General features: G+C 33.5%; 3 protein-coding genes and 1 pseudogene across 4 annotated transcripts; 2 read left to right on the top strand and 2 right to left on the bottom strand.

The window, feature by feature from the left end:
• Window positions 1-1,132: 1,132 nt before the first annotated feature.
• On the top strand, window positions 1,133-3,846 carry LOC143549370 (uncharacterized). Its single transcript, XM_077040274.1, has 5 exons — window positions 1,133-2,575; window positions 2,891-3,056; window positions 3,144-3,306; window positions 3,381-3,535; window positions 3,643-3,846. Exons 1-5 carry the CDS (start codon window positions 1,311-1,313, stop codon window positions 3,844-3,846), a joined length of 1,953 nt encoding a protein of 650 aa, XP_076896389.1. The 5' UTR covers window positions 1,133-1,310.
• Window positions 3,847-27,310: 23,464 nt separating this feature from the next.
• On the bottom strand, window positions 27,311-29,086 carry LOC143549375 (polyphenol oxidase, chloroplastic-like). The gene has a single exon (XM_077040279.1). The coding sequence runs from the start codon at window positions 29,084-29,086 to the stop codon at window positions 27,311-27,313; it is 1,776 nt and encodes a 591-aa protein (XP_076896394.1).
• Window positions 29,087-44,193: 15,107 nt separating this feature from the next.
• Window positions 44,194-45,576, top strand: LOC143549376 (uncharacterized). Its single transcript, XM_077040280.1, has 3 exons — window positions 44,194-44,291; window positions 44,900-45,099; window positions 45,245-45,576. Exons 1-3 carry the CDS (start codon window positions 44,202-44,204, stop codon window positions 45,498-45,500), a joined length of 546 nt encoding a protein of 181 aa, XP_076896395.1. The 5' UTR covers window positions 44,194-44,201; the 3' UTR covers window positions 45,501-45,576.
• Window positions 45,577-46,511: 935 nt separating this feature from the next.
• LOC143549377 (uncharacterized) lies at window positions 46,512-51,291 on the bottom strand (annotated as a pseudogene). Its single transcript, XR_013138128.1, has 18 exons — window positions 51,069-51,291; window positions 50,049-50,168; window positions 49,835-49,963; window positions 49,676-49,738; window positions 49,464-49,571; window positions 48,744-48,821; window positions 48,531-48,623; window positions 48,303-48,389; window positions 48,108-48,209; window positions 47,904-48,023; window positions 47,753-47,812; window positions 47,523-47,662; window positions 47,335-47,416; window positions 47,210-47,268; window positions 47,071-47,116; window positions 46,881-46,972; window positions 46,748-46,817; window positions 46,512-46,647 (listed from the first exon to the last, which is right to left on the bottom strand). The product of XR_013138128.1 is annotated as an uncharacterized LOC143549377 (transcript).
• Between the last annotated feature and the right edge of the window lie 20,798 nt (window positions 51,292-72,089).

Here is a 72,089-nt window from a genome sequence, read left to right on the forward strand (position 1 = left end):
TGCGCTTGTCTACGTCTATCAATGGTATGTAGGATAGGATAAATGATACTTTCGATAGAACAGTTACGCTTACATCAAGAGAAACGAAAATATGCATGTTATTCGTTTGGAACCAAAGCGAAAGTATTCTACGTTCCCTCACATATCTCATGGAGAAAGCAAGCTTAAACGTAAGTATCCCACTTTCTACAGATCAAACTTATTCGAAAGTAAGCTTACTTTCGCTTATGCATTAGTTTAGGGGGGGGGGGGGGATTGTAAGAACATACTACAAAATTGATGTGCATTAGATATCTTAAAAATAAGCATTTGACAACCAAAATAACTCGCATTACTCTCAAAATAAAAAATAACCATCATCAAACTTAGGGGTGTTAAACCGGCTATGTTCACAGGTTGGTGGGTCCAATCGGACAAGAACCCAAAGAGTTTACACGAACCTGAGTACAACTCAAACCCGAAAATCTTGTAAGACACATGAACTGAAACATAACCGTGGATTAACCCAAACACAACCCTTTCGATCCATTTATTATTATTATTATTATTATTATTATTATTATTATTATTATTTCACATATTAATACCTTAAAGTTACATCTTTTATGACAATAAATGCAAATTTAAGTGTAGTTCTAAAATCTTATGTAAATCATTTAAGTTTACACATAAAATACGCAACCATTACATAAAACATATTTAAAAATAATAAATGAGTTAAACGAGTCAACTCGTGAACCCGTTCAGTTGATCTGAATCCGACCTGTTTATCCAAACAAGTTCATGGGTATGACATGAAACTAACTTGAACTCGTTTATACCGAACCAAACCTGTGAATTTCATGTTAGGTTCATATCGATATCGTGTCTGAAATTTACACCTATTTTAATATTTGAAAATATATTCAAATATGTGTATTTGAATATTCATATATTGAAAAAGGAGGTTGATTAGGTAGCCGTTATAGGGGAGCACCCGCGCGATGATCATGCTCAAAACGCGGCTTCTTCGTCCAACATATTGGCTTGCACGATCACACCTTTCAATTATTATTATTATTCTAAATTCTAAATAAACAATCCAACCTTTGCTTGCTTTTAACCCCTTAAAAATTTAATAATATCAAAAAAGTTTGTCCCATTTTCAAACCGAGGTTTTGTTTGGTAATTGAGAACTTCAATTCCATGGAATTCATGTGAAATTTTTTAATTTCATGCTCTCATTTTATTATTTGAATTTGTGTTCTTTTTATATTTGTAGTATCTGATATTGCTTGCCAAGTGTTCGATTAAATGCTTAACTTGCTACAATGGAGTACATGGCACATGATGAAGACTTAGCTGCTAGTTTCAGTTCGAAGTCTTTTATGGAGCCCTATTTAGATAAGTTGAAGATTCCGACTTCACCTGGAACTCCAACTTCCGTTCTCCCAGAGTTTTCGAGCATGAGAAGTGGTGAAGATTGTTCAATAGTTAAAGCTATTAAGAAGCTAAGTCCCATAGATGTTAAAAGACTGTCTATCCACATGTACTCCCATGTAACTCGACAAGTTACTAGCACTGTTAATCACATGGAGGCGTTGCAACCACCATTATTAGTGCTGAAATCAAATGAAGCTGCAGAAGATACGCAATCGACTGACTCAAGTAATATCACAACAATAGTGCCACCATCACCGCCTGGGTCGGACTCAAGTAGTAGAATATCATTACCACCACCTCCACCACCCCGAATGAGGACCAATCATTTGGGGACACCAGAACTACCTCCTCCACCACCTCCACCACCCTTAAGAAGCTTAATTCGTATAGTGATACCACATCAACCTCCTTTGCCGCCGCCACCATCACAACCCCCATTGACCTCTAATAGTTTTTTAATGCCACTACCACCACCACCACCAACTACTCCCATGACACCAAGAAGCATACCACCTCCACCAACACCACCTCCCATGACACCAAGTAGCATGCCACTGCCACCACCACCTCCTCCAATGACACCAAGTAGCATACCACCTCCACCTCCACCTCCACCTCCCATGACACCAAGAAGCATGCCACTGCCACCACCACCTCCTCCGATGACACCAAGAAGCATACCACCGCCACCACCGGCTCCCATGCCACCAGGAAGCATACCACTAGTGCCACCACCAGCTCCCATGACACCAAGAAGCATACCACAGCCACCACCAGCTCCCATGACACCAAGAAGCATACCACCGCCACCACCAGCTCCCATGCCACCAGGAAGCATACCACCGCCACCACCACTAGCACCCATGTCATCAGGAAGCATACCACCACCACCACCACCATTTCACCAGGGAAAAGTAGGTGCGCCACCACCACCTCCAGCTGTTGGTCCCACCCGATCTCTGCGTGCTAAATCAACCACCAAATTAAGAAGATCATCTCAGATGGGAAGTCTCTACCGCCTTCTGAAAGGAAAGCTTGAAGGGTCCAATTTAGATGGTAGATCTTTAAAGAGAACTAACAGCAAAATCGGGGCTGCTTCTAATGGTAACGGAAAGCAAGGAATGGCTGATGCGCTTGCAGAGATGACAAAAAGGTAAATTAATTAACCTCATATAGTATCCTACAAATATTACAAGGTTTCAATGTTTCATTCCATATTTCTAGATCAATCAATCAATCAATCAATCATGCCCAGTAAAATCCCACAGACGGCAAAGCTATAAGTAGGGTCTGGGGAGGGTGGGATGTAGGCACACCGTACCTCTATCCAAAGGAATAAAGAGGTGGCTTCCAGAGAGACCCTCGGCTCTAAGAACATGTGTATGAAGCAAAATAAAGGAAATCAAAGTTTAACATCATACTTTGAAGAGGATGTTTCAAATAAAGGAAATCAAAGCTATATTTCTAGATCATCATACTTTATTCAAATTGAAGAGGATGTCAAAAACTATGCAAATTCAATCAAAGAGGTGAAAGCCGCTTTGAGTTCCTTCCAAACAACCGACATGGATGAGCTTATTAAGTTCCACAAATATGTAGAATCCCACATGGAAAAACTTACTGATGAAACCCAGGTCTAGATTTAATTAAGTTGTTTTTATAATATGCATATTGTTGTCAAAAATATTTTGTAATCATGTTCTGTGATTCTTAATTTATAGGTTCTAGCAAGATTTGAAGATTTTCCTAGTAAAAAGTTGGAAGGCTTGAGAATGGCTGCAGCATTGTATGCCAAATTGGATGCAATAGCTACTACTTTGCAAAATTGGAAGATAGAGTCTCCAGTGAATCAGCTAATTGATAAAGTTGAGAATTACTTCAACAAGGAAAAACAGAATTTAAGATCTTAAAATCCCTTTTTTCCTTCATATACGTAACATATGACAAATTGCATATGCAGATCAAAGGAGAGTTAGATACTTTAGACCGAACAAAAGACCAAGAACTCAAGAAATTTAAAAGTCAAAACATCCACTTTGACTTCACAATCCTTGTAAGAATCAAAGAGTTAATGGTGGATGTTTCCTCAAACTGCATGGAAGTGGCATTAAAGGTACTAATTTGTCACTTATGTATTATGTTTTAGTTTCAACTTCATAATGGAATTTTATAACTTATACATGACGATTTATGAGTATTTAATTTTGTCTTATATTACAGGAAACTAGAGAACCAAAAGCAAAAGAACACCAAGAAAACGGGCTAAAATGTAATAGCAAGAAACCCGGGTCGGGTAAAACTCTTTGGAGGGCCTTTCAGTTTGCATTTCGGGTATACACATTTGCAGGTGGACAAGATGATCGGGCCGACTTCTTAACTAGGGAACTTGCTCAAGAAATACAGACCGACCCTCACGAGCTGTAGTAAAAGTTCGAGTATGTTTTAGAACTTTGATCAAATCGATATATAGTGTTATAGTTTGTTTGCCAACAAAACATAGCGACATAAAGCAGAAGCGCTATGTTATAATTTTGTTGTCTGTGAATCACCCGTTGTGATTCTGTATGTAAATGTTTGCTTTCATTTTGAGATTTGAGTTATCGCAAACAAATTGTACTAAGCCATTATATGTGGTTGGGCTAATGGGCAAAGTCGGGCAAAGTGTTTAATCATTTGACTCGTTTTACTTAGATATTGATCATCAACTTTTTCATAAATTTTATGGCATTTTTCAAATAATTACAACCAATCAAAACAAGCCACGTCTATCAGGATTAGCCAATGTGACACATGACAATGTGTTATTGGTTGTTAGTCCTGGTGGCAAAAAAATAAATATGACTAAGCTATAAAAGTTGTTCACTTGTCTAGAATTGATTTGAGTTCTTTTAATTAAAAGATTTTATAATGGTAAAAACATTTTATAAAATGTAAATAACTGTTTTGGTAATGTATTTGATCAACACAACCATTACTTCTTCCCTATTAAAATGTGTTTGAGACAATCTTTTAGAGATTATATAATTTATTTGAAAATAGAGATGACATTAAAACAAAAATATGATTGTTGTGTAACAACGACCTAATAGCGACATCACATAATATATACCGAGAGAATAAAAAGGGAATGTAAGAATACTTTCATTGAGTATATCATATCATATACAAGAACCATCTATTTATACGGTCATAGTATTAATACAAACATAATGGTAATATGGGGTTAGAATGAGGATAGTAACCAAATATAAATGTTCATAACACTTCCCTTGACTATCCACGCGACAAATAAATAATATGGTACTCTTTAAATACGTTTGGGGATGTTGCCTCGTTAAAAACCTTGCTAGGAAAACCCAATGTAACAAAACCTTAGCTAAGGGAAACAGAGTACAACGCGTATAATACTCCCCCTCATTTATGCATCCTTTAAGTGACGAGTTTCATCTTCTGGAAAAGTTTGTTTATAAGACTTTCGTAGTTAACAATCGGCTGCTTGATCTTGTATTATACACTTCCTTATTTTGAGCAATGTTGTACTATCTTCATGTATGACTTATACCGCGCCGTCTTGTAAATATGTGTCACAAGATCCATAACTTTCTTATATTGCATTCCTTGCATCAATACAACTAACCAAGCCTTTTATACGGGATAGTAAAATATAATCGTATATCTTTCATACCTTGCACGTATCAAAATATTTATGTTTAACTCATTTCGATGTACCTTCACTTGAAACAATTTATATCATATCAATAAATATAAATAAATAATATATCTAGTGGCTTAAGTTCATGCGAGAAATGATCTTATTGCAAGAAGTGTGAGAAATCAATATAGACCACTAGTTTGTTATAGGTTTTAAATGTTTAAAAATAAATGACAAAGTTTTAATGCCAACATTAAAAATCTTCTCTCTTCATTTAATACAACCAATAAACGATTAATTTCTCTCTCCAGTTAACATATATAATCAAATTAATATATTTAAAAAAAATATAATTAATTCATCTATTTTATAATTTATTTATATTCTCTCTTGATTTTTTATCCTATACAGATACAATTTAATCATACACTACAATTTCTTTATATCTATAAACAATTTTTCCAACTCAATATAATGAGTAACTTTTTTAAATAGTCATCAGTACATTCTTTTTTCTCAGTTAACATAACTACAAAAACTATTGTGATGAATAATACAAAAAATATATTTCGGCACGATAAGGTTCACGACCATGGAGAGCCAATATGACACTACACTAGCAGCGCCAAGCCAAAAATGACCCAGCACAATCATGCCTGTTGCCGGGCACGACCATGCAACCTGATAAGATTGAGCCAGTGCACGCCAGTGCACTTGTCGGTGCCGAGCCAAGACGTGTACGACCGTGCACATTACCGAGCACGACCATGCACAATATCGAAAACAAAAAAACCATGCACTATGGTGCATCCGATAATGCCATCCATGCACGACTGTGCACTTTATATGCACTGATGGTTGGGTATCAATCATGTGTATATATGTGTTATTTTATGTATTTTAATTTTTTATGTATGGCGAAAACGATTACTTTGAGTTCTTTTATGATTGTGGTGTTCGAAGCTTAAGCGAGCAAATTTAGAGCCATCCAGATGAAGATTAATTGAGTCTCGAAAGATGGAAGCATAGGGAAACATATATGGATGGTTAAAAAGGATTTGAAAAAGCTGTGGATGAGAAACCTGAAGCCGAAGTAAAAACTGAACAAGACATGTTAACAGGAAAGTGCGTTTAAGTAAAACATGCGTGTCTCGGGCTAGAAATGAGTTACAGGACCCATAATATATAAATTCGGGTTTCTCGATGAGACAAATTTGAATATGAGGTTATATTAGATCGCGAGACGGGAAAAAAGGGAGAATATCATGCAGGATCTAAAAACGGGAAAAAAAAACCTAGTTGAGATTCTAATAAGTTTTCAGCCTCCATTAGAGAGGACATTCATTCCAACAGATCTAAGGCAGATTCCAGAGCTTTTCCACCATCTCCAACCCCATCCCGAGCAAGAATTCGTCCAAGAAGACCCGAACCAACATCCGGTTTAGCGATTCCATCATGGTTCTTGGCTGAAAACCTTTGTGATCACTTTATGCTAAGGTTTTAAGCTGATTATGATCGGTTTTAAGCTGATTATGATCGGTTTTAAGCTCATATTTATGCCGCACTCCATGCAAATTCATTGCTTTAGGTACTTATTTGAGTTATTTGCGAATTTGCAGGTCCGGGCGCCCGCCCGACAAAGAAAACATGAAAAGAGGGCGTTTCGGGGACAAAATACAGCAATCTGCCAGACATGCACGCCCATGCCAGCCCGTGCATGGGACCGTGCCACCCAGAAATGTCACCAGTGCAAGCCAGTGCAGGATCTAATTTAAAATGCCAGCCCGTGCAAGCCAGTGCCAGCCCGTGCCAGGCGTGCAAGCCCGTGCCAGAACAGAGAAATTTGACTTTTTGGTCATATTAAAGCAAGGGGTTGACTTTCCACAATTAGGCATGGCCATGCAAGCCCGTGCATGAGCCCGTACCAGACGTCCAGAAAGCATAAATACACCTTCATTATCTCCATTTTGTGTGTGGAGCCTTAGGGGAATTCTCTAGAATTGCTGGAAAATTGTTGTGTGTGTGCTAGCGAGAATTCAAGGCTTCCATCTTGTGTGATCATCCTTGCAAGTAGCAATCATCATTCATCTTTGTTTGCAATCTTTTGTTCTTAACAATGATTTATAAGATTACTTTGATTTTGATTGTTGTATTAAGCCTTATGGGCTAATTACTCTTGTTACTTAGATTATGTTGAAACTTTTGCTTATGTGATATTTATCTATGCATGATTTTGGCAAGTTGGTGTTCTTCAAGTTTATGATATGTTCTTGAATAGAGTTTAATAGTTGAATGCTTGTTTTAATTCCTAGTCTTACTAGTTTGATAGATACTTAGCCATAATATGTTGGAAAACTATGTGTTGAATATTTGTTTATGAACTTAGTTTGTGTGTGCATACTTTGTTTATATCACTAAATTAGGAATGACTAGTGGAATTAACTTGATTATGAATTTTAACAAGTATGAAACCTACCACTTGATATTGGAAAATTGTATGGTGATAACATGATTCTTTGAGTTGGTTGATGTTTGCTAGAGATTAAGGCCATAATCCTTAGTTCATATTTTGCTAATTAAAAGATTCATGTGTTTAACTATTGTTCTTGAACTTGTCTATTTTACATGATTTTAGGTGGTTAGTTTGTTGTTTTCATGCTAGCTTTCCTTTAATTGTGAGATTAAGTAGTTTTGACAAACTTACTAATCTATGGTTATTAACTTGATGAATACCCATCATGATGTTTTGTTGTTAGTATTAGGTTGCCTTGATTGGAATTTGATGTTGATACTTAATACATGATGTTTGCCATTATCATTGTCATTTTGTCACTAAGTTCAAGTAGATGCATAGTCTAAGTAGCTTTGTTTGGATTGATTGTTAGTTGTATTTTATTTGCTTTGTTATTGTTGTGTGCTAGTTTAATGACTTGAAAAATTATTTAGATTGTTTGTTTGGTTAAATTAATTACAAAGATTTAGTATCAAAGTTTGTCGTGTCCATGGATTGACACTCGGTTCTTACCAATACTTTGCTACAAACGATAGGTATACTTGCCTTTCTTGTGTGGTTTGGTTGTTGGTGAAAACCATTTTAAAACCCTGATTTGTGTGAAACTTTTATTCAAAATTTATATATATATTCACACACGTCAGGATTCTATGTGCTTTACTGATTAAGAACTTGATTGAATATATTATTCGGTCTTGTTTGCTTTATTGATTGATTGTTTAAACAGTTTGTGTTTTGTTTAGCAAATCTTGCATCAACAATTCGGTTGTGTTCATCAACATTTAGAATTAAATTCTTATGTCATTGATCCGATAGCCATTAGTCATTGCATAATACTTGGTTTTCATAATATAAAACTGGTAATTGGGTAGATCGCATTTAGTTGTATCAACAATTCGGATAGGCTTTTGTTTGTCATCACAACCAAACTACTATGTCTACTAATTACTGCGTAGTCAACTTAAAAGAATCCGTGACTAGTTTGTTATCAAATTACCTGAACCTGAAGTGAATCACTCATTTCTTAAATTGTTTACAAACCATAAAACTAATCATGTCATATTCAGAACATCTTTCTAACTGCTTGACATCGTCTGTCCGCTTAGTTAATTAGTTTTAAAGTCATTAGTCAAACTTGCACTTTCCACTGATTCCCTGTGGAGACGACCTTACTTACCCATACTACTTACTTATAGGTATTTAAGTTTTAAAATACTTGTTTTTTATTAGATCACAACATCTACACCATGCATGACCGTGCCAAACATTCAGAGCAACTACAAATCTGGTCGGCAGAAAGCGAAGCATTGACTTACTAAATCGGTGCATGACCAGGCGCTTTATGTGCATGACCGTGCAATTTTTCCAGACAACTTATAAAAATTCAATTTTATTCATTTATGTGGTATGGAGCCTTGGTGATTCTCTCTCAATCTTTGCAGAATTTTTAGTGAGGTTCCAAGAGAGTTTAAAGGCTTCCACTATCCTCAAGATCCATCATTCCAATCTTCAATCTTTGTCTAGTCTTAGTTTGCATTTCCTTGTTATTAAATATGTTTCATAAGCTTATTTCTAGTTTGATTGTAGTTGTATTAAGCCTTATGGGCTAATTACTTTTGCTATTTAGATAATGTTGAAAGTCTTGCTAATGTAATATATTTTATACAGATGATTTTGGTAAATTGGTGTGCTTTCAAGATTATGGTTGAATTTATGAGTTGATATTGGTGGTTTTTATGCTTGTTAGAGTTGCATAGCCTTGTTAGTTTTACAAATGTTTAGGCATTCATGTTGGAAAACTATGTTCTAGAGGTTTGTTTGTAAATTTGAATGTTCATGCTTTCTTTGTTTACATTTCTATGTTAGGAATGACTAGTAAAGATTAACTTGCTTGTAATATTGTTGATGAGTATGGAACCTAACACTTGATATTGGAAAATTGATGAGTGTTGTTATGATTCTTGACTTGGTGATAACTTGCTAGTTAAAGTTTCACAAGTTGATATTGATTTTATGAGTTTGGCTAGTTTATTGTAATTTTAGATTGTTAGAATGTTTGTTCATGCTAGATTTTCTTTGATTATGAGACTTTGTTGTTTTGATAAACAAATCAGTCTATGTTTATCTCTTGATTGAGCACCCATCATGATGATTATTTGCTAGTATTAGGTTGCTTGATTGTAATCTATTATTTATGTTTAGATTCATGATGTTTTGCCATATCCTTGCTATTTTGTCACATTAGTATAGTGGATTCATGTCTAGGTAGTTTGTTGGATTGATTATATTCTTGTATTTTTACTTGCTTGGTGTTCATTTCATGCTAGTTTAGTTCTATGAAATTCAAATTGAGATTTACTTGTTTGTTTGGTCATTTACAAGATTTAGTATTAGAAAGTTGTCGTGTCCATGGATTGGTACTCGGTTCTTACCGACACTTTATTACAAACGATAGGTACACTTGTCTTTCTTGTGTGGTTTAGTTGTAGGTAAAAACTTATTTTTAAAACCCGATTTGTATGAAACTTTTATTCATATTATATATATATATAGTATAAAAACCCACATGACTTGAAAAAACCCTTACAAACCCAATACTTGGTTCTTATGTTGCCACATATCCCTTTTCTTCCTTTTGATATAAAATCAATTAAGGGTATTATGGTCTTTTCCCTTTACTTCTTACACCACTTTCCAAATTTAAAGAAACAATTTTTGTACTTTGACAATACTTTTGCAAATGCAATTCCTAAGGAAAGAAAAAAGACTTAACTTTTATAACATTTATCCATATTTAGTTATCTATTTTGTTATTTAATTATTTTCTAATTATGTATACATATATAATATTTTATTGTACAGCCACCATCTTCATCATTTCTTTCTTTCATATCCTTCCACGAATATACACGTAAATTTATATTATTATTTATTCATTCTTACCTTTTTTTTCTTTGTTATTTTATTACAAGTTTCATTATTTTTTTTTAATTCATTGTTCACCAAGATCCTTTTATTTAACGATACTAGAAACTATTAATTTTTCTACTTCATAAATAGCGAGCCATTACAATTTTTTATAATTAACATTACATTTTTTAGCATTACAATTTATAACTAATATTACAAATTTTTATATGTAACATTACAATTTTTTATAGTTAACATTACAATTTTTATACGTAATATTTTTGTATATGTAATGTAAAAATTTTGCAATAAAAATGACATAACAACCAAAAGTTACATGTTATGCACTTAAAATGATGTAACAACTAAAGGTTACAACATGTTTTACACTAAAAATGATGTGGCTGACAAAAAGTTATATGTTACGCACTTAAATGGTATTTCTGTAAAGTATTAACATTTTTAAAAAATTATAACCTATGATATAAATTAAATAATAATATATATAATCTTAACGGAGAAATGCTATGATATTAATTTCTTATGCAAAACAACTATGACCCTTTTAAGCAATAAAGAAATAGAAATAAATATAGAAATACAATTAATTTTTAATTGATATTTTATACTTTTTGTAATGTATTATAATGATTTTTTTAATTAAATAACGATAAAACAAAATAGGTAAAACCAACAACACAAGAAGTTACCACCAGAAAAAGAAATAAAAAATTAACATGAATACATAAAACAAATAAATAAAAGTTCGATTGAATATGTATAAATCAGGAAATAACATGAATACATAAAAAGTAACATGAATACACTTTCTAAAAAACTTTAATTTTGGAAGGTAAACTCTATGCTTTTTTAAATGAAATTAAACTGAATAGAGATTTTAAAATAAATCAGGAAATCAACGTGTGTGTGTGAGAGAGAGGAAGTAAGTAAATAAAGAAATGATTATTATAAATAAATAAATATGCATGTGTTTGTAACCATGTGTCAGTATTCAATAGACAAGGAGAAAAAGAGAGTAAACTTTGATGTCCAAACTATCCTTAGCGGTCCTTCTTTAAGTTATTTTATTTCATCATAAATCAAAATCTTCTCTTTAAATTTTGGTCATTGAATAAATAAGATTGTCACACCCCAACCTAAGGCTAAAATGCCGGGGCGTGATCCGATTGCTCACAGCTCGAAGATACTATCATACATAAAATGTGACAATATCTAATTAATTATTTTATTGAAAATAAATACACACAATATCCAAATAGAACAACAATTTAAATACATGAATGTAAGCTCAAATAATGATTATCTTGTTTATATCCTAAGGTCTTGTCTAAGTGTCCAACTTCAATCTTCAATACAAAGCATCCTTCGTATGCGTAGAAAATGAAGTTTGTCAACAATACATGTTGAATGAGATGATCACCAATTTTGACACAACAAATAATTATATAATAAATAAATTAAATGATAAATATTAAATACGCAAACCAATCTATGTGGTAATAATCAATCAAATCTTAACAAACCATGTGTATAACCAAATAGTGCTAGTGTGCCAATTAATCGTTGCCAAGCGAATCGGGCATTGATATAATGACTAAAATTGTCGTTTTACCTTCGCCAAGCGAATCAGGCTCCGGTTACTAAGACGGTCGTATGATCATACTAATGAGAACCCTATATAAAGGTGATATGTTTGATCTCTCCAAATGTTGTCAAGTTAACAATTAAACATGTAGCAATTAGCAAATAGCATTCAACTGATATTCACACAATGATTATGTTTGCGAGTTTGTGTATATATAGGATAGAAAATATGAGTAAGTACGCATATGTCCCCCAAAACGTTTGAAAACAGTGTATAAAAAGGGGGATGATCAAACTCACCTTAGACTAATGACAAACGATTAATAAATGCGATTAACGAGCTACGAATAAGCGAGTCGTCCACTACACGTCAAATGTTATGAACAATTCAGAATCTGATATTTTAGGATATGATAATATAAGTCAAAACAAACTTGTTGCCGCTGGAATCAATCCAAACGGATGTTTAGAATTCAAGTTAGGTTTGTTTTAAGATTTAAGCGAGTTGGTACTGACCAAAATCCGAATAGCGATTTGGAAGTCGGGTTTTGGGCAGTAGCCTTAAAATTACGTTACGAGAAATAAAAGTCTTCTGGACCGAACATTGAATCTGACTAGAAGTATGAGAAAATGTTAAGTCAAACTAGTTGACTATTTTGCCCTTTAACGAATTTTAAACGACTTGACCAGTCAACACCCTTCAACCACCAAAATTGATTGAAGGTTATTGACTAGGGAATGTATATGAATGATTTCTATGTTTACAACTTACCCGGAAAGTGAAAGAATCAAGAGGAATGAAGAGGCAAAGGTCCACATGTATGCAAAGTCAACCGTTTATGAGTGTATCTTCAACAATAATGCAAAAACCAAAGAAGATTGGTGATGAACAGATGGAGGACGGCTGGAGTAGGTGAGTTAGGGTTTAGGGATGATTTGTGGCAGAGAATATATGATATAAAAACTGAAGAAGATTAGTGATGAACAGATGGAGGACGGCTGGAGTAGGTGAGTTAGGGTTTACGGATGATTTGTGGCAGAGAATATATGATATGTTTAGTATTCACTAAAACGAACTAAATATGGTAACTTACTCATTTTAGAACCAGATGGGCCTTTAATGATCAAATCAACATTATAATCTGTAAAATTTGTTCTTGAATAAGGCGTAATGTATATAGACATGTTTCTAGGCTAGGTTAGTTTTCTTGGGGCTTAAAACACTCGATTTATGCTAAAAATAAGCGATTTCGGGCCAAAAACGAACTAGGAAACAACTAAAAACAAAAACGATATGTGTAGCATCGCCAAGGCGTCGTGTGGCGGCCAAGGTCACCTCTGGCCACGCGGCATCCGCGAGAAAAAGGGAAAGATTTCAATTTTGGCAATATTGGTCATTGAACTTCAAAAATTGGTAAAATAATTAATCTTTTAAAGCTAAAACAAGAAATGAACAACTTGGAGAAAGTAAAGGATATAAATTGAACATTAAAAACTTTAATACTTATAAATACTTGATTTTGATTAATAATGAAGATCTAAAAATATTTCGTTCGGGTTAAACGTAAACGAATACGGGTTTGAAAAATCCGAGATGTTACAAAGATCAATGGTTATAACTGGGTTTCTAGAGTTTTTTCATTTGAGAAGGGTTTTCATTCTAACACTTATATCTACCTATATTTTAAAATAACACAAATTTTTCACTTGTCATTCAATTAGACACTCCACATAAGCTCCAACAGTACACGTTTCCATTTTTACAATTTTTCCTTCATGAATGATAAAAGGAAATATATGTTGTTGGTGAGAACTGAACTCAATGCATTACTTTTAAAATGTTTATGGCTTAGCAACTCAACTAGGATTAATTGATTTTAATCTTCTCTTTTTCTTAATTGGTATAAATTCACAACCTTCCATTTTAATACTTTTAAAATACAAATAAAACTTATTCTTACTAATATATGTATTTTAGTAAATTATTTATATCTTATGAATACATAAGATATGTTCATATGTATATTATTAAATTTAACTTTTTTATTTTTATTTTTTAACAATCCGTGTATCACACGGGCACAATCCTAATATATATATGTGTATATATATATATATATAGGGGGAAGTATAGAATGAAAACACATTTGAGTTGTAAAAACCCTATGTAACATCGTTCTTTTTTGTTTTTTTTTTTTGCACGTTTAATATATGTTGTTGCATTTAATACAAAAAATCAAAAAATCAAAACAAAAAATTGTTTTGCTATTTTTTAACATTTTTTACTAATTTATATATATATTTTCAGAAGAGAGAAAATGTTATATTTACTTTTACATTTTTTATTCACTTTAATTGTGGACCACAAGTTTCAAACTTTAATTAAAAATATGTGGTTGAAAATGAGTTTCTAAAGTTTTCATAACTCAAGTGGGTTTTTATTTTAACCTTACCATATATATATATATATATATAGGGGAAGGATATTTTGAGAACCATGTTGAGTTGTAAGAACTTAAGAACTCCCATTCTAGACCACACATTTAATTAAATGAATTGGAATTGAGATTAAATCTGACAAAAAAGTTAAAGTAGGAGAGAGAATAAATATGTAACTGATTACACTAACTTTTACGTTCGTTACACATGTGTAAAATATCGACTCGGTGCGTAAAAAATTCTGTAATTTTTTTACGTGTATGTAACCTACATATATTACGCATGTGTAAAAAAATTTGGAAAAAAAAATCGTTACACTGAGTTCTTTCGAGTTCTTAAAACTCAAAGGGGTTCTCATTTGAAATCTCCCCTATATATATATGTATATATATATATATACAAGGGATGGTTCATAAGAGAAATGAGATTACTACGAGAAATGAATATGAGCCACTAGTTTTATTTTAAGTTTTAAATGCTTAAAGATAAATGAGAAAAGTAATAATGCATGCTCTCTCTTCAATTAATATACCTAATAAATATAATAGTTATCTATTCAATTAATATGGCTCATCAAATTATTATCATTGGAAAATATTAAGAATTCATTTATTTTTATAACTTATTTTTTCTCTCTGGAATTTTTATATTACACAAGTACAATTTGTTCATACATTAAAATTTCTTTCTATACAAAACCAATTTCTTTCAACTTAATATATTATTATCTATCAACACGTAGTTACATTGTGATGAATAGTACAAAAAAACTATTTTACACGTGTTTGCATTAAATATCAACAAAAAAGTACACAACCTACACAAAAACATATAACCTACACTTGTTCTAAGAATAAGAAAACATATAACTTACACACGAAAAACATAAACCGACACACAAAATTCAGCATCAATAGGACGCACACGAAAACGTATAACCTACACTCGAAAATTTTATTCTACACAAATATAATTTATTCATACATTAAATTTTTTTTCTATCCAAAACAAATTTATTCCAACTCAATATATCAATATTCATCAACACGTAGGTACATTGTGATGAATACTACAAAAAAACTATCTTACATATGTTAGCATTAAATGTCAATAAAAAATATACAGCCTACACAAAAAACATATAGCATACACTTGTTCTAAGAATAAGAAAACATATAACCTACACACGAAAAACATATAACCTACACATGATAGGATATGTGTATCTTTATCTAGTTTATATAATTGTTGATGTTGAATCACATATGTAAGTTGTATACTTTTTCGTATGTTGTACGTTTTTATTGCTCAAAACAAATGTAGGTTATATAATTTTGTGTAGGTTGTATATTTAATGGACACATTTGTATGATATTTTTTTAATATTATTTATCACGATAATTTTTCTAAGTATATCAATTGAAAAAAAATATTATGTTTTGATATTTATTGTTAAAAATTACGTGTTGATATATGATAATAAATTGAGTGGAAATAAATTATTTTTTTAATAAAAAGAAATAGTACCATATGAATAAATTGTATTTTTGTTGGATAAATGAAGAGGAGGTAAATAAATTATATATAAACAAAATTAGTGTTTTTATCTTTTTAATTATTATAGTTAAATTAGTTAGGTATATTAATTAGAAAGAGATTTATTATGGTTATATTAGTTGTATTAATTGAAGAGATAGAGAATGCATTCATTGTTGCATTTACATTTTTTTCATTTATTTTTACACATTAAAAACCTAAAATAAAATTAGTGCCCCATATTCATTTCTCGTATTTCTCGCAGTAATCTCATTTCTTTCCTGAACTTAAACCTATATATATATGTATGTATATGGTTAGGTTAGAATAAAAACCCACTTGAGTTGTGAAAACTCTAGAAACTCATTTTCAACCATATGTTTTTAATTAAAGATTAAATCTTGTGGTCCACAATTAAATTTAATAGAAAATATAAAAGTTAATTTATATTTTCTCTCTCCTGAAAACATCTATAAAAATTAGTTAAAAAATGTAAAAAATAGCAAAACATTTTTTTTATGTTTTCGATGTTTTGTATTAAATGTAATATTATATATTACATGTAACAAAAAAAACGATGTTACGTATGGTTTTCACAACTCAAGTGGGTTTTCATTCTATATTTTGCCTATGTTTGTGTGTGTGTGTCTGTGTATACATAGGGTGGAGTTATAATAAGAAGTGAAGTGTGTCTAAAAAGTTTAAAAAGTAACCTGGTGCGTTAGATTTAGTGATCTGATGGTCTAAATGGAAAGTGTGTTTTTTAGGCGGTGTGTTTTATTTTAATACTTGTTTTATAACACTCTAAGGGCATAATTGTCTAATGTGTTATATTATATATGGAAACAAAATTAAATTACAACACCAAAAACATATTGTAATCTGTATTACAATGTGTTTTAAAACACAACTCCAAATATTAATCCATATTTAGAACACAACATCAAGAACACCAAGAACACTAAGAACACCAAGAACAAAAACACAATTAACAAAAACACACCAATAATTAAAACATAATTAGTATTAATTCTAACTACAAAAAATATATATTAAAGCATAGCATACTAAACTGGCGATTCATTCACCACCTCTGTCACTGATGACCGTCGTTTGAGTCATGCAAAAGCCTAATTAACCTAAGCAGCTAGGGTAAGTCAGGTATCGTATCCACCAGGAGTATGTAGTCAGTGTGAAGTGAAATCAATTCCTAAACTTATGAAATAATTCAATTAAAGTGCTAATCACACTAGCAAACAGTTTATATGTTGTAACAAGCAAACAAGTAATCACGTATTCAATCAATTAACAAAGACAAATCACACCCGGGAATCCAAGTAATTAACCTAACAGCAAACTCATGCAACTTAACAGATTAACAATCACTGATCAATACCGATTGACTAACTAGATAAACTTTAGGCATCAACGCTTACTAACACACGGAACTGGTTATCAAACAGTCCCTGCCAGTGTGACTCAACTAAGGGAAAGCGTATGCTTCATCACATTCAACTAGTCAAAACAATCCAATAAGCAATTATCATAGCAACTGGCACAATAATCGTTCTGATTGAAATAAACCTAAACCGACTGAGTGCACAATAATACTAGACATCAATACTCATAGATTAATCAAAGATCATTACAATCAATTCGTTCTAAATACATGAGAAAAACTGAAAGATACAATACTCTACATCCCGGGTATGACTCGAAGAAACTAGCCGCGTATTGGCATCTCTCGGGCCTCGGTTATGATCTGGTAGGCCATGTAGGACACTTAGAGATGATTGGAAGTGATGGGGGCTCTCTCTTTTGCTCTGAAAATCGCCTGGAAGGTGGAGAGTGGCGTCTAGGGTCGTCAAGAACGTAATATAAAAAAACCCTGACTTTCACGATTCTAGGGACCATCGCGTAGCGCGATGGTCCTCTCTCTTGGTCCATCGCGCTACGCGATGGACCAAAGTCAACGTTGTCATTTACAGGGCATCGCGTAGCGCGATGCCCCACCTTCATCACCCATCACGCTACGCGATGGGTCTCTTTTCTCAGCAATTTCGTCGAACTGCCTAGGTAAGCGTGCTGGATATCCCGGGTCTTCATTCCATGGTCGTACAGGTCCAAATTAAGCGCGTTAAGTACCTATGATCTGAAACAAAATAAACATGTATGAAGTACCAAAGTTCCTAAACTAAACGATTAAAACGAGTACGTTAACACACGAAAGTATGTACAAATAAACCGAACATCAGTCACCACCACTGCCTCCGCCACTGCCACCGCCACTGTACACCCCACCGCTCCACCATCACCACCATTCGCCTCCGCCGTCACCACCACCGCCTCCGCCAACGTACACCCCCACTCCACCGTCACCACCATCCACCTCCGGCGTCGGTAAACCGCCGTGCTCCGCCATAACAGTCGTGTTTCGCCACCTCCGTACACAGTATTCTAGCCGTACACCACCGTGTTCCGCCATATTCCGGCCGTACACAACCGTCTTCCTACACCACGCTTTTTCTGACGGTAAAATCCGACCAAAAAATCCAACCAAGAACTGTCCAATAACTACCGTGTTCCGCCACCGCCATACACCATATTCCGGCCGTACACCGCCTTGTTCCGCCATATTCTAGCCGTACACTGCCATGTTTTGCCGTACACCATATTCCGACGTATACCGCCATACACCGTAATCCAAGATATGCAGATTTTTAAGAAACAGAAGGCTTCATTTAGGGATAATTATGTACCAATTGGTTTATTCCAATATAAAATCGTGATGTTGTTGTAGTAATATATTGAGATGGATTTTGTTCTAATATTAAATATAAACAAAGATCATAACCGATTATTATAATTAAATTATATAGTTAATTTACATATTTAAAGGAAATGGTTGTTTACAATCTTGCCCTTATATGGCGATTTAGATCTAATGGCTAAAAACACTTCTTAGGAAAAATCTACTTCTTATTATAACCTTGCTCTACTATATGTGTGTGTGTGTGTATTCACACATGCCATCTTCTATCCCTTAAACGACGTATCTATGTTTTTCTCATTGACCTTGTCAACGACGAGAGAGTTTGTATCTCTAGACACTATAACCTAACTTTCGGCTGGGCCAAATCAGGATATGACCAAAATAGGATCGAGTAAAAACGTCAAAAATAGATTCAAGTAAAAGCGGATTCTCACAAAAAAGGTTAGGATTAAAATGGGTCGATTTGAAAAAGAAAACAGATGATCAAAAGCATTAGAAATATTAAGGAAATATGCTTAAAAATTTTATTTAATCATAAGACACAATTAAGCATGTTCATCAGCTCAAGCTCAAATACAACTCTTATGATCATAATACACAAATAAACAGGTTCATTAAAAGATCTTTAACATTAATATAATAATATGAATTAACTCTATTATAATGTTTATTAAAGCATTATGAAATTGTATAGTTGTTTAACTTTTGAGTAAATATCAAAATAATTTGCGAGAGTTGTAAGATATTAATATTACTTACAAGCGAAATAGCTAAACCTGAATTTCAAAAAGCACACCAACTCTCTTAATCAATATAGATTGTCCCTGATAACATACGTAGGTCATTAACAAAAGTATCAAAAAATATATTAAAAGTGAATTAGACTAAATTAACCCTTAGAAAACAACAAATTAGAGTAGTTTAAACCAAAATCAAGTATCCTTCAATTTCCCTTAACCTAAAACCTAAACCATTATCGCATTTTGATTATAAAAGGGAAGAACATCAACAACTTTATTAAAGTATAGATTTATCCATCACAACTCTAAAAACATATTCATTTATGTAAGAAGTATAATTTGATACTAAGAAACGAAAGTCGACCTATAACCTGGCAAGAAAGTAATCTAACACACAAATATTTAATAAACGTTTATATCTAAACTCTTATTGAATACATAAAAACATTGAAAATGCATCAAACAACCTTTCCTAGAGTATATGGCGAAAGTATAGAATGAACCCTAATCATACAAAATAAAGATCGATTGAAGATGGATGCTCTTAGAATCGTTACCTTTAGAACCCTTGGAAAATAGTTAATCGATTGAAGATTGCTTTATAATCATTGCATATGGATCGAAACAGTTTGCTTGGATTTTTTTATAATCGGTACCTTGAAGATGATTGAAGAACAATTGCGAGAAGAGAAATATACATATGGAATTAAACCCTAAGTTTAAGCTTAGAAGGATCCAAATTGGGTATGTGTTATTGGATGGATGGCTTAGGCGAGAGTTTTATGTGGAAAGTAAACCACATGACACGTTTGCACAGTTATTTTATTTTATTACAATAGGTAAATAAATAAGAAATCCATGAAGAAAGCGTACTTGCAAATAATATGATCCACATGTGTAGATAAGGAGGAAACTATATTCTGGTTATCGTCTTTTGATATTCTTATTTCACAAAACTGCTCCAAGTAGTAACAACATATGACGGTAGTGATATGGTGAAATAGATTTATGCGAAAATTAGACTTAAAGTCATGCTGATAACATGTTGTGTAACGACGGCCTAATAGCAACATCACATAATGTACAGAGAGAATATAAAGAAAATGGAAGAACACTTTCATTGAGTATATCATATCATATACAAGATTTCTCTATTTATAAAATCATAATATAACATAATGATAATATAAGGTTGTGTGTTATGGTGGGGGGCTTCGAAGCCCCTCCACAGTGCCACGTCAACGCCACGTGGACACTGGGGGCATCGAAGCCCCATGGCATAATGTCCCACTATGGTGAGAGGGCTTCGAAGCCCAACATTTTTCTTTTTTTGTTAAAACAAAAAAACCAATACAATAATATATAATACAATAATAAAAAATACAATAATACTAAAATACAAAATAAATTGAATAAAAAAACATATAAAAAATTAAAGCTATTTTTAGTCGCCGTCATCTTGCTTATTACTCCAAAGATGTTCAACCAAATCCGATCGAAGGCTGAAATTTGTTTCCCTTTTTCGTGTTTTTAATAGATTAGCAAGTTTCTCATCTTCGTTTGGTGTACAGATCGGCTCTGGCTCATCGTTGTACTCGCCTTGGCAAACTGCTCTACCCGAGTCCTCCAATATCATATTATGCAAGATAATGCAAGTGTACATTATGTTTCTTAACTTATCCATTTGAATAAAACGAGCCGGGTATCTAATGATAGACCAACGTTTCTTTAATACACCGAATGCCCTTTCGATGTCTTTTCTTGCCGACTCGTGTTTTTTCTTGAAATATTGACGTTTTTCGTCAGTCGGACACGTAAAGCTAAGAACCAACTTGGCCCACTCCGGATAAATATCGTCGACTAGATAATATCCGTATTCGTAGATGACATCGTTCGTGGAAAATGAGATGTCGGGCGAGACTCCGTCTGTGAGGCGGTCAAAAATAGGGGACGCATTAATCACAGCTATATCATTGTTTGCACCGGGCGTCCCAAAAAACGCATGCCATATCCAAAGATCAAATGATGCAGCCGCCTCAAGAATAACTGTTGAGCTATCATGATCACCCCGATGATATTGACCTTGCCAAGCAACAGGACAGGCTTCCCATTCCCAATGCATGCAATCGAGGCTACCATGCATCCCTGGAAAACCGTGTCTTTGATGACGCACCTCGTATATTGTTTGTACGTCGCTTTGAGTCGGCTTCCTCAAATATTTTTTATGATATAGTTGTGGAATACCTAAGTTTAACAAATTTTATGAAATTCATGTTTAAAATGTTACGGTTTTGAAATAAATAATTAGAATACTAAAACTCACATTCGCAGAATGTGTGAAGCGCTTCACGAGCCACTGTCGCCGACATCTGTAAGTATTCTTCCATGGCGTCGCTCGCAGTCCCGTACGCTAGTTGACGAATTGCCGCCGTGCATTTTTGCATTGTTGAATATCCCGGTTTACCTCTCGCGTCCGCCCGTTGTTGGAAGAATGCATAAACACTTTCTAAATCACCAACTATTCGTAAAAATAGTTGGCAACTCATTCGAAAACGGCTCCGAAATCGTTCCGAATCAAAAGTCGCGTCCGGCGAAAAATAATCTTTCATCAACCGGTCATGCGCACCTACGCGATCCCGTTGAAGATAAGGCCGTCTTTCTAGTGGTGTGAGCTTTCGCAATTCTGGACTACGAGTCGGGCAGCCTCTAGAACGGCACTAAATATCGCTTCATCCTCTGAATCCGAATTGGAAATATCGTCGATATCGGGCTGGAAGTCGGGTGTGAAAGATGAGTCAGAAGACATATTTGAGGAGAAAGTTTTATAAAGTTTAAATAGGAGAATGGAGTGTTTGTAGAGGTTGGATGAATGGTATATATATATATATATAAGTATTTTATATTATTTAATTTTTTTTAAACGGTTATAATGTCGTTGGTGGTGGCCCCCACCTCACCCCCCCCCCACCGCGCCCATCAGCCACTCCACCCTTCCCCCCTCCGCGCCCCACCCAACCGCGCCCCCCGGTGGTGTTTGCAGCCCCACCGCGCCCTTCTCCCTCCATAACACCCATAGCGCACAGCCTAAGGGCTAAAATATGGATAGCCACCAAATATAAATGTTCATAACAGTGATCACTCAATCTCAATTTTCACACCACCTATTATAACATGAACATTATCACACTTCGGAACCAATTTCACCACCACATGATCGTCATCATCTTTAACTCCCAAACCTTGCAACAATTCACTTATCCCCTAATCTAAACTTAGTCTTAATCACCTTCCCACCACCATCTCCACCACCTTCTCGTTGCTTATGTGGCACATTCACGAAGCTACCGTCAAACTCTCAGCCCCAGTGCCACTTGTCGCCGCCTCATTTTCATCATTGATGAACACATCAAACTTCACAAACTCATCTTTCGTGACTTCTATCCCTTCTATCACCAATACTTCTTCTTGCTCTTCATCCTTTCTCACTTTCCGACGACCTCGCCACCACCATCGTCGTTGATTTGTCTAAACTCATCGGAAAAGTAGCTGCTGCAGTTGATATTCTAACCATATGTTGCAGCTTATTTTTTGTTGGCTTTTGTTATGTTTACAGAACCTTTATTATTTAAGTATAGAACTAATATTAAATTAAATTAATAGTTTTACTATAAAAACTATTACAATAAAGTGGCAGGCAAACGGGCAACAAGTTGCGCCGCAACCCCCTTTTGAACAGCAAAGCCAATCCTGCTTAAAACGAAGCTTTGGGACCTAGAAGCTGAAGAGGTTCCGTGTACGACGCGCTGAACCCTACTCAAAAATTTCACAGCCTCTGGAGCCAGAAAACCAAATGTATCAAAGGCAAATGGTAGAAAGACATGTTGATTATCTAAACAAGCTTTCTCGTGTTTAACAACTTTGCCCGATTCAGCCTTCAACGCAGCCTGACCCACAACAAACCCACGGTCCCTGAGCCCAACAAGAGGAGACACTCCTGTAAGATCCACACAGGCGTGTTTCCCCCCTGCCCACCCGAACACAAGAATATCAGCCGGTCGTAAAGTAGACCTCCCTTCAATAGGATCCGTGAGAAAGTTAACAGGGGCCTCCTTTTTAGCAGAAATCCCTGCCCGTTTAAGAACATCACACAGAACATCCCTAACCAGATCATGTCTGTATTTAAAGCCAGGCAATTCTTTGCAATGCACCGCATGGTTACCAAAAGAATCCAAACAGACCTTACGACAAATTGGGCAAGGTTCATCCGTCGGGAACATAGGGATCATTAACCGGTACTTAAGGATAGCCCGATACTCCAAACCCGACATACGTTGGCCTAGTCCTTCAATGGGGATGGCCGTTAGAAAATCCTGAGCCCGAGGAGCCCGAAGGCATTCAAACACCGCCTTTTGGCGAGGGGATAGATCAAACTTCACTTCTAAACTCTTGACGATTCCACTAAATAAGGCACTCGCCACAACATGTTGGGCTTTAGGGGGGGCGGTGTCCTTATTAGCAACTCAAATAGCAGTATTTTGTATTATTATTATTATGGGCCTATGCAACCAATCTTTATTTTAGACGATTTATTATTTAATTCACCGACCATTTATATTTTTTAATAATATTGACAGCATCCAATCTACGTGTATGCGACCACCCACTAGGAGAAAAGGACTTCTTGGATGAATATATAAATTTATAAATTTCATAAGTCTAAACTTTAATATTTGTTTACTTTAATGACAAGCTTAGCCATAAAACATTTTCTTTAAATTATATATGCAAACAATTAAAAATTAGATATTTGAACCTATTCAGTTAACTCGGCCGATATATATCACCGATATATCGGTTATCGAACCCGCAGTAAGATATCGGTGTAAAATATTGGTCATAATATCGGTCCCAATATTATCAACGATAATGACCGAGATATCGCCGAAATTTTGCCTCAATAATATCGGTTGTATCACCGATTTTCTCGGTTTGGGCCATTTTTATGTTTTTACTTACATGGTTCACGATATAGCTACGATTTCCACTACAAGGTGGTGCATAGCGACAAGATATCGACTTCATGGATGTTTCCGACGGAAATGATGAATAGCGAAGAAACGGCGTATAGAGGTTGAAGAAGGAGGAGGCAACTGTGCTCTTTAGCTTTTTTAGGTTTAAACAAGATAATTTCACATTTAACCCCTCTTATTTCCCAAGTTTACATAAAAAGTATAAAACAAGTTAATTTCATATTTAGCCCCTCTTATTTCCCTAGTTTACATAAAAGATATAAAATAAATTTGTATATAATAACAGTTAACCACTCTATCTTCACTAGTTTACATTTTGGTACTTAAACTTATAAATTTATATATAAAATTCTTAAAATTAGCATTATGTGCATATAAAATATATATACATATAAATTTATGCATGGTATTGAATAACCGATATCTCACCGCGAAAAACGATATATCATGTATCGGTCCTTGACCGATATCCGATATTTTTCCACATTAACTGCTTAGATTTGAGCTCATCCATGACATCATCAATTCTTATCTTTTCAATGAAAAACACGACTAGTAAAAAAAATGTGTACAAAATCTAAAGACATAATCTAAAACTGCGTGTACAAACATGACTGATTATTTCAAGCGATATGTTTACATTTATCTACAAACATATAAAATATTGAATTGGTTCAAAGTAATTCCAAAGACATTATAAACAAGGTCTAAAATTGTGTGTAAAATATGGCTAACCAAAATATATCAATTATTAAGTTAAAAAGGAAAAGGTACTACAGTATTACATTAGAAGTTATGTTTTCAGCACAGCTTTATTACCAATTGCCAACTTATACGAGCTTTTTTAATCTTATAAGTTATACATCATGTCATCATACATAATACATTGCCATCTCCACTTTGGTGGGATGGTAAAGGCTTAGGCCTTTGGGTGAGATGTCTAGGGTTTGATCCCTGGCAATGGCGGTTTATTGTAAATAGTAGGAGGCAAGCTTAAACATTCAAAAAAAAAAAAATACATAATACATTGGCTCTTTTTTTAATGGCAGTTTTTTTTTATATATTATAAACATGGAGCTGCAGCCGAATCAGCTAAAGCCCCGCAACTGTTACGACATTACATGGAATCGTAAACATTATACTCGAAATTAGGGTTAACAAAATCGAATGATAATATCATGCATCTTTCATTAGAAAAGTGTTTATATAAATGCATGGTTTATATTTTAAAAGTTAAGCAAACATACAACTAAGTTAAAAATATTTAAAAAGATTCCCCAAGATCTAAAAGCTTTTAATGACAAAATTAAGAACATGAAATTAACTGGATATGCACTTTACAGATTAGGAAGTTCAAAATAAACTATGTGACATTATTGGAAGAGTACATGCTTCATTTAGAATTTAGACAATTTGTTTACGTAACCATTCAGTTGCTTTTTTTCTTTTAACGGTCAAACAAACATCGAATGTCTAGGTATTTCGTACGGGTGACCTAATGGTAAACTGTCGCTGCTAGCTGGCCCAACCCAACCGTACGAAACCCTCAAGCGCCTCCAAATTGTCTCTAGTTCTGGAGAAAATCCACCCACCGGGCCCACTAGTGGTAAAACCAAGACACGCTCAGGATCGAACTGAAGATTATAAAGATCTCAGTCTTCCTTCATTGAGCAATCTATATCTCTTCCAAAGTGTTTAAGTAAGGATTGAATTTGGATTTCCATTGAAAAACTCATATTTTCTATCACCGCACCACATTGAAAATGACCATCCACTTGCTTTTAATTTTATTTTTATATGTACTTAACTTAATTGATAAATAATTTATAATTTATAGCTAACTTATTAATCTATATAAATAACTTTTTATTTATGAATTTATCTATTTAGGTAGTTTGTATTTATGCAATATAAAACATAATTGTTATACTTATTTAATTTTGAATTATTAAATATGTTTTACGTACATAATATAAATTCGGAATCATGTAATATTCTTAAATATAATATATTGTATTTAGTTTATATTAAAGTAATAATGTAGTTTATTAATATAAGTATTTTAATTATTAATTTTTAGTCTGTGAAATGAGATCGATCTTATTAAAAAGTTTAGTGATAAATTAATCACTAATGGTGTTTGTTCTTAATTCCAATTTTCTACACCAAATATCACCTAACCTTAGACTTATAAGAGCTCAAATTTACATTATTTTTGTAACCCCAACACCATAGTTTTATCCTAAAATGCACCTTTTATTTGAGTGTGTGTGTTCTTAATTAAATGCAACTTTTATTTGAGAATTAAAGTAAGTTATCCATAGTTTATCGATCCTAAAATATTTGAAAGGTTTTTGTACGTTTGTTAACTCATTTTATATATAGATTCATTTTCTATGCCAACGTACCCTTGTACAGATCAAACCACGCCGTTGTATAATTAACTCATGTTTATTCATGTTACATGTATGAGCTTTTTGTAAGACTACTTTATCCTTAATAAATACAAGGATCAAATATCAAAATACATAGCATCCTTAAAATCCAGTCAAACACCATCAAATAAATATTTGGTACAAGGAAAGTACGATAATATTATTGACCAATAGATACCACCTATCCCATATTACATCATAATCATGTCTTTAATTATTCATCGGGTAAAATGAAAACAATATACTTCAATATTCATCAATCTTCAAGCTCGATCTTAATCCCTTTAATTGAAATATCACCACCTCCCTTCTTTGGCACCAATGTAACCAACACATTATCATCATCATCAGCTTTCAAATCTTCCAAAAGCTCACTTATCCCTAACCTCAATCTAGTCTTCACATTCTTCCCATGCTTATGCTTATGAGGCACATTCACAAAGCTCCCGGCAAACTCCGTCTTATCCGCGGTCGCATTCATTCCATCATCTTCATCGTTCACAAACACATCAAACTTCACAAAAGCATCTCTCTTAACTTCAATACCTTCAACCACCAAAATCTCCTCTTCTTCCTCTTTCTGTTTCTTGCTTCTCGATTTCTTCGGCCGTGGAACCAACACCTTGATCGTCTTATCAAGACTCGCAGGAAACACATCTTTCACAAAGGGTATGTGTTCGTCTGCTCGAGCCACACCAAGTTTCTTGATCTTGCTCAAAACCTTTTTGATACCGCGTGGTGTAGGCTTGCTATTTACCCATGGTGTATCCACATCTTGGTAAACATAGCCAAGATTTTTCGTGTCGAGACAATCTCGTACCTTGACTCGAACCATCTCCGCGTTCTCGTCATAGAACAAGAATGACGAATCGAGCCAGTCTTTGTCGGTAAAATCAGTCCTTCTCCCTCCTAGGGTTTTCCAAACTGACCACATTCTATCAATGTTGGAATGATGTGCATAAAATATTGGATCTCTAGCTGCTGAATAAAAGTTACCCATGTCTTCACCATTAGGTTGGTTGCTGTCCCCGGTCCAGACATGGACCGGGCCATGAGGTATGCTCTCTAGAGAGCCACCACCCGGGTTAGCCTCATCGCTTGCGCGATAGGGGCTACCCATGAAAAGACTAGCTGTCTTTGCACTAGACACCATTTGTCTATACATAATCGTGAGATTCGTTGAAACTTGTTTCGATCGGCTAAGGTTTTCATTAACGCCATTGAAGTCTAGATCAATTACATTGGGAGGTTGATGCTTAGCGTCACGTAACAAATCATACAATGGAGATTTCTTGTTCGTGTAAATATCAGGAATGTACATCCCATCAGGTGCATCCCAGTTCCAAAATGGCATTGCGAAATTCGGGTCGCTGATTAGTTTGCCACAAATTTTCTCGAAAAAATATAAGTAATAGCGATGGAACGGTAAGAACAGCCATGAACCGTGGACTTGAAGCTCGAGATCCGGAAACCCTACTTGATCATATGCACCATCACAATAAGCACAATGAACCGCAGCTTGTTGTTTAAAGCTACGCGGATCGTCATCTGGTAACGCTTTCATGAGCTCGATTGCTTTATTGTATTTGGCTATGTAGTCTTTATTGACCAAATGAGCCGCAGGCCGAACACGGGCTGTTGTTTTTGGGGGAAGTTTGAAATCTATAATCTTTTTTGTTACAGGGGGACAACAGTTAGTAGGTTTAGCCCCTTGTGGTAGGTCAGCTGCACCACATTTTGTGATGTCCGGTGCCACTATTGGATCCGCGAACGCCAACGAGCCGGATCCAAAAGCGGCAGCAGCTCCATAAAGGCCTCCAAGACCTAACATAACATTTCTCCTGTCAACTTTGTTTAAGTTTTCTTGGTGGTCATCATTATCTAGGGTTTTGCATGAAATTACTGCATGGTGATTATTGCGGTTTCTTGATATGGGGATTTGAGATGATTTGAAGGAGAATGAAGAAGCATAGATGGAGGAGGAAGAGAGGGGCTTTCCGGTGGTGGTTGGCGGTGATGCAAGAGATGTCATTGTTGTTAATTGATTGGTGGATGATGGTGAAGAGTTGTATGCTTATATAATGTATTGTGGCCATGACTTTTCAAAAAGCAGATTTGCATCTTAATCAGAAGTTAGCAAATGTTAAACGTAAACAAATCTGCAATCACATGGACAAATTAAAAAATTAGAATATGCTTAATTATACCGTTATAATACTATATTCTTCAACTTGATACATCTATAGTTTAGTATTAGTTAGCTAGGCTAAGTTATCATCCTACACACTAGATATGAGGGATGACTCTACCAGGGTGCGAGTTCTGATCTCACCCGGTTTTACCGGCTCTTCGCTGTCGTACCGTTTGACGGGCGTAGAGGTCGGGTTTTATCCGGGAAATCCCTCAATAGGTGGACCGCTAGGGGCTCCGTCCATCCGGACTTGTGGCCGGCTCGGGCTACCTTTAGCCAATGGGGGCCGCGTACGGAGTACCCGGCGTTACTTAGTTGGTCGTTCCAAAAAAAATCAAAAAAATGTGCAAAGACACAATAAATCGTAAAATATAGCACATTGTCAAACAAAATATAACTCAATACGAACTAATATAACCTAATGTCGATGAAAAAAATAATCTCACGGAAAAAAGACACAATGATGAAAATAAACAAAAAATGCAATGATCTAAAGAAAAATTATAAAATCTACAAGCTAGAAATCGAAAACCGAAAACTTAAAATCTAATATCATAGAGTTTGACGAGACAGTTCAAATGCCGCTAGTTTTAGTTCAATCAGAGTACATAAGATACCCTCCTATAAAATATAAAATACCCTCCAATAAAATTTTAGTTTTAGAAAACTGTGTATTTGAATCCACCGTAGTTAGCTCATTAATATATTCTTGGAAAACATAAATTGGTATAAGTTATAATTAAAATTAATTAACATAAAGAAAAAAGAAACTATATAAAGATTAAAAAACAGGTAAAAGAAGTTGAATATTGGATTAAGACACTTTATTTGAACTTGTAAGTTGTAATGTTATTAAGCATTAACAATAAGTAATAAATAAATTTGGGTCAAAACTAATCCAACAATTGAATATTATAAGTAATAAAAACAGCCCATAGTATTATTCTTTGCCATATGCCCATAATTTAAAATAGGGGAATAGTTGTCTTTGATTTAATCAAATACTTTTAGCTGTAATTGCACTCATACTATATAATTGCACTTATATAATGACATTTCGTTTTTAATATATTTTTTATTTCAACTTAATTAATATTAAAATATATATATATATATATATATATATATATATATATATATATATATTATCACATCAATGTTCTTGGCTGATCTTATGAAGTTCAAAAAATTTGTAATAATAAATCAATTCAAATAGTTATTACAAAAACACCTAATGAGTAATGATGGTAGAAATGGTGGTAGGACTGGCATGTATGCATGTACACGATAAGACACGAACATTATAAACATGAACACGAAACATGTATACATGTACATGATACGAAAAGCTTAACGTGTACCTGTATCCCAAACCCAAGCATGCTAATATCATGTATACATGATAAGACACGAACCTGCTTGAGAATCGAAGAAGGGTTTGGCCGTTCGGTGGCCGGTGGCTCCACTGCAACTGCAAGGAGGCCGTACTGTCAGAGATATGGAGAGGTAGAACGGAGAGTCGAAAGTTTGCGACTACTTGAGATGTGGAGGAAAACCACTGGAGATCCGAAGAGGGAAAATCGGAGAGTGATTTGTGCGTCGTCTGCTTGATGTTAGATTGAAATGATGTGCGTCGTGTCCAATTGTTTGATACAAAAATTTAGGGTTAAATATTTAGTGTATATAACATATAATATTATTATATAGTTTTATTTATAAAAAATCTAATCGGGTACTAACGGGTACTTAACAGGTAAATGGGTATTTTACCTGTTTAGACACGAAAATTAGCATGTCAATTTGTGTCTACCTTTTAGTACACGAAACACGTTAAGGTCATACACGATACATATTAAAGTCATGTAGGTTTGTTTCGTGTATTCATGTATCATGTCTAGTGTAACATTTCGGATTTTTCGTATTCGTATTTGTTTACCCGATTCGGGAACGTAATTTGGATTTTTCGTATCAATAAAATCATGCATTTATTAGTAATTAATTGTGTTTAATTTAGTTTATAATTTTATAACTTTCAAATATGTCAAATAAACCTTAGAAACTCTTAAAATCGCTTAAAATGGCTTAAAAATGCATTTCTGGAACTTCAAGGACTAAAACTGCCAAAATATCAAAGTCTGGTAAATGGAGTCCTTAACGCCACGCAAAAGGAGCCCGGTTTCAGCCAGATTTGTTTTCGATACTCGTTTAATACTAAATCTTTCCCTAAACGACCCTAAATCATGAAAATTGAGCAACAAGTTATTGAATCTGCCGGGGAATAATGTCTAGGTTTATTCTCTGTATTTTGATCAATATATCGAAGATCGCAAGACCCGATTCTGTCATAACTTTCTTAGTCGGTTACCTAAACGAGTCGATTTCATGGTCTTCAAGTTGATATCCTAACTATATAAACAAACGTCAACTCCCAACCCTAGAATGTTACTGAATTATCACCTCCCCGCCGTCACCTACCTTAAACACTCGATTACACCTCCGTTTTTGCTATATTACTCAAGATACAAGTGTTCGTGTTTGACTTTCAAGCATTCTCAACATTTGACTTTCGTTTCTCATTAATTTAAGAATTATCCGGGTAAGTTGTCTTCTGTAAAGTTGTTCCTCATTACTCACTTATCAATCACCCTCAATCAATTTATGAGATTGAGGGGAATTGAGATTTCAATTTGATTCAAACCCGTTTAAGGGTATTTTGGTCAATAACATTGACTAATCAATTTCTCAAACTTCTGGTTAGAACTGACTTTCAGTCCAGAAGACTTTTATTTTTGTTTCGAGATTTAAGGCTACTGACCAACACCCGACTTCCGACTCACTGTTCGGATTCTGGTCAGTATCAGCTCGCTTAAACGTTAATTTTCTCATAACCAAAGTTCTAGACATCTGTTTGGATTGATTTCAGCGGCAATGTTCTCGGTTTTAATCATAGTTTATTATCTTTAAGTTTTAGGTCTGTTCAGTTTATCTCAGTCAGCACGTTAAAGGACGTTTCGTTCGTTTAATTGTGTTTTAGTCTATTTCTCGAACACTGGCTTAAGCAATAAGCTAGGATATCATTCCCTTTTGTATCACGGTTTGATTGATTATTACTCATATTATTTTGTTTGTGCAGTTATTATTTATCAATTATTACATATTATTATTGGTGTCAAAACTGATGATCATCTTAATCAATATGTGTTGTTGACAAATCTCTGTTTATTTTCTACACATATGCAGATTACCAGTAGATTTGAAGCTAAATTGAAGAACACATAGAAAGACCTTAGGAAATAAAACGAAGACTAATTATATAACTATTTTGTTTGGGATTATTGTTGTATTTAGAACTTGTGCACATATTTGAAATTTGAAAGAAATAAATTAATTAGATATTGTCATATTTTATATTATATGATAGTTGTAATAACTCGGGTTTTCCAAGTACGAATTTATATCTTTTATCCCGTTCGGAAAATTTATCACTAAAAAGTATAACGTTTATCGAGGAATTACTATACAATTTATATTCATTTATTATATTTATTTATATACATATAACTTTAGAAAATGTTCATTTTTAACCCAAAAATATAATTAAATCCTTATTGTGTCCATCTCAATTCTCCAGGGACTAAAAGGCAAAATTTTTACATATTTTTTTTATAACCCCTTAACCCTGAACCCGTATCCGTTAACCCATGACCTGTATACACCAATCTGTGGCCCGTTTAATTTCCTTGAGCCACAATTGTCGTCCTAAACTAGGAATTTAATCGTGTTTTTGATTCTTCTTGCCATTATCGGCCTAGCCGTCTTAGTTAGGAAACAAGATTAAGAATTACGTATAATCAATATATTATGAGTCGCCTTAAACCTAAAAATCAATTATATATCCTAGGGTTGATCATAATTCAATTCATTCCGTCTGCACACCCCTCATACCAGCGCCTACTGAAGCCCTGTGATTAATTGGATTATCCTCGTCTCCTTATATCTGGTTCGTCGTCATCTGTGGCCGGCACTGTGGTGATTCAATTAAGCCGTGTTTAATCATCAATCGAGGTAATTAATTTATGCACCAAATTCGTATAACAGCAATATACAATAACCCTAACATTAATTAAATGAACGATGAACGGATTAATCAATTTCATGGTTTAGGGTTTATAATCAAATTGGGTTTTTTTGTCTATATATATCCGTTTACAACCTTAAACCAACTGACACACCAGCGTAGTTGGCTGGTGTGTGTATGTCTGTGTTCAATCCAGTGAGCCAGCCATCCACCCGAGTTCGAGTCCCTGCTATGCTGTTTTTGATATATTTTTTATATTTTCATTGTTTTAACTTATTTTAAATGGTTTATAATATATTATAATTAATATTAAATACTAAATAAACAATATTTTATTTAACCGACATCGTAAAGTGAAACGTTTCTTGCCAATTAATCTCATTAGGAGTTTTTGTATGTATGTACATATATATATATATATATATCTTTTATTATTAATAAACCAATATTATTTTATTAAAACCCGACACCACTATTGAGGTTTCTCAAACGTGTTTGTAAATTTGCTCGTATTTATTATATATATATATATATATATATATATATATATATATATATATATATATATATATATATATATATATATATATACAGGATTAGTATCATTTGAGAACTCTTAAATTATTTAAGAACTTGAAGGAACTCTTAATAACTAACGTTTTTTATAAAAAATTTTGTATGTTAATGTTATTTAAGTGTAGTTTTATCACTTTTGACATCTATATTTACGATTACAATTATGAAAATTAGCTTTTTTACGCATATCTATGTTTTTTTTACATATATTTAAATTTTTATCACATAAATTTTATACGTGTATAACTTGTGATTTATATATGTAATCAAAACTTTTTTTATAAATATGATAAAACAAGTATCAAATAATGTTAATATATAAAAAAAGTTAAAAATTAATTTGGTTTTTAAGAGTTCCTAAAAGTTCTTAACTTTTTTTGAGTTCTCAAATGAAACTAACCCTATATATGTGTGTGTGTGTGTGTGTGTGTGTGTGTGTGTGTATTATTCGTTTTAAACAAAACTATAATAAATGTATTAAACCTCTTGGACGTACTAATTATATTTTTATCGTTGGGTTTCGTTAAGGATTCTAAAATATAAATTTTATGATAATTATATAATTAAGCGTTTATAGAATATATCAACTCATATTTATTCAAAATAATTATTTGTAAGTTCGATTATACGATAAACAATGATTTTTATAATTAAATGATAACAATAATCTGTTGAGATCAATCGTACAATCCATAACGTACCAATCATAATTGTAACTCAAATCATATTGAAATCCTAAATTCGTTATACGTATTGTAACATTTATAATTCACTCATAATATTATTTAATTAGGATTCTTGTCATTAATTCTCGAAGAGTGTGATTTCCACTTTCTTATCATATTCATTCCCGTTTGGCTTATTTGATCAGGTGAGTTTGATCATTCCCCTTTTTATATACTGTTTTCAAACGTTTTGAGGACATATGCGTATTTATTCATATTTTCTATCATATATATATATATATATATATATATATATATATATATATATATATATATATATATATATATATATATATATATATTATATATCACAAACAATCGCAAACATGATCATTGTGTGTTGTATCAATTAAATGCTATTTGCTAATTGCTATTTGTTTAAGTGTGTTTGTATCTATCAAGTCTTGGATTCTCATTAGTATGATCATACGAACGTCTTAGTAACCGAAGCCCGGTTCGCTTGGCGAAGGTAAACCGACAACTTTTAGTCATTGTAATCAATGCCCGATTCGCTTGGTAACGATTCATTCGCACACTAGCAGGATTTGGTTATGTTCATGGTTGATATATGTTTTGTTATAATTTGATTGATACCGTCACATGGTTGGTTTGCGCATTTATCACTTATTATTTATCAATTACCTATTTTATATATATATATATATATATATATATATATATAATTTGTTGTGTCAAATTGGTGATCATCTCACTCAACATGTGTTGTTGACGAACTTCATTTTCTACATATATGCAGGTTGCTTAAATTGAAGTATAGATATTTAGTCAAGAACATAGGTTATAATGAATACGATCGTTAAATCATGTTTATAATCATGTATTTGAATTGTTTTGTAATGTTTGTAAACGTGTGTGTATATTTGAATTAAAATAATTAATTAGATATTGTCACTTTTATATTATGATAGTATCTTCGAGCTGTGAGCAATCGGATCACGCCCTGATATTTCCACCTTAGGTTGGGGTGTGACAATAGTACCTTGCGAGCTATGAACCAAGGTTCGCACCCCGACATTTCCGCCTTAGGTTGGGGTGTGGCATCTAAATTACAAGCCCTAGATGATCATTTATAAAAATTAAGACCCAAACTTTGTAGCTGACCGGTGGGATGCTTATTTCTTTTAGGGTGATGACAGTGAAACTAAATTTTTCTTTCTTTCTTTTTTTAACTCATATACACTTTGAAATTTGAGTGCTATATACCATAAAAAATGATCTGATGCAACCTTTATTTTATAAAAAACAGTTGCATTAGATGAAGTTGTATTAGACCTAATGCAACGTTTTTTACCTATTGCAATTGTTTTCCAAAGAGTCACCAATGTGATTCCATGGAAAACGTTTGCCTTCCTTTTCTCTAACCTTATGTATTTGTAGAGGTCCAAGATGTCCTGAATGCTAAATGCGTATATGCTCGGGACCTTGCACCACAAGGGAATAACTTGCCACAAATCTTGAGCAAGACCACGATTCACAAACAAATTGCTCACTTGTCTTTTCCGCGTCGCCACAAAATGGACAAAAAAAATTGGGATATTCAAATTTCTGCTTGCTAAAGCCACATGAGTTGGTAGCCGATCCGAGTTAGCCCTCCATGCCACCACTCCCACCTTTGTAGGGACCCAATTTTTCAAAACAAAAGAGTAATCCGGGATTTCTACCCTTGAACCGACTAGTTTAGATTTTACACTACTGATCGAGAACTAGTTTGTTTCGTCTAAAAGCCATATAGATCGATCTTCCCCTATCTCTAAGACCATCGATAAACACAAAATGAGCAATTTTAGGAGTTCCTCCCTCTCAACAGCCGAATCAGGTCTTTCCCAATCTCAGGTTCTACAAATAATCCCATCAAGTAAACAGAGTCTTTTCGCGACATTGCACCCTTTCTTTGCATCTAGACTAAAAACTCTTGGGAACCTTCGATAGAACGTGATGTTCCCGTTACATAAATCAAGCCAAAACCAAGCTTTATTCCCATCTGTTATCGGAAATCGAATGAGTTGATATAACTCGATACCCAACTCACTAAGGGCTGGAGATGTACTATTTGTGTGCCTCCATGGCCCGGGCTCCCAAGATTCGCCGGGATAGCCTGTCATGATCTTGAATTATGATGTATTGCCCATACAACTTTTCTCCACAACCCCGCTCGATTCGTTTTAAATCTCCAAAACACTTTGAGAGCATCGCAAATTGGTATCCCGTAATAACCTAAAACCTACCCTGCCAAGTTTTTGGGAGCCGTCAACTTTGACCACACCATCCAATTCATTTTCGGCTTCTCATCTGAACCGCCCAAAGAAAATACTCTTCTTAAGCTTTCCAATTTTCGATCACACCCTTTGGAGCTTTAAATAACAAGAAGTAGTAGGTCGGAATGGAATTTAGTATCACTTTTAAAATCCATTATACGTCCAACGATAAGTTTTTTCCTTTCCATACCGAGAGGCATTTTTTAAAAGTCTCCACCACCAGATCCCAAGACTTTTAAAAATTTCCATAACGAGATACGTTTTTTAAACGTCACCTCGTATGATGTTTTTCAATTACTAGTTTGGTCTAGATGAAGGTGTATGACATTTAACTAAAAGGTTGTGGGTTTTAGTTTTACTTTAGACATTGTGACATGGTAAAATATTAGTTGTTAAAAGAAAAACAAAACAAAAATAGAAAAATAAAAAGATTATCGTTATGGGGAAACTAAAATACATGATTCAAATATTAGGTTTTGTTGGATTTGGAATTTGGATAAAGCTATTTTATTTCAAATTGACTCTTGTAGTTATTAGAATATTAATGTAACAAATAATTAATTAATTTAAACGAGAAAAGCTCATGGATTAGGTGGATAGCTGTTACTTTTTAGGAAGGATAAGAATTAATATTAGGTTTTCACTTGGGTGGGCGTAATGTTAGATTTATAAATTATATTTATTAGCTTTAATTAAAATATTTTATTTGTATATGATTTCAAAGTACCTTTTTGAAATAACTTTTCTGCACCTAAAAGTTTTCAAGCACACTAGCACGATACTATCACGGAAATGACCCATTCCAACGGCTCGTGCTTTCTTCTATTACGTGTTATTTTCATGGCATATTTTAGCAAAAGATATAAGAACTTATAGGGGTGCTGAGAATAGTATTCCTCAATTATGATTACTTTCTTACCTTCATTTTATTTGTTAGGCGAAATATCGTATAAATACTGAAATTTATAGTGGTTAATTTTGACCAATGTTAACACTTTAATTATTTCCACTACTACATCTTGCTAAATAGGTAGTATTCAAGTCACGGATCGATAATCAAACACGAATTAAACGAATAACTCTCGTTTATATTAATCAGAAAATCTCACTCAAAAAACCGATTACAATACCTCAAACCCTAACTCAGTTTTTCTTTTGATAAACCCTAACTCGGTTGCACCAACTTCTTATTCTAATGTCTAACCATAACTCGGTTTATATAGATTAACCTAACTTGCTAGCCAAGACATTACCAAATATAATAAAACCCTAATAATTCTTAGGTTGGGCCTTACACTTGGGCCAAACAACAATTGAGCCAACAAAAATTACAATTGCAATTTCCCAATAGTAAGTTACCGATCATATCTTCTATTCCCATTTTTGTGATAGTGTGTTATAGCTCGCGAAACCTGTTATGGGCACTGGCCCTTCGTTTGTGATTTTTTTTTTAAATCAGTTAGTTATTAAACCAGGAAGACATCTTCAAGTCACTCAATCCAATTATTATTTTGTCCATTTGACTTACACCTTTCAGAAGACCCTCTAATGAGTGTGAAAGATGAAAGTCCCTTTGCCACCCAGCCTTACGTGTCGAGATTTGTCACTTTCACATTGAATTTTTTCACACCCTTCTATAAGGCATACCCTCATATTAGTAGTGATCTATTACCTATAGCCTCTCAATAATTATTTTTTGTTTTGATCACCAAGTTTTTTTCTCTAGTATATGTGAAGATCATATTTATAAATTCAGTATAATTTTGATAGTGATTATCACTCAAAAATACATAGTGAGTGATGAAATATAGATTTCATAATATTTCATTCAAACACTTCTTTTTTCGCTAGACAATGGTCTCTTTCCTAACATGAAATCACAACTTACAACAATACTTTCCTATATTACAAGAAGACGTATTTTAAAGTTTTATTATAGGTATTTATTTTGTAGCTATCTTGAATACCTAAAAATGTGTATAGTCTTTTGTTAACTTGAGAAGTCAAGTTTAACTTGTTTAATTTTAAAAAATTTGTCCACACCTTCTACCGTTGATTCATATCGACTCCCTAAGATCGATCGTGCTTCTAATGTTCAATCTTTAGTCTGGCAGCTCGGTGTGGTTGTTCTTACAATCAAGCTGTTGATCGAAGGTGGTGATTAGACTTGTATTTTGAATCTTTTGGGTGCATGTGGTTGACGAGCGTGCCGCACGAGTCATTGGTTTAGTTGTTCTTTACCATTTCATTTTGTTTGAGCTCACCACCGTGCATCAACCACCGTGCTTCAATCTGTAAATCCACAATTGTTGATGATTGTAGATTTTAGAAGGTGAACATATATATAAATTATATTTAAGATTCGTTACATGTTCATATTTTTCTTACCTTTAATAAAAGAAGTGTTTCTGTTAATTAATTAACAAAAGACAAATAGCTCCTAAAATCGCATATGAACAAAAGGGGTGAATTATGACGGCGGACAACCTCTTTTGAGATAGAGTATAATGCTAAGTCTCTTGATCGATTAAAGAAGTTTGGTGGACTTACTTTCCATTATCTAGCTATGTCTAATTAAAACGATCTAGCAATTCAATATTTTCAGTAACAGTGTTAAGTTTTCATTAAAAAGATCCCTTACTGCTATTTGTAGCCATGTTGGTTATCATGTAACCAAAATGAAGAAAATATTTCAAAGAATGAAAGTGGTTAAAAAAAGATAGGTATTCTCTACGTCTACAAAATTGCCTAAGACTAAAATTCATCAATTATAACTATAACGAATTCATCTAATACTTGTTGGGGTTGGGTAAAGAAACAGGCAAATTATTCAGGCATCCTATTTCATTTGGTAGTATGACATGCAAAATATGGTCATACGGGTTGTATAACAGGCAAAAACGGTCAAGTGGTTATATGAGGGGTTGCATGAGGTAGTATTCGTCAACTCATAAAACCCATGTGATATGTTTTGCATATAGATATGGCTAATTTAACCACTTACAATGTCATGCGACCCGCATAACCATTATTCGATTCATCATACGAATCATTTAATGTCTCTAACTATGGTGTGCAAACTAGATTTCACATCATTCGGCATGTATGATGTGTTAAACACGCCACTGTATAGATTTAAGGCGGTTTCTTGTTAACACCACACTATAAACACTATAGTTCTTTTAATTTTTAAAATTTATTATAACATTATGAGTTAATTCGTATTATTACTTTTTAATCACGTAATCGAATATAATCATGAATGGGAGCCCATCGAAGAAGCATTTACGTACTTCCTACTCAAATCTTTATTCACTTTAGCATTCATTTCGTATGTCATAGATTTGATCTTGAGTTGATTCAAAAACTTAAAGCACTTTCTACTCAAATCTTTATTCTCATTAGTCACTTCACCACATACACCATAGATTTGATCTTAGATTTATTACAACCCGCCAACATGTTTGACTCGTTTATATAGATGGGTTAAACAAGTTGTGTTTGTGCTAAACGATTTTAAAGGTGTTAGTTTAGATTTAATATATTTACACGAATAAATATATTAGTCATGTTCGAGTTGAATTCAATTATTCATGCCACCAACCCGAAAACAGCAATCCAACACGATTGGCACCGTTAAGTTCTACTTCATCATAAACATTTTTTTGTATCTTTATAACAAGCGTTAAAGGTGCTAATTCATAATTTTAATATATGAAAACTAATATTAGTTGATTAAATTAAAATATCGGTTTCTTTTATTGAAATAAATATGAGTCTTAATTTAATCATGTATTAGTGGTAGTGTCTGTCTTACCCAATTTTGTAACCTTTTTTGCCTCCCTCCAAGCCATCATAACTAATATGTATACGTTTTTAGCGTATGGGATTGTGGTGTAATCGGGTGGTGGAGATATAAAATGTCATTCTTTATTGAAAGGGGTGGATACCGGATAGAACTGTACTACCATAGTGGGTTTTGGCAGGTGCTGGCTTGAGCCCACTAGATCGGGTCAAGAAAATGGATATGACAGCGCCTAACAAATCATCTAAGACTAAAATTCATCAGTTATCACGTATTCTTATAATATTTGTTGGGGTTTTCTAAAGAACATCACTACACATTAATATCTAGGAACACTTACATTTCATACTAGTCCTATTAACTGTAACAAAAGTTCACATAGTAGTAGTGAAGCGGGATGCAAGGTAGACTTAAAATTTTTAGATAAAAATGGGTAAATTTATATTACGTATAAAAAATTTCGAACGAAAATAAGTAAATTAATAATGCTGATAAAAAAAAGGGAGTGGGGGAAGGGGGACCCAGGGCCATAAGTAATTTCCTCATACATGGCAGTCGTAATAAATGGTAATCTGGGTCGTATGAGGAGTTGTATGAAATGGTTTTCACCAAATCATATGTTTCGTATACTGTGGTATGTAACCATTTTGTTTTTCGCATTATCATACAGATCGTATGATATGACTAACTTTTGTGTGCAAACTTAATTTAGTACCATACACCAATATGATAGTGTCAAACAGCCTGATGCATAGTGTATAGATTTTGGGTGGTGTTTTTCTAACTTGATAACCTTATTGCTATAACTTTTTTTATTTATTATAACATTATTAATCAATTCATAATTACTTTTCATTCACGTAATCTAACATAATCATTAATGGAAACCCACCAAACCATTAGTTGTATTTCCTACTCAGATCTTTATTACTTTAGTCAATTCACATGTATATGATCATGAATTTTTTCAAACCTTTAAAATACTTTCTATTCAAATCTTTATATCCACTTTAGGCACTTCCCTATTTGCATCGTCGATTTGATCTTGAATTTTTTTTACAACTCGTCTACATCTTTGACTCGTTTAAATTAATGGGTTAAATGAATCATGTCCGCTCTACATTATTTTAAATATGTTGAGTTTAGAGTTACGAATAAATATACGAGTTATGTTTTGGTAAATTATATTCAAAAACGTCAATTTGCCAACACGATTGATACCCACTAATTTCTACTAATGAACATTTTTCCTATCATTAACTGTACTACATATATACACACGCGAGCAATCATTACAGAATCAATAATTTATTGAGAACATTAAAATCTTATGATATGCATGTAGATGTTGCATTGTGTAACACATAACATGTATATATAATCGATATTCATAACTTAATTATTTTTATTCGTTAATATATAATTAATGTCTTCATGCTAAATGTTTTATGGCATCTTTAATATTATTAGTCTTCTTAGTTCTTAGTATAACCAATATAGAAATATCCCTGATTAAACATATATTTGTCCAATGTCTAGTAAATTCTTGTGCGGCTATCTGCGATGACTTGCAATGTAAGAGAGGAGTTTAAGTGAAAGTATAACTTCGTAATTTCTATCGAGTCAGGACATGAACTACAAGAACATAAAACCCGTCAAAGGGTCAACATGTTTAAGGCCTCGTGGTCACCTGACGCATACCAGTTTCGCTTCTCTCCGAACCATATATGAGAATGTGGTGTAATGGGATGTTGAAGAGGTCATCCCCTTGTTGATCAATCCTCATGGTAATAATAGAAAACATGAAAAAGATGATAAACCTATAAATATATGCCTACCTTTTTGCAGCAGAGAATGCAGCACACCAGACGAGTCATATCAAGACGACATGATTGCCAGCTTAATCAAATTTTTAGGTTGTATAGTTAAGGATGGGAATTATGGTTCTTGAAAGAACCAAAAATGGGAGAGGGAGAGAGAGAGAGGGTCCTGAATTTCATGTGTGATTGTGATTAGGTTATTTGATGTTAGTTAATCTCTCCCTTATATACATCTAAAGGGAAACCTTTTATTTGCTAGTAATGGTAATATGGTTCATCAACAATTACTTAGCTAATATAATAATAAGGTGTAATTTAATTTATTTTGATCTATTATTATATAAATGATAATGATAGTCATTTAGTCATTCTTACACCCTTATATAATGCTCAGAAGTTAGCCGTAATGACTTGAGCCTACAAGATCCCAAGAAATGGGTATATTATTAATATAATATTTGTTGGGATTGGCTAAACGAAACGGCACTAGCACATGGCCGTATGCCTTGTAAAAAATGTCATACAGATCATAAGGCAGGTGAAAAATGACTTGTGAGTCGTATGAAAGGTTGTATATATGATGTGCATTTGCCAAATCATAGGCCCTATGATGTGTTTGACATACATAAATGACTTATTTGACTATTGACAAACTCATATGGACCGTATAACTATATTGCGTGTTATCATGCGGATCCTATACACCATGGCATGAATAACTCTAGTTTACAAACTTGATTTGACATATTATGTACTTTCAGTTCAAATCTTTATTCACTTTAGTACTTCACGTAAATTGTAGATTAGATCTAACCTAGAAAGTATTTTTCTAATAAATTATTTGTTCAGGACTCTATAATTAAGCCGGGCATGTTCGGTTGGTATATTTAATCCACTTAGTTAAGCAGGTTGAGTGATCAACTCATTGAACTATACAAATTTATAGTCAATAAAAAAAATATATATATCAATCTTTCTCCTCCATATCATCTTCTCTTTTCTTAAAACAACCTAAGATCGATATATCATGGATATTGATATACAATTACTCGTATTGTCATTCATTTAAAACAGCCTTTCAGTAAATTTAAGACAATGTGAATCCTAATAATCCTCTAGTGATTATCTTTTTATCAATTTAACTTATGATGAAGAATTATGAAACTCCTATACTATTCTGTAACTTTTTCTTAACGTAATATTACTTTTTACTTAAAAGTTGTTTTAAAAAACTAGTCACTAAATAATAACTACGCATGGTTTTTCTATCTCGTGTTACTTAATATTTAAAACTTCATAATATTCCAACTCTAATTAAAAAAGAAAAAAATGAACATGATCCATCTAAAATAAATAACTATTGTCTTCGATGATCAAAGGACTTGTAGTCTAATGGTATTAAGCTAGTATTTAAGTTAATCGTTAAAGAAAATAGAATAACGAAATAAAAAAATAGGAAATTCTATCAACATATTAAATGCTCAAACTAATTTTCCCTCTCCTAAAAATCCACCGCCAAGATGACGCGTGAGCAGAAAAAAAGTGATGAAGGATTCACGCCTCTTTTATTTTTTTAACAAACTTATCACCACCATTTCTATTTTTGTAACACTTTGATTATCTTGCTAAGTAAACCAACCTTTTTGTTTCATAATAATCACGTCTCATCGATTCAGATGGCTTCCACATTGCTCCTGGTTGTCGTATTTGTATTCGATCTCGTTGCCTTTGCACTTGCTGTTGCCGCCGAACAAAGGAGAGCTTCTGTGAGTTCTTTTTATCACTGTGTTTTGTTTGATCTAATATACCTATTGTTTGATTCTTCTTCATAAAGTTGATTAGTTATGTTTCTTGAAGAATATTTCTGTGTCATTTTTTGCTTTATTTTATGTTGCTATTAGTTTGAAGGTCAAAATCACTCAGTAATAATATTTTTATAAACTTATTAAAATAAATTTATAATACTTGATTATCTATATAATGAAATTTTTAAAAGATTATAATTAAATAATAATGTTAATTAAGATAATAAGTTTATAAAGTAGAAGTGGTTGAAAAACAAAGAGAAGTAAATAAATAAAATAAAAAGAAAGAAAAATAAAAGTTTAGTGAAAATTACACATCTCGTTTCGTCTTTTAAGAAATAAGGGTAAAATAGTCATTTTCATAATGCTAACCACAAAATAAACCTTTGTAGTGTAAAGCGGTTAAAAAAAAACTTATGTAGTGTAAAGGACATAAAGCGATAATTTTTCAACACAGCCGACACTCAGTGTAATTTTTCGAATTAAAGGGCACGTTCATAATTTGAATAGCACATTAACGACAAAATTTGTAATTTACTCTAGAAAAATTATTTTCAATTGTACTACAGGCTCGGATTGCTCAAGATGATAATTCAAGGTATTGTGTTTATGAATCTGATATAGCAACCGGGATGGGTGTGGGTGCGCTATTGTTCCTTCTTGTAAGCCAAATCCTTGTTATGGTTGCAACCCGTTGCATGTGTTGTGGGCGAGCCCTTAGCCCAGGTCGTTCCAGGGCATTAGCCGTGTTCTTATTCATTACCTGCTGGTAAGTTACATTCTTGACTTTATTCTACCAAAAAGCTTTATACTTGACTTCTATAGAACTATAGTCAAAACATTTTATGATTATAATGTATAAAAGATTATAATTAGTTTTGGACATAATTATTATTAACATTTTGTTTCATTAGGGTGACATTCATCATTGCTGAGGCATGCTTGCTTGCGGGTTCAGTCAGAAATGCGTATCACACAAAGTATAGGACCGTGCTCTCGGCTAACCCTCCTTCGTGTGAGACCCTCAGGAAAGGTGTGTTTGGTGCGGGTGCTGCTTTCGTGGTGTTCACTGGTATCGTCTCCGAGCTGTATTATGTTTTCTACAACAAATCTGATGAAGGTGCTATCCCTACCAGAGATATTGGCATAAGAATGGGAGCATTTAAGTAAATCTTTCTCACAAGTTTTATAAATTGTTTAGTTTTGTTTTATGGGTGCAGATTATTTGGTTTCTTTTTGTCGTAAATTCGGTGGTTAATAATAGTTGATCTGAGAGTGTTACAGAATTAAGGAGGTTTGGATTTATGTTTTTATACTGGTTATCTTATGTTCAGTTTCTGGTGTAATGAGTAACTTACTGCTACTATATAAATATAACAAGTGATATTCCTGTATTGTTAATTTATGCATGGTCCATATACTCATGTGATCACACATGGTGCTTAACGAGTTGACGGTATTTTTATCGACGTGGTTGCGATCTTAACAATCTCGTGATTGGGATTTACTTTAGATGATTTTGTTTACAATAAGTATCGGAACAAGAACAATAGAACTTATAACAATAACAATCATAATGGACGATAAACTTGACCTCAAAAAATGCATATGCTTGTTTCATTTTCTTCAGAAAGAACTTATCCTCGGCGTTGTTGGTGGTGGCTCAAAGCGAGTTAAAAACTAAGTTAGCTCCTTCGATATAAGCATACATGTGTTCACTTCTACGTTTTGTATAAAATTACTTTTAGCTTCAATGTGCAAACTATAGCTATGAGCCTATGATAATCAGAAATTAAACTCTTCCATTTGTATGCATATATTGTGATCACATGGATGCCTGTATTTATGTAACCATAGTGTCAAAGATACTGTCAGTATATTTAAAAGGATGGCTCATAACGTGATATTCATCATTTGACATGTTTTATAACCAAAGCGATATTCGTCATTTGACATGTTTTATAACCAAAACAGATAATCGGTTTATAGTTGTCATAACCGAACAATCCAATTGTTTCAAAAAGCATAAACCAATAATCGAAAGCACATAATATGATTACTTCAAAATGCATAGTCTGATTACTTCAAGAGGCATAATCACTTTAGAAAGCAAACTAAAAAGTCCCCTAAACTAACTGATGGGGTATACAGTAGTACAGGTCTATGCAGGTCTAATGCATCTCCATATCGTGATCCGCACATTACGCTCGCACATCTTTTACATTCCATGAAGAATAGGAGTTTTCTAAAACTTGAAATCCTTCTTCTTCGACTTGCTGTCTTTCTCATGCATCTTTCGCTTCCTCTTCTTTTCATTCTGCAAACATAGAAATCCCAACAGAGTTATTCTTTCATCATCATTTTCTAAAGTTTTACATTTATTTAAATAAAAATAGTAAAAAAATGATATTACACACCTCGGCAACCATGTCACTGAAATCCTCTCGTTGACTACGAAGCTTCTCTTCCTCACGTGCCTCCTCATATCTGAAAAAAGATTTTAACATAAATAATTAGTCATTTGCAGGTTGGTAACAGTGCAATACTTACTTTGAAGGCAAGACATTGTCCATGAGCTCCAACTCTTCAGGCTGTAATGATACATCGACCTGATCTGTTTTCTGACCTCTAAGCAAATCAACCTATCAACCACAAAGAAATGACTTAACGCTGTTCTTCATATGTCATGTTATCATCAAAACAGATACATATATTACTATATATCAATGAATATACATACCCTTTTGGCAGATGGCTTGTCTTGCACAGCACCACCTATCACATATCTGCCACCACAAAAGAAACACAAATCCCGTTATATTAAGTTTTTTATGTTAACAAAATTGTTGAGAAAAATGGTAGGAAAGTTGAGTCCATACGTATGTGTAGTTCCCAATAAAGTTCCTGGAGCTATCTTTTCTTCTTTTTCTTCCAGCACCTATAGACAAGTGAAAAAAGTTTTAAAAAAAAGTATAAATATGACACAAAATGAAAACCGACTCACTTGGTAAAGCGGTTTCTCGGGTTCCTTCCTCTGTTGCTTGAGAAGGTCGATCACATCCGGGGTCTCTACGCCAGTTGGAGTACTGAATAGCAGGCAAAAAAGTGAATGAAAATGAGTTATGTGATCATTATTAATATTTGTTTTTTGAAAAATTAAAAAAGTTTAAAAAAATGTGTTTTAGATCAAACCTTGAGAGACTATCAACAGATTGGATTCCATCCTCCAATTCATCTTCCTCATATGGCTCTTCCACTTCCTCCTCCTCTTCTTCTTCCTCCTCTTCTTCCTCAAGATCACCCCAGTGCTTACTCTTATCAATAGGCTCTTCCTGAAGTAAATTTCAAAAACAATATTATGATTTATGAGTTAGATATAACAAGAACAATATAACAGTTACAATATTCTGAACTGCAAGTACCTCGTAGCTGGGTGGTTCTTCTTGTTGTCCAAACGCATCACCATAGACCGGGCGTCCAAACTTCAAGAAAGAAAAGATTATGAGTAAAGAGTTCAAGATAACACAAAACAGAATAGATTAACACAAAAATACATGATTTAGAATAACCTACTTCATCAACAGGTGGCTTGCCCCAACCTCCAGGATGATAACCAAAGCTAGCCCCGTGTGGAATAGGAGCATTCAGACCTGGAATCTTTAGATGTGGATACGAAGGTGGAGGACCATATCTCTGTAGATCAAAGTTGTCATTCATCAGACTAAACAAAACGAAAAGACATAACAAGTATCATGAAAATAAAAATAAGCCAGTCACCTGCATATTAATTAGCCATGGGGGCGGGGCACCTTCTGGCATTCCTAATGCTTCTTTTAGTTCACGAGATAAGGTACCAGGCTTCATCTCTCTAAGCTTAACCTGCGTAAACCAAAGTAAGCCCAATTATAAACCACCTTAAAACACAGCATTTTCATGGATAAAGATCACTATGTGATTAAAAAAGCATGTTACCTCAAACTCTTTTCCTTCATGATAAAGTTCACCATGTGATGTAAGTTTTGGTTTAGTCTAGTATTTGAAAAAGGCATCATGGAGTACCTGCATAATCAAGTTCAAGATTGTGTCAAAGACTCAGATGTAGAAGTAAAATTAAAAGAAAACAAAAAAGTTGCCTGCAAGCATATACTTTCCAGTTTCCACAAACATAGTAAATATTACAGAAGATTAAAGTTAACAGACCTGGTAATCAATATCCATCTTTCCCATTTTTGGCTGCATTCTCTCGTGCTGCTTCTGCTTGAGCTTCTTATTATCCTCCTTCTCAATATAAGCCTGCAAAAAAGTTCAAGGTGTGAAGTTTCAAGAATGTCATGACACGGAAATCGTATGTTAGTGGATCAAAGATATTACTCTGATGAACTACAAGACAAAAATCATAAGATCTAAGCTTACCTGTCTAATCTTCTGGATTCCAGTAGCAGCAATAAAGTCTGGAAGTTGAAAAGGGGGTTTCTCAATACCCCGCTTCCCCTGTCACGCAGATTCAAAACTAGATGAGATTCATGTCAATCAGCACAGGCCACAGAAATAAATAAGACAATCCTAAAACTTGAATTATAACACTATGAACGTCTATGACACTGATAAAAGATAAAAACCCAAAGGGGCTACAGTTCGTTTGTGTAGTATCTTGTATAAAAACCTTTGCACTACGCAGTGCAGAATTATCTGAAATACAAAACCAAATAATCAGCATCCACATTGCACACATGAACAGCCCCTAATATGTAGCATGCAACATCCATTATCCAAATTGTTATCATTTATTTAAGTTTCCCGAATAATACAAGTTCCAATACAAGTTCCCATATCCCAACCCCCATTAACAATAAACCATTTAAAAACCATAAGTCCTGTTTAAAAAACACCTACATTTCCAGGCTCCAAGATTGTTTCAGTGGGTCCCCTGCAAGAACCACATATATACATATAAGAGAAACCTCATCAACTATTTGTTCATCACCCGACACCCCTGCAACCCTTGTTTTATGTCTAAAGTCCCGTTTAAAATTTGCCAGTATTTTCTCTCATAGAAATTCAAAAAACTTGGTCTCGCAGTAATTGCTTAATATTTGGTGACTCACAATAGTTGTTTAATATTTGGTGACTCACCTGTAAAAATTTCCTTTTTTGGCACCAATGTCTTGGCACAGGAACAGTGTTGCAATATGATTTGAGGAAAACAAGCAGTTTAGGATCAGCTGAGGTAGCATCCCAAACCTGAAACTCATGTAAATCAATCACTAGATCATTAAGCTGGTCACAAACAGAAGTTATCAAATGAAAGACAAAGAAACAGAGGTAAGAGGAACACAAGAAATCACCTCAACAACATCTGGCTTTGAACTAATCTGTTTAAGTTCAGCGATCTTCATCCGGCGCTGAAGCTATAATCAAATGTGCAAAAAAATAACTTAGAATAAAAATATCAATAACAAGAAAAGAATGACAGCATAATGCACCCAAAAAAAATAAAATATAACCTTCTTCTTTTTGTTAGAGATGCCATTTTTTTCCTTTTGTTGGTCTTCTTGCTCTTCTTCATCTGAGTCTGAGATAGCTTTCTTGTTAGATACGGCATTATCAGTAGTCCCTTCACTCTTATTGTTCTCCTGAATAAATAAGATTAACAAAACAAAAAATGAGGTCAGGCTAAGATTAAAAAAGTTAAGATCTTCAAGTGTGGCCCCTTTTTACCTCCGAAGCATCAGATTCCCTATAAGTAAACTTCTCGAAGACTTTCCTAAATTCCTCATCCAAGTTAAAGTCTAGTTCTGCTTGTTCAGGGATATACTCAATTTCAACTTGCTCCACAACCTACAATTACATATGAATTAATAAAACCACAACAAAACTGTAAAATGAAGTTCTGTGCAAGATGAATAAGCAGTAAAACATTTGATCATATGGGAATCATAGATATAGACATAATAATCAAACCAATATCACCCACTTCACATTAGCATCTAGCAAATCTATATCATACGATATCAACCACTTTACTTAGACATCAAGCAAATCTATATCATGGTTACAAATATTAACCACTTTACATAAGCATTAAGCAAACCTATATCATACTTAAAACCGAACTTGTAATCAAACAATGCCCCCAACAAATGTAACTTTTGTGTGATCTTCACCACCGGGGTAAAAAAAAATCAGAACCAATGATCAAACAAACAACAATAGAGCTTAGACTCAGGCCTTATACAAGCTTAAGAACAAGACTTAGGTGCAACTAGAAATGAGCCTAATAATCAATAATGATAGATCACTATCAAATATCCAGAAAAATCTACACATGTATAGCTTACTTATTAATTCACCAAAAAGAAACATTGCATTTGGCATTTCATCAAGAAAACCAGAAAAAGCGTTTTCTCCTGAAAGCATTATTCCAAAACTTGCCTTCTACATTTGAGTATTAGTTGCACCAGTGCTCACGCAGCAGTTAGAACCAACCAGAAACTATTTAGTCCACCTTCATCTCTAAATTTAACAATTCTTTCAGCTTAAAAACTTTTCTAATGGAGGCAACATATCAGTTGTTAACCCGAACAACTTGCCTAATATAAATATAAAAATAAATCACCTGTGAAAGCAATTCAGTAAACCTAAGATTTAAAAGACCTAATTAACCTTCAACAATTAAAAATCCAACTACAACTAAACAATATTATGAAACCCTAGGTAACAAATCAGACGAAACAATACCTTGTGAATATCAGAGTTCTCTTTCGCGCTATCATCTCCGGCGTTACCGGAGACCGTATCATCTCCACCGTCGGACTTGTTTTTCTTCTGTTTCCGGCGTCTGCGGCGGCGTTCGGCGTCCCGCGATTTCTTCGAAGTCTGGTTGTTATTATTATCCTTAGATACCGAATCTGCGTTCGGCTGAGAGTCCATTACGGCGGTTGAAACTTCGACTGTCATCGGAAATGAAGGGTTCCGGTGGTGGATGACGGGAATTGATTCATGGAATGAGTTTGTAAATATTATGATCGGTTTTAGGCCCAGTGACAGCAGTTTATTGGGCCTGACTTTGGCTCAGACTTTTAAGCCCGTCGTACACTTGCGTGATTCAATTTCAGTGAATTAACCGAATTATAACAGAATTATGTTTCTATGCTAGTGGCCTAGTATGCTCTAGTTTATGGCAACGTCTTGTATCATTGTTGGAATTGGTTGTTCACACACCCTTGACCTGTCCACACATCATTTAACACGGGGTTTCATACGATCGTATAGCCCATATACGATCGTATGTAGGGTGTGTGGATAACCAAAGGTATATCCCATCATTGTTAGCACTTAGCGTGTCAATATCAAAATAAATCAACCTACAGTCACCAAACCCAAATTCTATACTTTTTTATTTTTTATCGATATTGTAAAATTAACACGCAACAGTCAATAAATTTAAAGATTATATTATGTTTAGGTAAAAATGAAGCAAGCCGAAAAATGGGCATGTCAAATAGGTTTGACAATCGGTCAAAAGTCAAAACTAGTGCATTTTAGTAAGGGTCGGGTTTACACTTTACACATTACAACTTGATTTTTTTCATTGTTTTTACATGTCAAAAATTAACATAAAAGCATAACGGTCCAAGGAATATTTAGCCAGGAATGACGTAGCTATTATTATTATTACTACTACTACTATATAATAATTGTAAAGTTTGGTGCTGCTTGGCCATCTATTGGTTCAGGTGGCATCACACCGTTGGCCACACCAACTTTTATGTTTTTTTATTATTAGTTTCAGTATCGTAACAAATATAACCGAAATTGATCAAATTCGCGTCGACTTACCATCATAATATCTAGGACAGACAACACTTGCGTTTTACCAACACCAAAGTTTTACCGATTCACCTCCACAACGCTCGGGACTGACAACACTCAATGTTTACCAACGTCGGGGTTTTATTGATTTTTTTTAGTTCTGGTACCGTAACGAACGTATCCAAAACCGAATTCGTGTCGACTTACAGTCGCAACTGTCACACCCCAACCTAAGGCGGAAATGCCGGGGCGTGATCCGATTGCTCACAGCTCGAAGATACTATCATACTTATAAATGACAATATCTAATTAATTATTTATTTCAAATAATACACAATATTCAAATACAATTCAAATAAATATAAACAGTCATTTAACTTCAAGTTTGTCTTCAATATAACCCTAAGGTCTTTCTAAGTGTCCATTCTTCTACTCAAGCACCTGTATATGCGTAAAAATGGAGTTTTGTCAACAAACATGTTGAGTGAGTTTATCACCAAGTTTTGACACCAAAAATAATGTTAATATAATAAATAAGAAAAACCTAATAAATGCGGCAATGAAATCAAACCATAAGCAAGTAAGTTGTCGATTAAACCATTGCCAAGCGAATCGGGCGCCGGTAAATCAACTCTGAGCAAATAAGAATAAGACCGTTGCCAAACGAATCGGGCGTTGGTCAATAGAATGAGAACCCTCTCCAAGGGGATATGTCAAACGATTGCATACAAAGACAAATAGGCACATAACAAGTAGATTTGATTAATCACACACAATTACACGTTTGCTATTTTTTATATGTATGTATATATAGATATGTATGTATAGTATGATATACGCATATGTCCCCAAAACGTTTGTGAAGATTGAGTAAAATAAGGGAATGATAAAACTCACCTTAGATTAAAGGCAAGTGAGTATAATTAAAAATAAACGAGTCAACGGATAAGCGAGTCGTCCAATACGCGTCAAACGAGATAACTTATCAGAACCTGAAACTTTGTGGTATAAAACTATAAATAAAAACGAACTTAATGCCGCTGGAATCAATCCAAACGGATGAGTAGAACTCTAGTTATGTTGAATTAAACGTTTAAGCGAGCTGGTACTGACCAGAATCCGAACAGCTAGTCGGAAGTCGGGTTTTGGGCAGTAGCCTTAAAATCATGTTTCAAGAATAAAATTCTTCTAGACCAAACGTTGAATCCGACCAGAAGCATGAGAAAATGCAAAGTCAAACATGTTAACTGTTTTGCCCTTTAACGGGTTTTAAAGAAACTGACCAGTCAACACCCTTCAACCACCGAAATTGATTGAAGGTTATTGACTAGGGAATATGTATGAACGATTTTACAGTTTACAACTTACCCGGAAAGTGAAAGGATTGACGAGAAACGGAAGTCAAAGGTCCTAAAGCAAGCAAAGTCAACGAACAAGTCTTGTATCTTTAACGAATATGTAAAAACCGAAGGGTTTGCGAGATGGAAGAGGCTAGTGATTGCTGGAAGAGGTGTATTAGGGTTAGATTAAAGTTTACAGCAGGGAATTATGATGTGTTTATATAGGAATAGCTAAACCGAACTAATTATAGGCTTTTTGGCCCGTTTAAGCAAGTATATGCGATTTGAGGAAAGAATCAATGAAATATACTAAAATATATGATCTTGATCAGGGGAAAATGAATTAGGAGTTATATTTTAGTTATAGTATGATTCCTTGGACCTTAATTCACTCAAAAATGCTTAATATACAAGATTTTTTTACCTTAAACGGGTTTAGAAACGAAATCGAGTTAACGATCTGGTGCAGGTACCCCCATAGCGCTACGCTGACAAGTGAGGGCAGCCCCGCCGCGTGGCGCCCCAGGTGCAAGGAGGTGAAGTTTGGTTTTTGATGATATTGGTCCTTGAAGTTTGTTATTTGGACATTTAATAAATCTTTTATGTATAGTTTAAGAGTTTGAACAATATATAAAGTATAAGGGCCTAAAATGAACTTGTAATCTTTAATACTTATAAATATTAAATTCTTGATGAATAATAACGATCTAAAAGTGTTATCGGGTCGGGTTATACGTAGACGAATACGGGTTTGAAAATCCGAAATGTTACAGCAACGCGCGGCACCGACAATGTCCATGTTTTACCGACTCACCAGCACAACACGGGGGTATGCGATGCTCAGGTTTTACCGACCGAACAATGTCGTTTAAAATATTTAGATTTTTTATATGTTAATTTGATGAATTGGTTATACCATAATTGAAACTAACCGAGTTCGCGTCGACTTGCCATCATAACGCTCGGGGTTTTCCAACGCACGGGTTTTACCGACTCATCCCCGCAACACCGGGGACCGCAATGCTTGTGTTTTACCAACCAAATAAACGTTGTTTTAAATATTTTGTTTTTTATATTAATTTGACGAATTTATTTTTTTGTGTTCAACAATTGGATTTTATCAACATTGTTTATACAGTAATAAACGTAACCGATACTGATCGAATGCGTGGTGATTCGCCATCGTAATGGTCGAGTTTTACCAACCAAATGGCCCCAGCGCAACGCGCGGGCAAAATTCTGGTTTAGCATAATTTGCAGCTAAACCAGAAAAAAAAATGCAATAATCAATATTAAACTATTTGAAATAATCATTTAACATTTACTACACTTAATGGAACATTTTGCCGAAAACATAAAGAGACATTGAATTGAATATATTAGATAGTCAGTACCAATTGCAACTAAACGCTCTTTTTTCTTCTCTAGTTTTTCAAACAAATACACAATACACGTACTTTAAAAAGTTTCTCGTCTTGTGTCTCACTAAAACACATTCCACATCATAACTTATTTTTCAGTTTACATTTGTATAAATCTCCAAATGTCAACATTTGTTGTATAACAAACACTTGGATTTGTGAATATATATAAGGGACAGTTTAGGCCTTTTGTTTAATTATTTTTATGAGAAATGAATATATATAAGGGACAGTTTAGGTTTGTGGCATTGATGAATGAAAATTGAAACAGGCCATGCTCATGATGAAAGGCCCAAGCTATTAGTCTATAATTACCTTAGCTTGTTGACAAAGATCCCTATTTTTAGTGATGGTGACAAAACTTCCTATTTTTAGTGACTGCATTTATTTGCATTGAACTTACATTAGTGATATGCAAGTTTAACGAATTCCCGTTAAAGACTGAAGACTTTTCAACTAACAAAAGTATTATGATCATAAACTCACAAAGGTAAACCTATATTAGGATGAAAAATTAATAAAATTACGCTTTATTTGTTTTACCAAAATTTTTAGTTAGCTGAATAATCGATTCATTTGGTGCATTTGGTGTATTGGATCTTAAGTAGTTTTTCTTTTTATTAATTTTAGTTAAGACGAGCTTTTTTTAGCAAGAATACCGGTTTAAATCTACAAAATTATATAAATTTATCTAAATTTATTCAATACTAGTTTTAGAGCCCGTGTCACACATGAGATAATTCAAATTATAAAATTATAAGTAAAACAAATAATTACATAGCGTATATGAAAAAAAAATGTATTACATCTATGTTTGTATCTATACAATGTGTACATAAATTGATTTTATTTATATCACAAAATGATTTTTTTAAATGAACTTAATAAAAAAATGTTCGTGCAAAAACGTACCCAAGAATGCTTATTTCTATTGAAAAATTCATTCTCAGTGTCATATATGTATAAAAGAATTTTGGTTATGAACTAATTTCGGAAATAAGACTTCTCATACGATAGTAGTTCTAACCATTCAGCCTAAATACAAAAGGAGTGTTACATTTATTGATATATTTATCAATTTACCACTCATTAAAGGAAAGTAGAACATTAAATTGTAACAATGGATGTTCTTCAAGAACTATGTTTTTCTGAGCTACACCATGAAAAATATTTTGATAAGTTTCAGAGGACTTCTCGACTTTGTCATAATGACAACATAAAAAACAACATGTTAACCAATTCAATTTTGTGAATATTTTGTTTCATTTGAGTATAGTTTAGCATGTCATGCTTCCCATACGATGTTTTGATCACCATTGAAAGAAAAATTAATGTTGACATAAATATTTCAAATTTGATAAAAGTTAAGCATTGATAGGCATGGGGGTGGCATGTCGAAAGTGTTCGCAATGTTTTCTTAAATTTTAATAGTTGAGGGGAAAATAGTCAGTTTGTCAAATCCCGAACCTTTTGATTATTTCAAAAAATGCCCTTAAAAATAAATTAATCATGTTTAAAATTTTAACTTTCATACTTTTGACATTTTAAAGTCAACACTTTGAACCCATAACAAATTTGACGATAAATCTATTTTGCATTCTCAAACTTTTAAAAATACTCAAAATTTTCATTTTTGACAATAACAAATTTTGACCAAAATGTAGTTAACTTGTACCAAACAATCTATTTACCAACTTTTGACCCATAAAATCAATTTTAAGTTCCACAAAAAAAACCCCGAAACAATTTTCATTTGAGAAACATGATTTGTTGTTAATTTTTGGAATTCACCAAGTATTTTAAATATATAGTAAAATAATATGTTAATAATTATATTTATAAAAATATATAGATATTATATAAATATAGTGTAAAGGAAAATGAATAATTATTGATTTATTACATATATTAGGGTATATAAGTTTTGAAGGGTAAAAATTATGATAATTAACCTGAACATGACAAGTGTCCACATTTATTTTACTTTATTAGAATAGGTAGATAAGTATATATAATATGACTTAAAAGAACATTTTCTTTCAATGTGTTAATAAGAGTTTTATTTTTTAAAGTATATTTTGTTTTTCATTTTAGTTTTATAAATTAAATATATATATATAGCCGACTACAATAGTTTTCATGAATTTTCAAGCATAATACATTTCTTTTCAAACTTTCATCATCTACTAGTTTTGATTTGTTGGGCAAATTGGTGCAAGTTTGCCCTAATGTAATGCTTTTTTTTTTTTTTTTTGTAGTGACTCCTTCGTACTCGGTGGAGAGGTCCTGCTGTTTTCTATTGTAGTTGGTTGTTGTTGAATGAAATTTTCATTTCAAAGAAGAAAATAGAAAATATATGTCTACCTTCATGCATATTAACTTTTTAAATTCATCAAATCTACAAGACTACAACTTATAAAAATAAAAGGTAATCACATTTAAATGACTCATTAAGATTTTGCATACTTTAACTCACAATATCTTTTATCAATTCATGTTTCCTACAATTATTACTTATTAAAAAAAGAGAATTAGAAAAATTCGTTGTGAGAAAATGTTTGAACATGACTATTATCTAGTCAAATTTTGATTGGAAAAGTTAGGAACCAAAGTTGTCTATTTACTTACCTGAAGTCCTAAATCTGACAAAATGAAATAAACTAACGACCAAAGTTGTGATATAGAGACCAAAAAGATTTCGCTAGAATTTAAACGATGGTTTTTATTATTTTCCATTAAGATCACCTTTCCTTGTTTGTAGAAAGAGAAACCTCAAACAGCTGCATCAATGGCCTTCATATCGTTCTTTGGTCGTGTTCTCTTTGTCTCCATCTTTGTTCTCTCTGCTTGGCAAGAGTAAGTTTGTATCATACACACTTCAGATCTCATTGATGATTGAACTGATTATAATATAAAAGTACATACACTTGATCTTATCCTTAGAGCATCTTCATTGCTTCACAACTATTTTTGTTTTAAACTGTTAGCTCAGCATGTCACGTTAAATTTTAAACCAACTTACATAAACTTTAATTTCTACTCCAGCTGTTATCATCCGTTTTGTTTCAAACCGTCACCTCATCACATATTTTTCCTTTTATTTAATCTAATGCCAATTTATATCTTTTTATACTTATTTATTTTATATTTCGTATATATTAAATTAATTATATAACTAAAAAACACATAAAAATTATTACTAAAATAAAAACACACTTCAAAATTAAACTTAAAACATACAACATTTTTTAAAAAAACACACCTAAAAAACGTACCTAAAAAATAATTAAACTAGGCTATGACGTTTTCTTATCGTCTCACGTATCTTCTCGTGCATACAACACTTTTATAAAACACACTTTAAATAATAGATAAAAATATAAAAGTTCAAACTAAAAGTGGAGTGTGAAGATGAATTGGATAGTTTTAAATATAAAAATTAGAAACATAAAGATAAAATTAAAAGTTAGTAGAAAGTGAAGAAGGATGGATTTTTCTAAAAGTAAAAGATAATAATGGGTCCCAATGCCATGCTGCAAAAGGTTTGTAGCTACAAACTTTTGCAATTCCATTGCCATGCTTCAATGGTCTCTATCTTGTTTTGAGTTTGCATTGAAATTTCAAAATATTGGCATGTCACCCTCATTGGAGATGCTCATAGTTGCTTGTGTTTTGGATCTTAAAACCGGCATGATTACCCGAAACATAAATGTTCGTTTATTTATTTGTCCGTAGATATTATTAGAAAATTTTACTTTTTATATTTCTAATTACTTTTTAGTTTTATTTATATTTCTAATATTTTTGTGTAATAATTTATATAAAAACTAGAACAGTGAGAAATGTAGTTGGGAATCCTATCAAGTAATTTTTAACAAACTAACGGGTATTAAGTGTAGGTTGAACGAATTTGGCTTTGATAATGATGGTGGACAAGCAACAAAAAACCTTGAACATAAGTTCAGTAAGTTCACAAAGCATATCACAACACTTACCGGCTTCAAACTACCAGATTTTGAGGTAAAAAAAAAACATGTTTTCCTTGTTTTTTTGATCTAATTCGTGTTTTTTTATCACAGACACGCTTAACAAAATCTTGATAATACAGATTAAACTTCTGGTTATTGCATCTATATTCCTGAAGGTTGCTGGAAGCCTTATTTTCATAATTGGCAGCAGACTTGGTGCATTTCTCCTGGTTAGTTGCACAGCTTCATATTTTTGTGATACAGAATTTGCTTATGTTCGTTTTTATTTTTTAATATGCGAACGAAACATAAAAAAGAGAAAAGTTGTTCATTTGGTTAAATGGATCTTGAGCATGAGCACATGTCTAGTTCGTAAACATTCGTTTATTTAAATTCATTTATGCTTGTTAGTTTACGTTTGTTTAAGTTAGTTCGTTTAGATTTGTTAATATATTCATTTAAATTTTTTTGCCCATTACAACGAAGTCTAGTTTGAGTAGTGTTTTAGGCCTACTTTTAACTGGTTTTAGTACCGTTATGTTCATTCGTTTACATTCATGGGACGTTCTTTTATATTGTTGAACTAATTTTAAACGAATGAACATGAACAAGAAAACCCATTCATTTAATTATTCGTGGACAAGCGTGCTCTGTTCGTGTTTGTTCAGTAGCGTTACCGGAACCTAATATAAAACTCAAATCAAAAGTGACTTGAAATATCAAATGCTAAGTACAATTCTAACAATTGTATATATATTTTTTAATAGTTTTAAGTTTCTAACAATTTCAAAATATTATTTATCATAATGCTTCCAAATACTAAAACCATTTGTTTCAGATTGTGCACCAGCTGATTGCTACTCCCATATTATATGATTTCTATAACTATGACATGAAGAGGAAAGCATTCACACAATTTTTTGTCAAATTTACACAGGTTAGAACTATACAACTTTTCTTTAAATATTATTATTACTAGCTTTAGAAACCCGTGTATTACACGGGATAAATTAATGTATAAATTACAATGAATAATTTAAAACAAATAAAAACAAAGATAATCAAGTCTCTATGTATTAAAAAAAATGTATTATAAATATAGTCTCTTTATATCATCAAATGTATTTGAATTTTAAATCGAAAATGAGCTGTTCTACCATCGATATACAATAATAAAGCAATACCATCGGAAGCACATTTAAAGCAATGAGGCATTTGGATATGAAAGATGTAGCTAAAGTCTTTCACAAAAATGTTTTACACTCCATACTCGGCCATAGATAAAAAACTAAAAAAGACACCAAATTTTCCTTTTTGAACAACTTCCATGATGTCCTTATAAACACACCGTTGTTCAATTGTCATAATAGTCTTATACTAAATATAAAAAATGAAAAAATTTTCTAAGATTTTTAAGACTTACTAAACATTGAATATTTGTAAAAAAAATTATTATAGTTTTCTTCAATATGAAGATATCTCAAAAATTGAATGATAGTGTACTTTTTAAACATAAACTCTTTTATATACATTTTAATTTTAAAGAAAATATTTTTATGACATGTAATTATTATATTAATATTTTTTTTGTATTAAGTATGCTTATAATATAATTTATGACATTAATAATTAATCAATAGAGATTGACCAATTAATATGGTATGTTGAATTTATAATCAATACTATATATTGAACCAAAATATTTTTTTTTCTTTTTCATCAATAGAATATAAGAGGGTGTTTGGGATTGCTTATTTAACTCCAAAAGTGTTTTTTTATCAAAAGTGCTTATTGGCTTCTTGCTTTTTAAAAAGGAGTTTTTAAAAAAGTGTTTGGATTAGCTTATGTGGTTGGAAAAGCCATAAGCACTTTTTAAAAAATGTTTGGCTTAGCTTATTTACGTAAAATGACCAAAAAGGGTAAAGGGTGGGTAGATTAGTAAAAATCCAATCAAAAAGCCAAAAACATTTTTTTGGAAAAGTGCTTTTTCAAGCCAATCAAAAAATCAAAACAAAAGGGGCTTTTACATTTGCCAAACTCCTTTTTTGCTTATTGGCTTCTTGAAAAAGCCAATAAGCCAATAAACATTTTTCAAACTCAATCCCAAACACCCTCTAAGTGATTTTGGAGGGAATTTGATAGAGAGAATTAACATCATAATGCCATGTGTCCAGAATTATTTTCTTTTATTAGTATAGGTAGATTATTATTATTATTATTTGTTCTTTTCTGGGATGATTATTTTCAGAGTAAATATGATTGTGGATTTTGTAGAATTTGGCTCAGTTGGGGGGACTAGTGTTCTTCATTGGGATGAAGACCCGTGCACAAAGAGAAAGGAGATATGTGAATGTGAAAAGGATGGGTGCTTACAAGTTAAAGGTATTATGAAAGGGATTACATCTGCTCAGGAGATGATTTATTGGTGGTTTGCAAAATTGTATTTTGTTTCACTTTATTTTGTATTTTTGCCATCTAATTCATTTCATGTGATGTTTAGGGATGTTGAATTCCTTAAAGTACCTATAATATTATTTTTATAGATAAAAAGTGGTTTAGTTTTAATCTGTTAAAAGTTAAATGCAAGTTTGATTTTATATGCATTTTGATAATATTGGTTGGTTTAAGATAATTGTTGCAAGAATAAACTAGGAAAATCATTTTAATTGCATTAAATTTAACTCAAGTAATGCTGCTTTTATTCCTTTGGTAAAATTTCACATTATGTAGGTTGATTTGGGCCACCCAACTTATTTGTCAAGGCTCATGGGTGGCACTAGAAGTCTAGAATCCACTTACTATGTTTTGTGGTTTTCTTTTTCCAATTAGAAGAAAGCCTTGAATATGGTAACAAGAAGGTTGTTTTTTGTTGGAGGAATCTGCCAAACAATTGAATAACCGAAAGCAATAATAAAATTGAACCTGTGTCGTGTGTAATCACACTGCCTTAAAAGCGATTTGAGCACTACCGGGGTACAAATAGATGTTGTCAATCGCTCTCCAAGGTTAGCACAGAGATGAATTGAAGTATTCTTGTGTACTCAAGAAGAAATCAATGATGAAGATTGGATGAACGTATGATCAGAGAGTTGGGGATGATGGTTAATCTATTAGGGTTAATATGAAAAAGAAAAAACTGTTTTTTTCTTTTTATTAACCATCGTGACATAAGATGTTGTTTAATATTAATATATATTAATTTTATATTTAATAATATTAATATATGTTGACTTCTTTTTGATTCCTTTTATTCCAACAACCCCCCCACAAAAAGATAGTCATAACAGTTCAAAATATTCTGATCATATGTTGAGCTTGTTTTGTACATAAGTGTTAATATCTTACGATTTGAATTAACACGTAGTGGAGTGAGGCAACATTAGATTTCATTAAGTGAATAACTCTTGAACTTAATGAATTCATATGAGACCCCCACTGCACGTACCAAACCTGGAGTTCTATTCAATCTTCGCGGTACTACAACAAATTATGTGGCCATTTACAAATCTTGGAATTCATGAGTAATCTAAAGAGATAGCCCATATCTCTTATAGAAAGCTGCCTCACCTTCACACTCACATAGGTGATTTCAATTAAAAGTCTACCTCATACATAGACTAACTCACACTTTGGTTATGAAATCATTAAGAACATAAGAATGTTCAACCTCTACACATTTTCGGTGAATTCATCAAGTTCGTCTCAAAGAACCACCTCATTAGGCTATGAATTCATTAAAAGATAATTCTCAACCTTTATTTAAAACACTACCTTTGGCCATAGGGATGAGAATGTAGTGTAAATTAGGATTCATATGGTTTCGTTTGACCACTGTGGGTGCCTACCATACGATCCTCACTATTGGGCTTAAGCCCCATCCCCCTCGACGTTGATAAGACCAAACCTTTAGTCAATGCTTTAGTTAATGGATCTGCCAAATTTCTCTCAGATCTCACAAATTTCAAAGCCATGACACCGTCTTTCAACATATGTTTTACTGAACCATGTCTCAGGCGTATGTGCCTTTTCTTGCCATTATACACATCATTCTTGGCGACACCTATAGCGGCCTGTGAATCACAATGAATAGGAATATGAGTTACCTCTCTTCCCCATTGTGGAATATCACCTAATAAACTTCTCAACCATTCTGCTTCTTGCCTTGCTAACTCAAGAGCAATAAATTCAGACTCCATAGTGGAGCGTGCAATACATGTTTGTTTAGAATATTTCCTTGAAATTGCACCACCTCCTAACATAAACACATACCCACTAGTAGAACTTACTTCATCATTAACAGAGACCCAATTAGCATCACAATATCCTTCTAACACGGCAGGAAATTTATTATAATGCAAACTTAAGTCTATAGTACCTTTAAGATGCCTTAATAATCGATGAAGGGCATCCCAATGTTCCTTACTAGGATTATGTGTATAACGACTGAGTCTACTAACTGTATAAGCTATGTCTGGTCGAGTGTGGTTCATTAAAAACATAACACTTCCTATGATCCTTGCATATTCATGTTGTGATACACCTTCACTTTTATTCTTTTTAAGGTGTACACCAGGATCATAAGGAGTTCTTACGGGTTTTACATCAAAATAACCAAACTTTTTAAGTACTTGTTCAACATAGTGTGATTAATTTAAAGAAATACCATATTGATTTCTTTTTATTTTAATTCCTAGAATTACATCAGCCTCACCCATGTCTTTCATCTCAAATTTAGATGATAAAAAAGATTTGGTTTTATTGACATCATTTACATTAGCACAAAAAATCAACATATCATCCACATATAAACATATAATGACATATCTTGATTCAAATTGTTTAGAGTATATACATGAATAAGAATTATTCACCAAATAACCATCCATTTTTAAGGTATTGTCTAATTTTTCATACCATTTTTTAGGTGCTTGTTTCAACCCGTATAAAGATTTTTTTAAGTTTACATACTTTATTCTCTTGACCTGAAATAATAATACCCTCAGGTTGTAACATATAGATCTCCTCATCTAAATCACCATTTAAAAAAGCTGTTTTAACATCCATTTGATGAACAACTAGATCATGTATAGATGCTAAAGCAATAAGTGACCTAATAGTTGTGATCTTAGTTACCGGAGAATATGTGTCAAAATAATCAATTCCTTTTTTTTGAGTAAACCCTCTAATTACAAGTCTAGCATTGTATTTATCAATAGTCCCATCAGGTCTTAGTTTTTTCTTAAAAATCCATTTACTAGCAATGGGCTTAGTCCCTTTAGGCAATTCTGTTAATTCCCAAGTATTATTAAATAATATAGAATCGAATTCACTTTTAATTGCCTCTTTCCACAAACTAGCATCAACAGAAGTTATAGCTTCTTGATAAGTTTTAGGATCATTTTCTATCAAGTATACAAAAACAAATTCCTCATTAAGCATATCAATATGAAAGTTTTCAGTTAAAAAAGTTGTAACAAAATCTGGTCCATAACTAGTCTGAGTTCTACATCTCTTACTCCTTCTAGGCTCAATATTATCAATAATCTCATTAATTGAACTAGAAGATGGTTTATTAGCAGACAATATAGCATTAGATAACACAATATCTTTACAACTTTTCAAGGGAAATTCATTTTCAAAAAATTCAGCATCTCTAGATTCAATAATTGTTCTATCACTTAATAATATGAATCTATATGCAGCACTATTTTGAGCATAACCAAAAAATACCGAATCTATAGTTTTAGATCCAATATTGGTTCTTTTAAAATCAGGCAATCCAACTTTAGCCAAACACCCCCACACTTTAATAAATGTTAAATTAGGAGCATAGCCTTTCCATAGTTCATATGGTGTTTTATCTTTTCCTTTATGTGGAACTCTATTAATTACATGACAAACAGATAAAACAGCTTCCCTTCACATGTTATCAGATAACCCTGAACTTAAAAGCATAGCATTCATCATATTTTTAAGGGTTCTGTTTGTTCATTCGGCTATGCCATTCTGTTCAGGAACATAAGGTGCACTAAACTCATGTATAATACCATTTTCTTCACAAAATTCTTTAAAAGTGTTAGTAATATATTCACCACCTCTATCAGATCTTAACCTTTTGATTTTTCTATCAAGTTGGTTTTCAACTTCAGATTTATAAATCATAAACGTTTTGTCGGCCTCATCTTTAGACCTTAAGAGATAAACTTTAGTATATCTTGAATAATCATCAATATCATATAATAATGCTTACCTCCTTTACTAGTTGTATTTTTAAAATCAGCTAAATCTGAATGAATAAGTTCTAGCAAATCAGTACTCCTGCTAGTTACCTTTTTAAAAGATTTTTTTAGCATGTTTGGCTTCTACACATACATGACACTTAACCTTTTCACGCATATTACTAACATGAATCGTGCCCGCATTTTTAAGTCTTTTAATAGACGAAAATCCAACATGACCTAATCTAGCATGCCACATATCAGGAGACTCAACAATATAAGCAGAACTAGATGCATTATCAGAAACATTAACAGTGTTCATCACAAATAATCCACCACTAAGATAGGCCTTCCCAACAAAGTTGTGACATTCGTCAATTTCGGGTCTTGTTTGTATTCGTTTTTGTATTTGTTTATTATATAAACCGACCCGATTTGTAAACTGAAGCTTATGTTATAATCAAAATGATGGATTTATGTTACAATATTGTTTCACACTTGTTGGGTCTGAAAACATCCTATTTTTATTTGTATTTTTATTTATTTATTATTTATTTATTTATTTATTTATTTGTTGTTTTGTGTTTTTGTCTTGATCCATTTTGCATGAAAACTCTTGTGTCTCACACCCATATTTGACCACCAACATTACCCTATATATACACCACCTTTCCTCTTCATTTTCCCTTGCTACAACTCCAAAAAAAAAAAAACTCTCTCAAACATCAAAGATTCAAGGTTATCTTCTTAAGTGTTTTTGAAGGATTTTGGTCTTTCATCTTAATTAGTTTATGTAGTCTTATTAATACTTATTTATGGTTGTGCAAAATATATATAATATACACCCCTTGTTTACCTTTGGTAGTTACTTCTCCGATTCCGGTCGGTGAGGTTTCGAACCCCATAAGGCAAGGCTTCAGGAGGACTTCGTGTCCTTGATATATATACATCTATATAACTTGTTCATACATATTAATCTTTCTTATTTTAGTTTGTTGGTCATGTTTACAAGTTCCATGGTTATGGGTTTTTAAAAGTCTATGCTTCGGTTTAACCGTAAATAGCTCTAAACCGTAAACCGAACTTTGTTACTAGTTTTGTTTGTTTAAACATACTTAATGTTAGATCTAAGTTTCTAAAATCATTTTTACAAATTCTATGGTTATGAGTTTGTAGAATCTTACCTCGGTCTTAACCCGAAACACGATCCGAACCGAAAACCGAACTTTTGTTTAAAGACTTTATTGTTAACTTTTGGTATTTTTTTATTTGTACATTATTATACAAGTTCTTTAGTGTTTGGACATGTGGAAACCATCTATGAACTTGTTGTGAGATAGAAACCGAACCAAACTGATTCTTGCTCGCTTAAGACACACAAGTGTGTTTTTTTTTAGCCATCAAGACTTGTATATTTCTTTAAAAATAGTTACAAATTGATTTTTAAATATTTTCTTAAGTACTTGGAAAATGTTGGATCCAACTTGATCTCATAACAAAGTTTGGACCGACAAAACCGAACACTCGCTTAACGTGCGTTGTTAGTTCTAAAACAATGGAACTACATACTTGGTTAAGTCTTATTAAATTTTATTGAGTTATCTCATAACATTCAATATTTTGGAAAGTTGACTTTGGGTTTGACCAATTATCAAGACCCGAACACTCGATAAAAAAAACCCGTTTTAGTATCTTTATTCCAAAGGGATTTGCATTCTTGCATTTTACCCACCTTACCCACCTTATTACTTAACACAGGTTGAGTAAATATTAAGGTTAGATACTTTAACCCGGTTTCGAGCAAACTTACATTTTTAAAGGGTTATTATTATAAATTCTTAAATAGTCACATTTTAAACCTTGAACTTTAATTATTTACATTTCTCAACATTTATTTTGTTTAAAGACCTTCAAGACAACCTTTCTAAATTCAAGACTTCTTTTCTTTTTAGGCATTGTGTGTTAAACTTGTCGTTCCGACAAATCTCCAAATTATCATCTTTCAAGTTTACCACTTGAAGGTGAGTACTTCATACCCCATTTTCCATCTTTTATTTTGGGGGTGACATTTCATACTTATTCAACAAAATGCTTTATATTTGAATCTTAAACCACAAACGTAGTTGTATACTTTACCTAAATAATTGCTCGATTTGGTGTTCTATGCTTATATGCCTATGTGTTTATCGCTTTTGGTTGGTGGAACTATAAAATCCTAGACTATTTGGCATCCCCTTATAGCAAGGTGTCGTTAACGTAATGCATTTAATGATAACTATAAAATCCTAGACTATTTGGCATCCCCTTATAGCTAGGTGTCGCTAATGTGTTTAGCAATATCTATTTATCCAAATTACCACTTTTATTTATCGTTTCGTATGCAAGTTTTGTGGCTATCTTTATTATATACTAATATGATCAAACTTATGAATTGCTCACCGACCTTTGTGTTGACAAACTTTATTTTATGAAATGTTGCAGGTTTGCATCTTGGTTGATTTATGATTGTGAAGAAAATGACATCAAGGACCTTAGGATATTAGTAAAAATGAACAATATCAAATTTGCCATATTTTGTGATATCTTGTTTATGGTTATTTTATGGCTAATTGTTATGTGACAATTTCGATGTTGTGAAATGAAATGAGTTTATTAAATACCGTCACTTTAATTAGTGTCATGTGCTTATGGACAATCGTTACACCTCGGCATGTTCCGCCGCCTTTGGTCGGGGTGTGACAAAAGTTGCCATTCTTTGAAATAATAATTTTATCAGATTCTATTACTTGTTTTAGGCCAACTTTGTTGAGAACTACCCCAGATACTATATTCCTACGAAGGTGTCGTTAACGTAATGCAATTAACGATAACTATAAAATCCTAGACTATTTGGCATCCCCTTATAGCTAGATGTCGCTAATGAGTTTAGCGATATCTATTTATCCAAATTACCACTTTTATTTATCGTTTCGTATGCAAGTTTTGTGGCTATCTTTATTATATACTAATATGATTAAACTTATGAATTGTTCACCAACCTTTGTGTTGACAAACTTTATTTTATGAAATGTTGCAGGTTTGCATCTTGGTTGATTTATGATTGTGAAGAAAACGACATCGGAGACCTTAGAATATTAGTAAAAATGAACAATATCAAATTTGTCATATTTTGTGATATCTTGTTTATGGTTATTTTATGGATAATTGTTATGTGACATTTTCGATGTTGTGAAATGAAATGAGTTTATTAAATACTGTCACTTTAAATAGTGTCATGTGCTTATGGACAATCGTTACACCTCGGCATGTTCCGCCGCCTTTGGTCGGGGTGTGACAGATTGTTATCAGAGCCCTGACAATAGGATAGGTGGTTAGACGTAACGACCTAGTATTGTTATGCTTAGGGTCCTATACGTGTGCTCATACGTGTTTACTCTATTTTGATTGTTCATATCGCATATTATTTATAAACTTGTTTAAAATTCACCAATATCCCAAATGTTCACATACACACACTTTCATAGTATTTCCAATGTATCCTTACCTTAAAACGCAAAAAGTAGATTTTCATTGTGTTTTATGGATTACAAGATTAACTTGGATCCCGTTGTATATAATCCCTTAAAGGTTGCATTTGTATCGGGTTCGTAGCCTTCATAGGAAGCGAGACATTATAAAACGACCATTTGACAAAAAGATTCCAAGAATCGAAGATGATTTACTTACCTGAAATGGTGGGATTATAGTGCTTGTTTTCTAGGCCACAAACCATGTTATACATGTCAATACTTTAAGTAGTTGAATGCGAGCGTTCCGGTCGCCATCCTAATTTTTCGGTGTCAAAATAATAGAACTACGATGATTCGTGGACTAGTGCTTTGACATGACGTTGTATCCCGATTTATGGTGTTATTATCGTTATTTGAGTCGAAAACATGAAAAAGTTGCGGTGATTCGTGCACATGTTTAGACTCCAACGTTGTGTTTTATAAAAAATTTTTTTGAGTTGGAATATCAAATCATGGTGGTTCATGTACGATTTTCCGACTCTATAAACCTCAAAATCTCAAATTTTTAAGCTTTAACCCCTCAAAATCTCAAAATCATTTACGATTGTTTCCGGTTTGTTGTTTATATACAAAGATTTATATTTTATCTAACACTAACATCTACTCCTCACTAACTCTAGGATTCACAATCAAAAAGAAAATTTAACTTCACTTTATTCTTATTTTATACACTCTCATATCCATTTCTTTTTACCTAAAACTTATTCCATTTCTTTATAATCTTTTAGCATGCCTCCACAAAGACCGCGCAAGAACACCAACCGACGTATGGCTGCTTTTATCGTCAAGCAAATGGCCGTTGTGATTCCAGAACTTGTAACTCAAATCCAAGCTACCCAACCTCCTCCACCCGTTGTTGCACCCGTTGCACCCAAACCCGTATCCTACCCATATAAGCAATTTACTAGTGCCAACCCAACCGAATTCTGGGGTACGAACTGTGCGACTACCTTGTTGCAATGGTTCGAGTCTATGGAGAATGTGTTTAGATATAGCGAGTGCCCCGAAGCGAAAAAGACAAATTTCGCTTCAAGCATGTTTAGAAAGGACCGCTCTAACATGGTGGGGGTAGTGTCATGCATCTCCAAGGGTCGGAAACGGCTATGGCTCTTCCATGGTCCGACCTCAAGGCACTCATGATAAAGAAGTTTTGTCCCAAACACGAACTTCAAAAGCTTGAGGAGGAATTTTGGAACCTCAAGCAGGATAGTGGTGATAATGCCGCTTACTCACTCCGTTTCCACGAGTTGAGCATTCTCGTCCCTCATTTGGTTACCCCGGCTGAGCGTGAGCTTGACAAATACATTGGGGGTTTACCTATGCAAATCCGGGACTCAGTCATGAGTAGCAAACCCGTGAATCTTGAGGATGCCATTACTCTAGCCGGTGCGCTATCGGAGAATCATGTGAAAGCGGGTACCCTAACCCTCAAGAAACCAAACGAAAAGGCCAAACCCGAGCCCGCACCACAAGCCAAGGTTGAACCCTCACCACAAGCCATTAACTACTCCAACTCTTCCCGTCACAACAATAACAACAACAACAAGAAACCCAAAACCAACTACCGAAACTATGCCGTTACCCAACCCCAACCTCAACAACAAACCCAAATTCCACCCCAAACCCGAAAACCCTATACCGGTACCGCCCCACTATGCAACATTTGCCAACTCCATCACCCATCAAACATGCCTTGTCGCCATTGTACCATTTGTAACCGACTTGGTCATCTCAACACAACATGCCGATCCGCACAACGAACCCAACCTAACCAACCAAACCAACCAAGAACTTTTCCCCAAAATACTCAACACCGATATGCACCCTACCCACCAAACCAACCTCAACAACCCCGAGCTTGCTACAATTGCGGTGACCCTAACCATTTCCTCAACAATTGTCCTCGCCTCGTCCTTACTAACCAAACCATGACCGCACCTTACTACCAAACTCAAGATTACCAAGTTCAAACCTACCAACCTCAACTTTCCCAACACAATGCACCACTCATCCAACCCATCCAAGCCATACAAGCACCACCTCCTCCACCACCGCAAGCACCTCAAGTCAACCAAGGCAATCAAGGACGAGCTTTCATGATGAATGTTAATCAAGCTCAAGCGGCAAACGATGTTGTAAACGGTATGTTTTTAGTGAACCAACATTTGGCTTCCATTTTATTTGATACGGGTGCCGATAGAAGTTTCATTTCTTTGAAATTTGAGTCGAAATTTCCGTGTCTCGAACCAAGCTTTCCCGGTCGTTTTCTGTTGAAGTCGCCAATGGGAACTCCATCACCATAAATTCCGTCATCCGTGATTGTACTCTCATTCTTGCTAACCATAAATTCTCCATCGATCTCATCCTGATGCAAATGGGAAGTTTCGATGTCATAGTAGGCATGGATTGGTTATCTTTGCACCGTGCCGAAGTTGTTTGCTTAGATAAATTCATTCGCATTCCGCTTGTCAACGGTAAAATCCTTAAGGTCTTCGGAAAAGCTACTTCGAGAAGGCTTAATCTCATGTCGTGCTCTCAATCGCAAAAATACTTACGCCAAAATTATGCTCCGCTCCTAGCTCTCTTGACGACAAAAGACAAAAAGGAAAGGAAAATCCAAGATATTTCTATTGTTTGTGATTTCCTTGATGTCTTTCCCGACGATGTCGCCGGTCTTCCACCCGTTCGTCCGATTGAATTTCGAATCGATCTTGTGCCCGGCGCGATGCCCGTGGCCAAGGCTCCTTACCGTTTAGCCCCGTCAGAAATGCAAGAATTATCGAACCAACTCGAAGAACTTTCCAATAAAGGTTTCATTCGTCCTAACTCTTCTCCTTGGGGCGCTCCTGTTCTCTTCATGAAAAAGAAGGATGGTTCGTTTCGTATGTGCATCGATTATAGGGAACTTAACAAACTCACCATCAAAAATCGTTATCCCTTACCACGAATCGACGACCTATTCGACCAACTTCAAGGCGCAAATTGCTTCTCCAAAATCGATCTTCGATCAGGTTATCATCAATTGCGTGTTCGCGAAGAAGACATTCCAAAAACCGCTTTCCGTACTCGATATGGACATTTTGAATTTTTGGTTATGCCATTCGGGTTAACAAATGCACCCGCGGTGTTTATGGACCTCATGAACCGCGTTTGCAAACCATTCCTCGATAAATTCGTTATTGTCTTTATTGATGACATTCTCATCTTTTTCCAAATCCAAAGCCGAACATGAGCATCATTTGTGTTCCATTATCGAACATCTTAGAAACGAACGACTTTATGCCAAGTTCTCCAAATGCGAATTTTGGCTCGAGCAAGTTCAATTTTTGGGACATATCGTAAACAACAAAGGTATTCATGTTGATCCCGCTAAAATTGAGGCCGTTAAGGATTGGAAAACTCCAACGACTCCCACGGAAATTCGATCCTTC

This window comes from Bidens hawaiensis, unplaced genomic scaffold (genome assembly GCF_021521415.1).
Source record: "Bidens hawaiensis isolate Kalapana, Puna unplaced genomic scaffold, B.hawaiensis_p1.1 tig00015551_1, whole genome shotgun sequence".
Lineage (NCBI taxonomy): Eukaryota > Viridiplantae > Streptophyta > Magnoliopsida > Asterales > Asteraceae > Bidens > Bidens hawaiensis.

Coding starts and splice junctions, on each gene's coding strand:
- LOC143549376 (XM_077040280.1), top strand. CDS start 44,202: ATGGCTTCCACATTGCTCCTGGTTGTCGTATTTGTATTCGATCTCGTT. Junction 44,292..44,899: donor CCGAACAAAGGAGAGCTTCT/GTGAGTTCTTTT, acceptor ATTGTACTACAG/GCTCGGATTGCTCAAGATGA. Junction 45,100..45,244: donor TTCTTATTCATTACCTGCTG/GTAAGTTACATT, acceptor TTGTTTCATTAG/GGTGACATTCATCATTGCTG.
- LOC143549375 (XM_077040279.1), bottom strand. CDS start 29,086: ATGACATCTCTTGCATCACCGCCAACCACCACCGGAAAGCCCCTCTCT.
- LOC143549370 (XM_077040274.1), top strand. CDS start 1,311: ATGGAGTACATGGCACATGATGAAGACTTAGCTGCTAGTTTCAGTTCG. Junction 3,307..3,380: donor AGTTGAGAATTACTTCAACA/AGGAAAAACAGA, acceptor AATTGCATATGC/AGATCAAAGGAGAGTTAGAT. Junction 3,536..3,642: donor GCATGGAAGTGGCATTAAAG/GTACTAATTTGT, acceptor CTTATATTACAG/GAAACTAGAGAACCAAAAGC.